Source organism: Echeneis naucrates, chromosome 4 (genome assembly GCF_900963305.1).
Source record: "Echeneis naucrates chromosome 4, fEcheNa1.1, whole genome shotgun sequence".
In the NCBI taxonomy this organism is placed as follows: domain Eukaryota; kingdom Metazoa; phylum Chordata; class Actinopteri; order Carangiformes; family Echeneidae; genus Echeneis; species Echeneis naucrates.
This window is the reverse complement of record NC_042514.1, coordinates 10,825,629-10,897,717: the sequence shown is the minus strand read 5'-3', so window position 1 is coordinate 10,897,717 and position 72,089 is coordinate 10,825,629. Positions and strand designations below refer to the sequence as shown.

At 40.7% G+C, this 72,089-nt stretch overlaps 3 protein-coding genes across 9 annotated transcripts; 1 reads left to right on the top strand and 2 right to left on the bottom strand.

Annotated features, from left to right (window-relative positions):
- Nucleotides 1-40,141: 40,141 nt before the first annotated feature.
- On the bottom strand, nucleotides 40,142-44,273 carry lrrc8db (leucine rich repeat containing 8 VRAC subunit Db). Its single transcript, XM_029500334.1, has 2 exons — nucleotides 44,122-44,273; nucleotides 40,142-42,723 (listed from the first exon to the last, which is right to left on the bottom strand). Exon 2 carries the CDS (start codon nucleotides 42,719-42,721, stop codon nucleotides 40,169-40,171), a length of 2,553 nt encoding a protein of 850 aa, XP_029356194.1. The 5' UTR covers nucleotides 42,722-42,723; nucleotides 44,122-44,273; the 3' UTR covers nucleotides 40,142-40,168.
- A 563-nt stretch (nucleotides 44,274-44,836) lies between these two features.
- lrrc8c (leucine rich repeat containing 8 VRAC subunit C) lies at nucleotides 44,837-52,661 on the bottom strand. The gene is made up of 3 exons (XM_029499715.1): nucleotides 52,509-52,661; nucleotides 49,343-49,488; nucleotides 44,837-48,025 (listed from the first exon to the last, which is right to left on the bottom strand). Exons 2-3 carry the CDS (start codon nucleotides 49,478-49,480, stop codon nucleotides 45,776-45,778), a joined length of 2,388 nt encoding a protein of 795 aa, XP_029355575.1. The 5' UTR covers nucleotides 49,481-49,488; nucleotides 52,509-52,661; the 3' UTR covers nucleotides 44,837-45,775.
- Nucleotides 52,662-55,966: 3,305 nt separating this feature from the next.
- LOC115042546 (kynurenine--oxoglutarate transaminase 3) lies at nucleotides 55,967-65,978 on the top strand. 7 transcript variants are annotated; one of them, XM_029500833.1, is made up of 14 exons: nucleotides 55,967-56,001; nucleotides 57,582-57,672; nucleotides 58,982-59,043; nucleotides 59,542-59,686; nucleotides 60,318-60,467; nucleotides 60,562-60,648; nucleotides 60,748-60,870; nucleotides 60,975-61,095; nucleotides 61,661-61,737; nucleotides 61,823-61,912; nucleotides 61,999-62,185; nucleotides 63,694-63,767; nucleotides 65,221-65,307; nucleotides 65,391-65,978. In XM_029500833.1, the coding sequence occupies exons 2-14, from the start codon at nucleotides 57,583-57,585 to the stop codon at nucleotides 65,445-65,447; spliced, it is 1,350 nt and encodes a 449-aa protein (XP_029356693.1). In that variant the 5' UTR covers nucleotides 55,967-56,001; nucleotide 57,582; the 3' UTR covers nucleotides 65,448-65,978. The 7 variants fall into 7 exon arrangements, 6 of the variants coding, with proteins under 6 accessions (XP_029356693.1, XP_029356691.1, XP_029356694.1 ...); XR_003840681.1 differs by having other exon boundaries at nucleotides 55,980-56,025; nucleotides 64,212-65,307; nucleotides 65,391-65,452; XM_029500831.1 differs by having other exon boundaries at nucleotides 55,981-56,025.
- The last annotated feature ends 6,111 nt before the right edge of the window (nucleotides 65,979-72,089 follow it).

Below are 72,089 nucleotides of genomic sequence, written 5' to 3'. Positions count from 1 at the left end.
ACAGTGTGGCTGTCAGACTTGGGGTGGGGGGGGGGGTGTGCATCATCACTGCCTTTAATGGCTAGCATCACATTCTGACAAGGCTACTTCAAGCGATGGGCTTAGCAAAATGAGGGGCCAGGCAGCTGCTGCACCTCGGGATAAATAAACCGATTATTTTTGTTTTTAGTCTAATACATTTCCAGTAAACAGCAGCCCCCTGTTGCAGGATAGACTTATGGCTGACTTTCCTGTTTAAAGACGAGAATTGAAAGAATTGTCAGAGAACATTTACTATGTTGAGATGTCATTAAAAAAAAAAAAAAAAAACTGCTGTCAGGCTCAGGGGCACTTTCTGACCAGGTCTGTAGTGAGAGGAACACCCATAATGAGTGGGTGGCACAACGGGGGGGTGGGGGGGTGGGTGTGTGCTGGTTTGTTTATGGATACAGTGTGAGAAAGCTCTTGTTTTGGGGGACAAGGGTTCACGGTGAGCAGGGGGTAATTATGCTGCATCCGGTGGCTTCGGGATACTTCACAAAACCTGACACAGGAGGGCAGGAGGGCGGCTTGCCAGGCGAACGGGGAGGGGAGGGGAGAGGAGGGGGCAAGGGAGGTTGGGAGGGTAGCACAGGAACAAACGCTGGTGACAGTGATATTATGGTGCTAGCAAATACACACATACACACACACACATGCATAAACGCACACCATCCATGTAACTGGCATGTGCCCCAGGAAGGCAAGAATGCCAGGGAGAGAGGAAGCAGTCGAGAGTTAATTAGGGCTTGGATACACACTCATAGGGCTCCCACACCTCACTCACCTCCAGCCTGCTTCCTTCCTGTCATTGTTCGCTGAGTTCAGCCAGGGAGACACACACAACAAGATGGCCCCCAAATAGCTGCTCCTTCGATGACAAGTTTACCTCAGAAGTGTTGGAAGGAGCACCGACAACCACTGTGTGTGTGTGTGTGTGTGTGCATATGGCTTGCTGCGTGTGTTTAGTTCTACCCGTGCATCTAACAATCTATACTTGAAGCAAATACACAGAGACGCCAGCTGTTTATTTACTCATTACCCAATTATCACTCTCACAGCTAGATGGTGTGGAATGGTGAAACTTTCCTGTGAGAACAGAAGGGCAGCTCGTGCTACATGTTGAGTACACACTCACCCCGGTTGACAGCAAATACATGTGACATATAAGGCAAGAGGTGTGTGGCGTCGTGTCAGGAAACGATATGACATATTTTGGACTGTAAGCCAGTGGTGGGCGCATTACTCAGTGTACTGAATTTACCGTATCTATTTAGAATTTGTGTGTACATAGAGTGCACGTAGGCTGCAGTATACAGTTGCTGTCTGCAACTCTGCATCCTCCAAAACACCTTTTACAGAGAAATTTATTTTATTATGTTTAAAAAGAAACATAATTACACCCTGTCCCTCTTCATCCAACACTGACTAGCTGTATGTACTTTGGAAGTTTGTTTACTGTATTTGCTTTTGTTACTGATGCATTAAAAAATCTTAAGCTAACACGGAGGCCATATGGCGCTTTCATAGTCTAAAGATACGTGATGACTGAGCTCAGCATCAGAAATAATCTCAGTCTTCTACTCTGTTGGTCAGTTGTGTTAAATACTGTAGACTAGGAACAGCAGAGAGAGCAAGATTTAACTTAACTCCACAACAGTGCTTTGCAAAGATGGTTACTAGCCAACATATCATTTGTTGTAAGTGTTACAATGACCAGTGGCGATAAAAAAACCCAATCATGTGACCACGGGTGTCTGTATCATTATATCTCTGCTTCTGCCCATCTGGACGACAATGCAACCCTGGAATTATGAAACTGAAATGGTGCCAATTGTGTTTCCAAAATCTCTGTTTTAGGGCCTCAGAAACTCTGAAGTTTATGGCCAGACAGTAGCAAGGATGTAACCGCAGCTAACCATATTAAACAAACATGATTTTCTTTTCTGAAGTGCTTTAGGCTGGCTTTAGAGTTTCTGTAGCTCTCGCTTGCAGTCTGTTTGTTATTTCTAAGTGAAAGTGGATGATCAGATAGGATGTAAACACAGTGATAATTTAGCCTGATATCTGATGTATGAGTCATTTCAAAAGGGAGCATAATCGTTGAGTAAGTAAAACTTGAGTGTGCATGACAAGGTGAGTCTTTGCGCTGTGGTGGATACTAACAGTGTGAGTTGTAATTTCATCGTTCAACGTCAGTTTCTCTTCCAAATTATATCGAGCCAACCCATGAATTTGTTTTCAACATATTCAGTCTCTCAGCTCTTGCTTACAGTCTCATTCGAATATGTCCATATTAAACATAAAGAAAGTTTCAAGTTACTGGGCAGCCTGAAGCCAGTATCACCTGTTTCATTCAGCTCCTCGGCTGAGGGGCTGCATTACAGGCACTTTGTCATAAATAAGGATTTCTTTTTTCTTCCCTGGAACTCATTCATGCAAAGCCACTCCAGTGGAGTCCCAGAATAACAATAAAATAATAAAAGTATAAAACTGGGATAGAACATAATGGGTCCCATTTAAATGATGCTGCTCCATTGCCAGATATGTGCAGTTATGGGAGGTAGCTTGGTTGATAGAAATGATAATGCTAGAAACAAAAATAAAACATTGGTTGTAGTTGCCAGGAGCAACAACTGAACAACTGAAAGAAAAGGAAAAGTGGAATATCAATGGTTCGCAGCTTGCATTTAATTTATTTTGTCATTTCTTTATCAAAAAAGCATTTTAAAAAACATAATTCAGAAAAATCAGACAGTGATACGAGACAGAGTTTTTTTAAATTGAGTCGCCGATTGTTTTCCCCTCTGGTGGGCGTGGCTTTCGGAGTATGACGCGTTGCATTCCTATCACAGGACGCCCTCAGGAGGATATTCCTTCAGCCCAGCACAGATATTGTCTCATATTACGTCAAAATTGCTATATCTGTACCGGATACTCGTTTCAGCCGAGTATCCGGCTCAACACTACAATCTATACACTGTTGATATCACACACTTCTATTTCATTGATGCATTTTGTTATCAATCTCATTGTTTAAAAAAAAAACAGCACCTAGTTGAGGAAAGACACAAGAGCAACTGCAGGAATTCCTGCTGTGTGTTCAGGTGGCTGTAGGCTTGTTTCATGCAAGTTTAGATTGAAATTTTTTTTTTCATCGATGTATTTCTGAGAGGCAAAATTTACCAATTGCAATTTAACTGATGCACAATTGTATCATTTGTTAAACTTCAGATTTATGCAGCACAAAGGTGTTTTTCTGCAGATGAGAGAGGTGCTTATTATTACGAGAGCGTTGATAGTTCCCTTCCGTCCCAAACTGAGGATGGTGTAGTCATTGACAGCATTCAGGTGTTGCCTGGAACACCAGTGGCAATCCATCTGCTTTCTTGGAGACATTCCCTGACTGGAAAACATGATATTTAACTCTGTCAGCTCCTGCAATAGTGTAAGTGCAAGCAAACCCAGCAAGCTGAGGAAATTCAGATTAAAAAGCTCCAAATGAAAACTAAATGGATTACAATATTGAGTAGATAAATGTGAGTATTTTTGCAGCTTGGCCCATAAATACTACAGGAGGAGTATATTATTTTGTGCACCTGCGTTTGCAGTGATTGAGGAACATACAGGCTGGCGCTTTGGCAGATGTACAGAACATCATGTATAATGTATGTATACTCTTTCAGCTATGCACAAAAGCCAGATGTTCTTTCTATCAGCGGGTCCCCGCGCCGTTAACATGTTGGAACACGGCGATGAAAACCAAACAACAACAAACAAGTGTTTTCTGTTACCAACAGCAGCCATTTTGGAACAAATAACAAAAGGACTTTTCGGGACTCGCAACAGCTGGAGGCCTAAAAGTTGAGCTTTTCCAGGGAGACAGTACCAGTGCTTTTCATACACATACAGTTTTTATTTTTCATTGTGTCTGTCTTTCTTTCTGTGTCAGGTGAATGAGGGGAGTTTCTTTTTTGTTGAATTTCCTGTGTGGTTTTCAGTGAGCGCTCGGTGTGCAGGTTTGGCAGGGTGACAAAGATCTCTCCTAGAGCTAAGCAAACATCTGTGGCGTATTGGTAGGACTTTACTTTGCAGCTCCACATCTGAGCCACACGGCGGACGGGACAAGGGACTTGTGGGAATGCCAGACCTAAGACAGGCTGTGTTTAATGTCCTGGTCAGTCACATTCTTGCAAATCTAGCAGTAGCAGCCCTACTCGACATTCATTATGTGCAGGGGCTTGAGTCATGCCCCACGATGAAAGCCCAGTGTCAGGCTTGAGCTCTGATGCCGCAGCAAGGGAGAGAGGAGGAGGACGAAGGAAGCGGAGCGGGGGGGGGCAGTGGGTGGGGGGGTACTCAGAGAAGACCCACCCCTGGGTATCCATCACACACAGCCATCACTCGGGACCAGAGTAGACCTGATAAATAAATCAACTTAGAGGCCCAGTGAGGTTTCAGGGCCTATTCCTCTTTATGAGTACAGCAGGGTGAGAGATGGAGAGAGAGGGGGAAAAAAAACTTTGACTTCTTCATGCCTCGGTCCCAGTAGGCATGAGGACCAAAGACACCAACTCTGTGATTCTTTCAAAAATTAAATATATTCACTTATCTGAAAGGCCCAGGCTCAAGATCCTCATCTTTTTCTTTAACATCCTAGATAAAAGAGTGAGGACTTTCCCATTGGCTTTCAATCGGCAGCTCTTTGAAAACTCATACTTAATGATTTGATGGTCTTTTAGAACTTACTTTGGGACAACAATTTCTGAACTGCCCCTTTTATGTGGAGATAAGTAGAAAAGGCCTGTATGAAAACATCAGGGAGCTTCAAATTACGCCAACTTTAGAAAGAACATTGGTTATTAGGACTTAATTGAACACGACTGGCTTTACTCCAGAAGCCCTTCTTTATTTTTAATCCACTCCCCAAAGTTTTATTTGTGCTGTTATTTATTTATTACAGACAAAAGTAGAAGACGTAGTTCAGATTTAGTCAACACTTTGCTTCTCAACACTAACTTTACACATGGGGTACTTTGCCGTGACAGAAGCTGCTCTCATCACAATGCCCAGATAATTTTGTATATTGGAGGCGGAGGAGCGCAGACGAGTGTCAACATGGGTTTCATTCCTTCAAACTAGCAGCTCTGTTTCATCTACAGAGGTTCAGATTAAATACTTGAGTGGTGGATTTTAAAATTTGTCCCCATCAAAACACCATGAGGAACAAAACAAAACAAAGACTGAGTGGGGAAGAGGAAGCGTATAAAGAAGGATGGGTGTAGGTGGTGGGCGGGGTGGGTGGGGGGCATCATGAGACAAAAGCACAATCCAAATTCCCTTTGCACTCGGTCTCAGTTAGAGACGTAATGGTTGTGTTTACCTTCTCACCCTGAATGTTTTCTCTCAAGGCTCTCCTTTAACATACTGTATTTGACTCTAGGAAACATTTCTTTCTATTTTATTTTCCGATCGCTTCCTCATTCCATTTGTTCTCAGCTGCTGTTAAGTTTGCTGCAGTTTGGCAAGTGTTACATAGTCTGAATCGGAGATGTGTCTTAAGGCACATTTCTCCCTGACGGAGGCTGCCGTATGAGAGGGGTGACAGCGTCGGCTGGAAATTCTTTCTTCCTTTGTGGTTCAGATAAGTAAGCATGCAACAACACCCCTGTGATTAAAATCTCCTTCTGATATTTCTATCAAGATTTCTATTAAGAGACAGACAGGGAAAGAGGCTGCCAAAACAGCAGGCAGGCGAGACAAGCATATACATCCTGAGAGTGAATACCGTTCAGAAAACGCAGAGGGGTATTTAAAATATTTAAGCCAAACTCTTTTGGCATTTTTTTCCTACTGTTTATTATTTGTTGATTGCCGGCATCACAATGCGTTTACACGCACGGTTTCCAAACCTGGAGCAGTGCATCTCTGGTGAAGAGGTGGGCCGTCACTCACGAAGAACAGGCAAAACTTGACATATGAGGAACGTTCCCCGCCACGCGCTTTTCTGGCAGTGCTGAATTTCACCTCGTCTGAAGCACTTCACAGGCACAGCAACAATCACCTGTCTCCTCAAGGAGCATTGGGTAATTGTGTTTCCACTACACAATTATGTACGCTAAGGCCTGAAACAGCAGCCACCTTTAATTCTGCTTCCTCACTGTTTCATATTTTCACCCATGTCTGAGACAAAAGAGTCATTTACATTTCCTCAGGCGGGTGCTCTCTGTCACCCCCTGCCCTCTTCTCTGGTGCTCTCTCTCTCTGACTAACAAAAGCTTATTTAACCCAAGGTTAGATTACAACAGTGAGGTGATTGCCTGGCCCTCTTCCAGCTCCCCATTATCAGAGGGGCCACCACCTAATCTGGAAGAGAAGCTCTTCATTAATGTATTATTAACAAGCCCGTTACAGTGTAATGCAGGAAAAGGCCCTCCACTGGGGATATGCCTAATGGGGAGGGCAAGAGTGCGCCAAGTGAAGCAGATTACAGCGAAAGGCCAATGAAGTGGGCTGAGAGGGGACTGATGAGGTCTGTCCCTTATCATCCTCCACTATGGAGCACAAAGGCTCGTCTTCCCAATTAGCTTAATTGCATATTTGGGATGTTAAAGACATCAGGGTTTAATTGAAAGACACTACACAACCCCTGACAGAGTTGTAAACAATCTCATCTGCACACGTGCGCCTATCGGAGGACATGCGGGTTCTGTAATTGCTTCATTCAATACTGAATGATATCAAAGTGAATCTAGTGAGTGTCAAGTAGTAAAATAAAGACTTGTAACGTTGTTTTGTAGCACAGAGACAAAATATTTCACTTCCTGCACTGACATCATTATGTTGGCTACAAATTGTACTTTGAACCAAATATTTGCACATGACCACTGATAATGATGTGTAGTTACGTCATATAACAATTCATACTGAAATCTGTTCAGTGTGTTTGTGTTTAGTAAATTCATTACCTCATTACATCTGGCTAACAAATACCATTAGAGTTGAAGCAACTGGTCAATTTATCCAGTGACTAAAAGTCAAGCTGCATCAAGCTTCTGATATTATCTGTCAGCAAAAAAGAACATATGCTGGCACCAGTTTCTTAAATGTGAATATTTAGGAATTGAAACATGGGTTCTGGAAAATGTATATTCCCTGATATCAATAGACAAATAAATGATTGATCAAATCATTTAGAAAATAATTGGGTGAAAATATTCATTGTTTGCAAAATCCCATGCAGTTCCCAAAACCAGCAATGAATGCCTGTGAAGCTGAGGCGTCATATGTTACGCTCTTCTGACAAAGACCTCTACAACACGATTGAAAAACACATTGATGAAACTCAGTTAGATATGAGATTTATCCTTTTGACTGAAATCAGGCTGCTCTGCCATGACATTTAGTTATTTTCTTAAGAAAATAACAGACCGTATGATAAGATCACAACCTTCCCACCTTTTCAAATAAAAATACGAATTGTAAGCGAGTCACTGGTTTTCAGATGATTAATAAGTTGACATGTAAGTTACCCTGTTTCCTAAACAATACCAATTCTGGGCGCAGAGTGCTGTATCCTTATCACATGGCGTCTCGCAAAAAACATCCCCAACCACAGCTCCAGATTCCTTCTGCTTATGAGCACATATTCCTCCCTCCATTCTTCACACTCCCTCTCTGCTGTCTAATTGACTTCATGCCTGTTCATGAAAAGGATCCTAGTTTCCACCTGCTCTGCCTCTATTCACAGCGTAACACCAAATTCTCCTGTGCTCTCACTCTATTAACAGAGATCATACCCAAGTTCAGCTCCCTGCTATTATTGCAGCCGATGCTAAAATCTCATTTTCAACTCAATTTAACCTGGTCCACCTCGGGGGAATGGAAAAGTCCTCCCCCTGACTTAATCATCAACATACACAGACAACAGAAAGTCGAGGAAAATCTTTTGTTGCTAAAATTTGGATTTGCTAGGCCGAATACATTTTCTTAAGCAATATCTACTGTATAGTGTGACTAATTTAATATGAGAAAGTTAACTAAAGAGTGAGTGTATGATTTTCAATGTGTTAAGCTAATCAGTGCTAGTTTTGTAAATAGAAAAACGTCTGGAAAAAAAAAAAAAGACTATTAAAGACTCCTTCATTTGACTCAGTCTTTTTCAGCTAGGTGCACTGATTATAGTTAATAATTCAGTGATCTTTATGCAGTCACTTCAAGTGACCTAGATAGCAGGTTTTTTTAATGAAGTAGTCTCTTATTTCATATTCCACTTGCTCGAGAGACCCATTGCTTGGCTCTATTGTGTCTCAGCCAGCCTTCACCCTAACTCCCCAAAAATGTAAACCTGTAAACTCGAGTCACCAGTAAAGTGACTCCGGAGATTCAGCAGCTGTGCCCATCAGGCAGGAGTGTCACATAATGTTGTTGCCGCTCAGTGCAGAAAAGGGTTCCACTTTGTTGGCATTGCTTCCATCCTGCGTTCTCAAAAAGAGGCAACCCTTGAATTGATCGCCCGTATGGTTATTCATCTGTTTTAGCAGACAACGGCCTTAATTCGCATGCGGCACCGGGAGGTAGAGGGTTCTTTTCTAAGAGGTAACGTTTACGTGGCATCCTTCAGGAGGCTGTCTGTGGCTGTTGCTTTGAGCTCCCCCCGAGCAGATACACAGATCCTTAGCAGAAACAGTCTGGCTCAGTGTTTAATGGTACACCAATACCAGGTTCAGTGTGATACTCAAGCTCCTGTCTGCGCTCCTTCCTCCCAGCTATTGAGCACTGTTACTGGGCCATCTGTGACTAAGTGCTGTGCAGTTACCCCAGTTTTGGAGCATTACCCCCAGCACATCTATGATCTTAATGAACCCACAAGCTTTTTACTGTCAATCAATAATTGAAAAGCCACTGAAGGAGCTTTTTCCACAGCTAGTTGAAGGGGCACAAGGGTGGCTGAGTTTACCCAGCAAGTAAAAATGCATACGGACAGCTTTGCCAGGCTGAATACAGCTGCAGCTGCTGAGGCGGATGCAGAGACAAGTGTACCCTTGCTTTCTTCTGGTGGCTGGGAGGTTTTTTGTTTTTTTTTTTTTTTTTTGGGGGGGGGGGTTCTCTCCATTTTTTGGCACCTGCTTCAAGCCTAATCCACAAAATCTGTTTTGAGCATCATATGACATACAAAAACACAGTGAATACACGGTCTCAGCCGTTTCTATCTGATCGTTATTTTCACCTCATTTGCACCTATAGGGATGCATCTGACTACTATTAACAACAGGTCTTAGCCCAGCAGTCTACTAGACGCAACACCTTCAAGTGACTGTCAAGTCAGGCATGATGCCTATTAACTACTCACAGTGATTGAATCCTACAGTGGATTCATCAGACGTTATCACATTGTAATGTCTTTCACAAGTAATTAAACAAAGATAAGTAGCCCAATAATAATTACCCCATTATCAGATGTATCGTTACATTTAGGTTTTGGCTATATTTAAGTAATTGATGACTGTATAGTGTATGCCCCAAGTCACATGTATTGTGAGCGCATCACTATGCAACAAAATAGCAACAGACAGAACATGTTGAAATGAAAAAAGGCCATCACCAATTCGAACATGCATTCTGTACACATACTGTACTGCATATTCACATTCATTACAAATACACGAAACACAACACAAATGTAGAGAACACAATTAAATGGAAACACACTTCACGAAGTGCAGAAAATGTTCAAAATACAGTGAAAACACAACCAAATATAGACAAGAAATATAAATATACACAGTTTTGTACAAAACAAATGGAGTTATTTGGAAACATTTATTCAGGAAACATTTAAGCGGGTTGAAAATGGCAATGTTGCAGAATATCAGACTATTCATATAATACAGGCTTAGTTAGCCAGTACAAAGCATGTCCTTAATATACGTAGGTCTTTAGACATTCATACACAGCCACAAACCTGAGGAGGTTTTGTTTTTACTTTTGAAAGTGCTGAACAGATTTTCATCAAACAATTTGGGGGAATAGGCATGGGCCTGGGAAGAATCCACTATATACCAAAATGAAATAACCAGGCTAACATCATTTAATGTATTACATTGAAAGATGTGATATATGCAATATTATTTGTATGCTATACAGATTTACAGAAGTGCTATACAGAAGTTGTGAATTTATTTTATCCAAAATATATCCAGTGATTGTAACGGTTGGTTTCCTTTGGTTTTCACATACCCTCTGCTCTGGCACAGATGTTGTGATTGCCAGACAGCTCAAAATGGACTTATTTGCAATATTTTTAAGATGCCCTTTTTCCGCCTTCAGAGAGGAAAGCAGGGAAATGTTGGGAACCTTAGCTCCCATTTATTCCAAGACGTCCTGTGATTAACCAAATAAGGGATTTTAAAAGTAAAACACCGTTATTCGTTCTTTCTACCGTCGTTGGTGCCCTGGTGGTCTGTTTGTAATAGAAAGGAGGCGCTATCTGTGGCTCATTCGGCCATAGATTTTAGATAATGATGGTGGAAGCATCTGTGGCATCACCCATGAGTTTTGAAGATTAGATTGGGAAGTTGCCATCTTGGCTCTGCCTGACTCTGCAAAAGTCAGCCCCTGCATCCGTCAATCTTCTGCTGCTTTATCCAGTTAACCCATTCATCTGAAAAAAAAAAAAAAAAAACAACCACAAACAAACAACAAAAAAAATATTTCAATAGGAGCAATATGATATCCATCAAAACAGCACCGGTGAAAGTATTGCTAATCCCAGTATAGCCTTCCTCTAGGTGATCAGGAAGGGCCACTGAAGTTATCATTCCCACACACAACTCCAACCTGGATACCTATGAAGCTAAATGAAGCTGAATAAGGAGTCAAACTGCAGAAGATGTAAAAATCCCTGCTCTTATTTTCCCTGCTGTCTATATACAGGCCTACTTGTGGTTCATAGAGTTTCCTGGAGTAGAACGGGAAGCCGAGACTTCAGCTACCAGGCTCCTAGCATGCGGCTCCCAGTTTGGGTTTGCATTGTGTAAAACTTTTTGATGATGCTTCTAGTTAGGGCTGGCTTAGGTTAGCCATGAACCGTCCCATAGTTATGTATTTCTGGGCTGGGAACTTCTCGTTTCTTCTCTCTTTCTCTCCCCATGGATTTTCATCGCATTTCTGTCAATAACTTTGTGGTGGCTCCATCCTGTAGGTACTTCTTTTTGTTTAAATTATAAGCACAGCAGAGAGATGGGGTGCATTCAATTAGGTCAGTCACCGGCGCAGCCCATTTTTTCTGTCTCGCGCTCACCCTGTTCTCATTCTGTAGGTGTCTCTGACTCTGGAGCTGCAGGGTCTGTCTGCCACTGCTGCTCAACACTCATCACTTATTATTCTTATAATTATTCATAGTTATTAATAATTAGTACTGCTATCATGCCTGATGTTATTATTAATGGTTGTATTAATTATTACACAAAGTCTCGTTATTATAATCATTAAATCAAGCACTCCGACAGAGCTTGAACACAACACTATACACGGTTGTTCCTGGTATTTCTCTCTTGTTCTCTTTCCCCCAGTCTCCCCCATTTCTATCCAGTCAACCCACCCAATTAAAACAGACAGACTGTTAAATAGAAGATTTTCCCGTCTGCAGACACCAAATTCTTGCTCATGTCGGGAACTGTTGGGTTTTTATTTATATACGTATAAACTTACTCTACGAAGTACCTTGTGTTGGAACAATCTTAATTAACCATTGCAAAAATGTTGAACATATCTCTTAGTATGCCTTAATATGCTTTCTTAAGCTAACCAACCTACCTTTGAGCTTCTGCTATTTCTGCACATAAGAACTTCCTGGTCAAGCTTGAGATGCTTCAGTGAGTCAATATGAGTTGCATCCAGCTATTTATAGGGATGTTACCGAAAGGGAGCAAGAATTTCACAGAAACCTGTCCTGTACTTGCAAAATTCTCACCATGAGCTGGCAGTAACTGTTCTTGGGCTGCTTTTACTTGCGAGGTTAAGCAGCTGAGAGCAGAGTTTTTCTTCCTTTAGTATTCCCCACAAGCAGCAGGGGAATACAAGAGGAAGTGTGTCCCTTGGTTCCCTTAGCCCTCTTTATCCTGAGACTTCCACAGAATAGACCTTAAACCACTTTAGCTCTGCTTTATGGTATCATCATTGAGTCACTTGTGACATGTAGATGCACAGGGTGCTAGAGATCTACAGATTCATCCATTATTTATGAATTGTGTCGCAAGTATATAAATGCTGCTATCTCATTGTGGGGTACTTGGCCTTTCGAACCCTACTCACAAACTGCACCATTCATTCACAGATAGTGATGCTGAGCTTTTCATTCCATGACTGCTCATGTGGAGAGTATTGCATTTGCCTAGGGAGCTGGTCTAGACTGGACCCAAGCTGTTCGCTCTGCGCATTTCCATTTTTGCATTATTTTATGAAGACTTGAAGAGTGTAAGCAAACAACTTTCCGATCCACCCAAGGCCAGCCCCTAGATTGAAAAAAGCCATGTCCTGCACTCCTGGGAACCAGAAATCCTTCTCCACACAAACTTCCTCTTAATTAGTTGGACTGTGCGTAATGGGAGAACATTAGTATTGCTATAATGGGAGAGGGAGTTTGACTGACAAGGTCCTGCTCTTGACTTTTGTTGAATTAAAAGAGGATAGCGATCGAAGGTTTGGTATATTGAAATGGCCATTTGCATATTTGCAGCTATATTAAAGGGGATTAGCTCCAGCCAGTGAAGCACAACAAACAGAGGGAGGAGGACAGCGTGGTTTAATATCACAAATGACACCCAGGGAGCTAACCCCGAGCTCCAAGCCTGATTACAGCTTCTTAATTAGGACAGCTTCTCAACTCTCACACATCTTCTGCCCCTGTTCTGCCATGTACAGCAGGAGTTTAGTCCCAGATTCAATATTTACCCTGCACTTCACTGCTTGTACCAGGAGTTACTGGGGAAAGAGGGCTGAGTTGGGAGTAATATTAATCATAGAATCTGCTCTCCGTGTGCAGGTGCAGACCAATTAACAGGCTGGCATTTAAAGACTTTAATTAATATTTTGTCACAAATGAAATCAGATCGTAGTTATGTTTAAATATCTATCACGCAAGTTTTCAAACACTGAGGGCCTTAAACGTTGAAAATTGCCAGCCGGCCGGAAGGCTGAGATTTGTCTTACTCTTTTGACACCTGACACCTGTTCATGGGGAATAATTTGGCACAGTTTTGTTGCATCCTGTTTCCAACAGAAACACAAGACTTAATTTTCCTGATAAGATGTTACAACCTATGTGAGTAGTAATAGAAAATATATCTCAGTGGCTATTTTCTTTGTGCTCTTTGGCCAGTTGTTGACACAGTGCATTCTGTAAACATCATTTCTTTTAACCTTTGTTTTTGTTTTTGTTTTTTTTGTTTTTTTTAAGTCCAAAATATCAGGAAGGTCTTGCAGTTTTAAGAACTGCACATGGCATTTGTCATCCATCCATGAGCAATGGATATTCAAGAACTCAAATGAATATTGCAAATTACTGTTGACACATAACTGATGTAAGCTGTTCTTTTAGTTTCTTTATAAGTCGTGGTTTAATACTTTAAACACACACACACATATATACTTGATACTTTTGATCCCATTGTTCTGACTATTTTCTGAATAAGGCTTAAACTCCTCCACTAGTTGTTTTTCATGAGATATTTTTGCAAATTGTAAGTTGGGTTTGCACCAAACTTCAATGAACAGACCTGTCTTTCCACATACATAGCAGTTAGCTGTCGCCATGATGAATGCCAGGTTTGGTTTGTTTTTAAGGAGTTGTGGTTTTTGTAAACTGTTACAGCTGTATTTCTAACTGACTGGTAGCTCTACATGTATTTGTTAAATCTCTTAATATGTAGACATACAAAACAAGCTTTTGTGGATGGTGTTAATATTAAACAGTGTGTCATCCTCCCTCTCTGTCGAGGTTCAGTAGATGAAATCACACAGGGGCCGCTGACCTGCAAAGAAGCAACTTGAACTACTTTTTTTCAGCCGCCGCGGAGGCTGGGGGAGGTTAAAGGTCAATTGTCACAGAAGCCATAGAGGATCCTCCTGGGTGAAGATCCTTGAGACTTTTCCCTTAAAGCAAGACACCATGGCCAGGTTTCACAGGGCTGCCCTGCAGCTGCCCCAGGGCTTGAATACATCTGTGTGTTTATTGGGACAGTGTGGTACCACAAGCCACAAACCCCCAACCACATCCCCAGTCAACAGTGCACTTGTTGTAAATGTTTAAGTGGGCTTGCTTGGTTTCTATCACATTGTGCAACGTGCCTTCAAATGCATACTACTGGTTTTAATTTATTAATTTTACGGTCTGTTGACACTAAAACTTCACGTGGGCTGATATCCCATTTTTAGTACCACAGTTGCAGGGGACTGTTGCATTAGGGCAGTAACGGCATCCTAATGTTAGGGAACACACAAAGAAGCTTCTGTTGGCCTGGATGCAGTTACATTAGGCCACACATCTACAGATAAATACGTTTTTGCTGATTTGCATGTCATTCGTGTGTCAGTAAAGCATGGAGTGAAAACTGATTGGGGATCCACTCCGCCAGAACTAAACTGTTTGCTCTCTCCACAGTGGGAGAAGAAGAAAAAAAAAATCATATTAGCAAAAATAAATGTTGGTAGGTTGTTAGAGAGTCTGATTATGTGTGTCTCAGGCAAATTGGCGGTAATGAGTCAAGAGACTGCACTCGTTCACATACATTAAAACAGCAATCATTAGGAAATTAGGGCCCAGATTAATCCTGTTAATGACACACTGGTGCTCATGGGAAAAAAGACGGCCCCAGATGTCGGGATGCAGTGCCGTGATGAAGCATCAACAGTGTGCGACGGCTCCTGCTCTCTCTCTCTTTCTGCCCCCCCCCCCCCCCTCTCTCTCTCTCCCTCCTTCTCCCCCCTGCCTGACGGTAACACAGGGCTGCTCCTGCGCAGCGCCACTACTTGAAATGCAAACGAGGGGGGCCGCAGCCGACTGCTAATGAGAGCAGATCCCAGTGATAAGGAGCAAGAGGGAAAAGGAGAAAGGAGGAGGAGGAGGAGGGGGGGGGATAAATTAAAAAAAAAAAAAAAAAGTAGAAGAGAAAAAAAAAAAGAAAGAGGAGCGATCTGAACTGAGGATAAGACGCAGCAGCAGGAACTCTGATGTCCCCAATTAGGAGGGATGTCACCCCCTGTCTGGGCCATAGTAATAAAGCCCTCACTCTGTATTCGGAATCACATGGCTCCAACACTGTTAACATCCTAATATCTTGGGCGTGCGTGGTAACATTAATTACTTGGCCATTTGGATGACTCCTGAATCTCCTTAATGTTTGCTTCCAAATGGAAATCTGAGCTCGGGCTTAGGAGTGTTACATTAGAAAATAATAAGTAATATTTACCCAACCAGCAAGCAGCCAGGCCCGCTGCCGCAACTGCTTCAGTTTCTCCTATTGACTGTTTGGATATACTGTTCTCCTATACAAAGGCAATTACTCTGTGAATTTTTAAAGCGCACGTGATCCTTGGAAATGGTGTCTTTTTCCACGACTTTTTTTGAGGGGGAGGGTCCTCTTGCGTGTAAAGCCTGCTGTTTGACAGAGGCCGTGTCACATTTAGATTTAATTACAGGTGTTTGATATCTATGTAAATCTCCCTCCATCTATTTCTATCAGCCGAGTCCAATAATTGAAGACAATCTTCCCAAACAAATTCCTGCTACCATTAAAATTCATGGTCACCTTGAAAGGCACATGCACGTAAAGGCTGAGACGGCCTGTCTGTGGACATCCTCCCTCTCTCTGAGAAACAAACACTCTTCCTCTTCTCTAGTTGCCACAGTAGATATATAGATATATAGATATATATCTATACATCATGGCGGACGCCAGATAAAGAATTGCAGACTGACTCCAAATGGTCAACTTTCATCCGGCGGATGCCGTGTCTCACTGTATTGTTTTCAAAGTGTGGTGAACCCAAAAGAGAAAGGGTAAAGTCATTTTGGTGTGTGTATACAGCAGAAATGTGTTCTTTGGGGGTGGCAATATAAGAGGAGCCCCAGATAAAGGAGAAAAAAGATTACAATTTTTTCCCCCCCATGTTGTGGTGGCAGAGCTGCCAGCGAGAGGCTGAGAGGAGAAGCGAATGTAATGGTTGTATTACTGCACTCGGTGATGCATTATTAATGCAAACGTGATCAAGGCAGGTGGACAAGCCCAGGAGAGATAGCGCTGCTTAATGAACAGCCCCCTCTCCCTCAGCAGAACAAGGCCTGGCAGCTGTTAGTGTTACACCGTGAGGTGTGAGCTGCTGTACCTTTGTGGTTAAGGTAGCCCCTATTTAATTAACAAATAATCTGCAGCCGCTTCTAATTGACTCTCATAGACCAGTGCATGTGTCAGCACGGTGGCCGTGCCCACCTGCGTTTTGAATGGAAACATAAATGGATGTTTTGTGCTTTCTGTCGTTTTTTTGTTTGTTTGTTTGTTTGTTTGGGTTTTGGTTTTTTTTTTTGTTGGTTTTTTTTTTGTTGGTTTTTTTTTTTTTTTTGGTTCCCTCCCAAGTAGCTCAGATTGTGCGTGTCTGATCTGAGTGATGTAGATCTACACGTGTTGAAAGGTGTATCTCTCAAAATGAACTCGTTGTCATTGTTCCTATTATTTCTTGAACATGCTGAACGGGCCTCAGCAACAGTTTGCATGAAACCAGTATAAAATGGAAAATCCTATGAGACTGAAATCAAATGCATCCAGCCATGGGAGGATCATTTTTAATTATTTGGATTTAAATGGACACATTTTTTCCTACATATAAACACATTATTACAAAAGTGCCTTCAGTTCTTTTCACATTTTATTTACCTCCATTGTGTGGGCTACATTGCCAACAACTGCTCACTTTCTGAGCAGAACACAACAGTGTCTGTCTCTATAACTGTTTTGTAAAAGGAAGCTCCTGCAGCCACTAATCCTGCTGAGGTACTGTGTGCTATTTCTTATTTTGAAAGAGCTCCATGTATGAGGCCTCGCTGCAGAACGTATGATTATTTAGTGGCTGTTGAATTCACCCGTAATCTTCATGGTTTGTAAGAATATTGCTGATGTGTGCTTCGAGGATTGCTTTTATAGAGGATAAAATCAATTTGACTTTAAATTTTCATCAAATTTTTGGAGTGCGCACATGGGCCTGCCAAGGCACTGGCAGGACCAGCACACGTTTTTAAGTCACATACTGCCCCCTAGTGGGAGTGTGTAGTATACCAGCTAAAAATCAATCCCTATGCACAGCCTGGCAGGCTGCTCCGGCAGAGTAGCTTGCTGGACATAAAGAAGCATAGTAGTAACATCTACATCTACCTCTGCACTAGTTTTTCGTTGTGTCTTTCTATCTTTCCAAACAATGTTGCGGTATAAATATAAGCAATATATGGCTTTAATGCATTTGAGGTGGAAATAAGTTGTATGACTGGGGGAGCTCTCTTTTCCCAAATGCACCTTTCACTGCAGTTTAAAGTCACCAAAAGATGTACTGTTCGTTGAGGTTTGGCATGGCCAGGTTTAAGGTTTAGGAGTGCTGCCACATTAAGGTTGGGGTATTGAATATAGTATTAATACAGTATACAGTGTTAGATTTCATTTCTTGTATAAATAAACAATTACATGTTTTTGTTTATCAATCCATTCATGTGTTTGATTTATACTCAAACCTCCAAAGTAATACCAGCTCCAAGCTGGTGAATCTCCCACCCCTAACCTGGGGCCCCATGCCATTTTGCAGGGGACTGCAGTCTGCACAGGGCCTACGTGGCCCTGCAGCAAAGATCTCAATGCTGACAGGGAACCAGCAGCAATAATGCGAAAAGTGAAAAGTGAAAAGATGGACAGGTAGCCAGGTCAAGGTACAGTCACATTTTAGCATGTATAATGTACTGACCAACAAAGACACAAAGAGACACCTACACACCCTCACTGATACAGGCGTGTTCAGCTCTTCAGAAAGGCAGGACGGAGGTTAATGGAATACTTAAGGATGTAGTGTGTCTCAGGCTGAGGGAAAGATTGGGGTGGAGGTGGGATTTGGGGTCGTGGCGCTGCTCATCGCCTCGGCGGAGCCCCCGCTAACAGACAGAGTGCATCCCTTCGTCAAGATGGATTAAGTGCATGTCAGGCAAGACAGAGCAGATAGCTGGGTTTATATTTCACACAGGACAGGCAAACCATAGCAGTGCCGACACATACACTCTGTCCTTTTACAAGGGATTTGGTCATGGAACAGTTATTTATGACTCCAGATATGGACAGACACATGGGGAAATTATTCTAGGATTATATAGATGATGTTTGAAAGCCATCAGTGTTATGAATTTGAATGAGATGATAATATTTTTGGATGTGGTTGGCTTATTTTATAGAGGGGGGGATAGAGTAGTAATATGTTACAGCTGTTAGTTCTGACATGCAGGATTTAGAATCTGGAGTGATTCGAATTCCTGAAGTTGGTTGGGATCTAAAAATGCAATGAATCAGCTCATTTCTAAAATAGGCAAAAGCAACCATGTGAATCTTTCAGATTTCTCAATTAATAATGAAGAGTGACGACTGAAATAGTCAGTATTTAGACTTTGTTTTTTTTTTTTTTATTTCATAAGCTCTGAACTCATTCCAAACCAAGGTAAATCTTTGTGATACCAATGCGAGCCAAGGGTACAATTGTATCTCAGAACAACTTGTCATTATATTTCAGCCAAGCAAAAATAAACATTTGGATACCGTGAAGCCAAGAATTGATTGTGGCTTTGGGGAGGGTAACATTGTAGCCCATGTAGCTTTGCCCGAGGCTGAAGCTTACCAGTGCTTTTATACATAGTTTATTCCTACCTGTTCTCTCTCCATGTTTTGGACCCGTATGATAGCATCTGCTTCAAATCCCCAGTCGGAGCAATCTGTTTGAATCCACAAGGTTGTGAATAAAACAAACCTGCTCTGCTGCTCAGCTTAGTGTATAATGCAGGACCTCGCCATTGGTCATGAATTGACAAAGTCCACATAGGGCTATATCCCGCACCTTTACCTGCTGGAAATAGCCATACAGAAGATATGCTGCTATCAAGCGATGAGGTGGGAGGACTTGCATGACAACTAAAACAGAATTCTTATTGAAAAACCTTCAGTGAAGATGAACAGAAAATGGGACATTATGTTCGGAGGGAGGGAGTGGGGCTGCCGAGCGGACCCCTCCCACCCCCAAAGACCACGGTTCAAGGTGCAATATGGAAACTGGACAAGGAGTGTAGGGCGAGGCATGCTAACAAAGCCACAGCCACCAGCCTGGTCTCAGGGAAGCACTAAGCCTGAATATTTCATGGCTCCTCCAAGCACAAAAAGACTACAAAACTGACCTGGCTCATTTGGAGCTGTGTGCTCACTGAAGGTCAGGACCTGAAAACAGAGAGGCAGAAGCAAAAAGACCTGTAAGAGACAAAGGCCAAACATCAAACACACAGTTAATGCTTGATAATATCATTTATTATTATTCTTTCTTTTTTTGCACATGGTTGTTTCCTTATTGCCGTTGATTTAAAGCTTACGACAAGTGCGTGTATTATTCCCAAACACTTGAGACTCACTCGGATGATTGATATATTTTCTTTCTACTTGTAAATGCATAAAGTTTCTCTTTATTATAGAGAGCCTTGACAAGGTGGGTGTAGGATTCCCATTCGCTCACGCCTCCTCACGACACAAAAGTGAAAACAATGGAGTGGATTATACCCTGCAGACCCTAAAGGGAGGCATTTAGCTGCTTGTGACTTTGTGTGCAAAGCAACCCAAATTCCCCATGCTGGCACATGGCAGAGAACAACAGCAAGAACTCAAGGGCTGTCTCCGACAAAAGGGAGCAGGATAGCGGCGTCTAAACCCCCCCCCCCCCATGTACCTTTTCTCCTATTCCCTCCCTAATCAATATCAAAAGCAACAAAAACGCAGGCGCCGGAAAGACACACAAAAACACACGCAAAAGCAAACAAATGCCTGTTCAGTGGGGGGAGAGAATTAGAGTGCAGCGCCATCTCCTCATCTTACCTGTCATTATCTGCTTTAGCTCTTAATGAGTGCTCCTCTACACTTGGTCACATCACATTTGTTTTATACAAGTCCCTTTGAACAGCTGAGAGATATTGAGCCTCCTTTGATCATGGAATCCGTCTGAATTTCGAATCAGATTTGAACCTCCCCCCATATCTCGAGCGAGGTCGTCTCCACATTTTCAGTCACTATTTTGTTTGTTTATACATCAGCCAAGGAAGAGGCGGGGTGGGAGGTGGGGGGGTAAAAAGAAAGAAAGAAGTCAGATAAAGAAATAGTGAAAAGAAAAGAAAAAGTGGGAGCCTTGGAGAGGGAGCATGTGGGTTGTATAAATTTTGTTCATTAATGTTTATGAATTTAACTGAGAAATAATAAAAGAATAAAAGAAACGCAGAAAGATTCTGTGGTGTGCCCCCTTCTTTTTATACACATATATATGTTTTTGTTTGTTTGTTTGTTTTTTGTTTTGTTTAGTTTTTTTTGGGGGGGTGGAGAGGGGGATTTGAAGGCAGACGTCTTTTAATGATGACCCTTGGCATGCTGTGGCACCTGGGACCTCTCCTAGCATGAAGGAGGCTGATGAAAATTAGCCCATTCACATTTCAAACAGAATTTGGCCTGGCCCCTGATCACAGTGCCGGGCCCCCCTCACAGTCCTGCCGAGAGAACACGCACCACCAGATAAAGACCTCCACCCGGCCAGAGCCTCTCCCCTGGCTATCATTGCGGGAACACATGGTGACATGACTGTGGGACACGAGGGGTCTGGATGTACTCCGGCTGTTATTCCCTGTTAAAAGATTTAAACCATCGGGGTATGATAGGTCCCTTTGATGTTTGCTAAGCATAGAGCTAGGGAACAAGGGAGAAAAAGGAGGAGAAAAAGGGGGGAAGACATGGGGTGAGGTGTAGTGGTGATAGTAGCGGTGATGTAGGGCAGAGGCTTGTTACTAGAAGGCAATCATCTTTGTAGAGCCACACCAGAGAAGGGAGGAGATGCGTTGAACCGCTGTTTCGACGCAGCCACGCCAACAAAGGGAAGATAAAAGGCAGAGGTTGAAGCCAGGGCCAAGACCTGCTGTGAAACCGAGATTACTGCCAGCACAAAGTTTTTGGCACTTCTACACCACTCCAGCAACTTTTACGTTCCTAATTGCCCCAATTTGGCTCTTAACTATTGAGGTGAAAAGGGGTTGCAGACATCACAGTGATGACAAGGTTGTTTTATATTAGAATAGAATAGTTCAACAATATGTGGACAATGCTAAACAGCTATTTTTCCCAAGCATGAGAAGCAAAGGTCATTATTAAGGTTTGTAACATTACAAACTCAGAAATTTAGACTCTTTGGGCCTGGAAAGTCATCATACAGGTTGTAAACAAATGCTCAGGTTCATCGGATTTACCTGAAAGAACAATAAAGGTAAATAGTAAATTTCTGCTGTGTCCCAATACCTGCTACACAAGTCTGTTGTGTGTTCTCATCAGAAAAATACAAGTACTCAGTATACATGCAATACTGTAAATAAAAATAAAAAATAGAAAATCCCATGATGCACAAAGTTGCTCACGTGCCAATGGTGATATGCAACTCTATCAAGATGTTACAAAACTGAAAAAGTCAATCTTTTCTATTCAGTTTTTTAGCGTTTAATGGTAAAACATACTGATTTCTTGCATGCAGATTAGCATAATGTTTGAACTACAACACATAATCTATATATAGTAACTAGTTGGTGTGAAACGTACGGCTCAGTGCTTGTTGGCTTCTTGGTAAAACAGGTGAAGGACTGCTGTGCTAACTTTTGGTTTTATATCCAAACAATCTGGCTTGTATGTGCAAAGCACCTGAATTAGTCTGGGCCATAGATCTGGGAACATAGATTTATCAGTTGTGTAGCAGAAAGTAGGACCAAGAATCATGACATGTCTATATTGGTTCATTCTAATATGAGAGACATGATTATTAAACTAATAATCATACTAACCAATACATAAAAAAAAAAAAAAATACTACCTGGTGTTCGCTTGGTTTTAAATTATTATGAAGCATTTCTTTTAATTACAGTTTCAGTTACAAAGCACTCTAACAGGATATAAATTGGAGTCAGTGGGTGTTGTTGTGCAGTGGTAATATTTTGTGCATGTTTAGCAATGCAAAGTTTCTCTTTTCATGTTAATAGAGAAGCAATTATCAAGTTCAAAAATAAAAATACCAGAACCAGAACTTTCACTCGCTAAGGAATGAGCAGAGTGTGAACAGAGTTTATTTGAGCTGATGACTGTGTGTGTATATGTGTTGGCACATAGCTGTGTGTGTGTGTGCGCGTGTTTGTGAGTGTAGGCTACATCCCCCCTCATGGTACACAATTTGTGAGACAGATGGAAGACAGTCTCAGCAAAGGGAATACTAAAGATCTGAAAGTGTTGTAGAAACAATTAAAATCTTTGATGGTTTAATCTGTTCACATCAAAAGCAGCAATCCCTCTGTTTGATTTTCTTTTGATGACATGGTATAAAACCAATTGAGCCAACTGTTCACAAACACCAATGTAAACCTTAGACTTCGAAGTGCTGCGAAATATATTCTGTGTGAAAATCAATGTGTACAAACAGTTAAAGTGGCATAAGATAAAACATCAAAGGGAAAAATCTTTTTTTCTGCATTTTCCCATAAAAACCAAACTTACAGGCCGATATATGGATTCATCTTGGTAATGACTCGACAGCAAGCGTTTTACTCGCCCAAACCTTCTGGTTAAATGTTTGGCCCTGGGGGAATCACCACAGTTTTGTTTTGTTTTGGTTTTTTTTTTTTGCTGCACAACGCCAGAGGACAAAAGTCTTATCCGACTGCAGAGGAAGTATTATTCTGACCCACCGATTTCATTGCCGTCTTTGTGTATGTTCGTTAGCCAGCTAATCACAGCGGGAGTACTTCATATGCGAGGGGATTAGTTGAGTCAGAGAGGCTTTTTGACATTCTAACTGCGATCCACCGGGTCATTCCCCCTCTCTTTCCACCGGCTTCACTTCTTCCTTAGATGCTCTCTCAGTCTTTCAGTCTCCAAGGAGCAAATTAATTTGATGATTTTTCAATTAATAACGACTCACAAAAGGATGTGCATTGCTTCCAAACCTCGCACCAATAATGCACGTCAATCTAATTGCCGTTGTCATTTGGGCTTTTTTTTTTTTTTTTTTTTTATGAAGGTAAAACCAGTGAAAAGTGTTTTTGCAGCTATTGTTTCGTGAATTTCCTTCTCATGAAACATATCTTTGCGTTTTCTAATTTGCACATCCTTTAGTGGAAGTCCAATCACAACCCTGTCTGCTTGTGTCTGACGACCCCAGACTGCTGAGATTTGCACTTGCATGCTGCATGCTGTATGTTTACATTTGTCTAAAAGCGGTGTAAATTGAATTCTGCTGTATGTTCCCGGCAGTGAGTACAAGTGTAAAGTGGCGTGTACAGAGTTGTACATACCACTCCTCTGGGGCCAAAAGCGCTCTCATTGTTCCATCAAGGCTCAGAATGATGGCTCTCAGAGCTGGAGGAAAATAATCAATAACTAACATGGCATCCTGCATCCAGGAAGATTCAGCCGTAAATTACCTTGACAATGGAGATGAAAAAGGAGAGAAAGCTCCTCTGGATATCTGTTTGTCTGCTCTTTTCCTCAGATGCGACAGGGAAAGAAGTACCAAACGGGGAGCAATTGAATGTAAAGTGCTCGTTTTCTCACCGACTTTTCTGCAAGCGCAGCCTACCCCGACCCCTTGAGGCGAGACCAGCAGAAACCCGTATCAGATCAGAAGGTGACATATCAAAAACCGTGTCACAAAAAAGGCAGTAATGGTTGCCAAAGATGTGGCAGGAGTTCTAGTTTTCTACTGGGCTCTTTCTATTGCTCCCCTGTCTTTTGGGGTTGTATGGTATCAGAGGGAAACGCACTCTCAGGCCTGCCATGTAGAAGCGGGATTTGATCTTGATGGCTTTGTGACAGTTTGGGATGAGGGATAGCGGTTAGTGCTGAACAAGAGACTCGGAGTTGATCAATGGGACTTTTCAGACAGGCCTCTGTGCAGAGAAGTTATGGGATGGTACCTCTGTGCTGCTCAAAGCTCCCCTTCCCACTTTCTCACTTGATAATAACCACTCTTCTCATTTCCTTCAGTCTCCATAAGCACAAGATGAAAACACACACACGCAGAGTCGGAAACTGACCTGCTGTCCAGTGTTTGGTATAAGAACTAATTGGTATAAACAGGCTGATAATTCAGCTTTGGTGCAGAATGAAAAATAAGGCTGATCCTTTAAATAAAAGCTTTGCAGTTTGAAAATTGTAATCATATTATCACACTGACAATGCCCCAGGAAGCCGTAAACGCTTTAGCAAAAAAAAAAAAAAAAAAAAAGTCTAGTTCAATTTCACCAGCTATTCAAGGAAATGATCGTAAGATTTTGCTATTGCTACAGAGCTAGCATTAGCATTAGCACCTGTTTTCTTACCAATGCTGAAGAAACATCACAAGTTCGACAATAAACTCTCTTCTTCTTGCCAAGAGCTGTCTCTTGTGGCAAAAGGAATAGCACTATCCTCTCCCTATATATTTATATCAATAGACTCTTCTCCTATATTATATCTTCTACAGTTGTTAGCATGCTAACCAGCTAGCCTTGGCCTATGCTGTCACTGACTGAAGTCGCAGTGTTGCTCAAATGGCGTGTCATACAGGCAAGTAACGGACGTTAGAAGAGAAAATTTACAAATAGCCCAAAGAACTGTAGACTGAAGCTATCACTGAAGCTACAGTCATAAGTCCGATTTTAAAACCATGTGAGACATTTAAAATACAATTGTGTATTTGTCAAGAAAGCTCACAACAACAAAAAAAAAAGTTACATTTGGACTAGTTATGATTTATTTTCAGTTGTAATAGCCTGATAATTATTTTTGTTATATAGTAATCACCATGTGCTTATAACATGCTGTTGGTTTTTACAGTATTTATGGCATATCAACTGTATGAATGACGCTCACTGTTAAATTATTGATGAATTGTTGAATATTTTTGCATATATTGTTGACCATTAGTTCATCAAAGATTAGTGGAATGTTGCAAATGATACAACTACTATATACTCTATACGCCAATAACAAAAAGTAGCGTAATAAGTTATGCACAGCAACAAAATCGACTGAGCCATTTTATCTTTTTTCAGCCTTATTGCAAAAGTAATTTTGTTTGTTGTTTCTTATTTTTAACACAAACGGGTATACCAGCAATACAAACAGAGGATTCCATTTAGAAAAAAGTAACTGCAATGTAAGTCAGAAATTCTGACCTAGATATTTTCTCAGTCAGCAAGAGTAACAACACCAGTGGCAAGTGACATTTTTATATTCTTTGAAGTGTTGCGAATTATAGTGAGGTTAGTTTTTCACATTACGGTCACAGACTTGTTCTATGTCCGGAGAGATGAAGATGTCTCAAAGGTCCCTCCATGTGTTCGCGGAGCCTAATCAAAGAGCTGCAGACAAGGTCACAGATGAACGAATAAAGGCATCCAACTTCTGTGCCACGATGACAGGTCTCAGAGGTGCTTGGTCACCAAGACAGAAAACATGTTAAGGATTAAATGCCAGCAAGAACCTGAAATCAAAGGTGAGGATATAAAGCTAGGCACCTTTTACCATTTAGAGGCAGCTGTAGAGGAAGTGCAGGTTTCATTATGGATGTAATGGAGAGTCAGCCAAGGTCAGAACGAAATCATCATTCTGACACCTTGCCCTGAAAGCAGCGGTGCTCTGAGGACCTTCTGCAGCACTAGAAGAAGAAGCTGTCTTACACACAACAACAACAGGCGATAGAGGCCAACGGCAATGTCACAAGCCGCCCCTCCATTGATAACAGTGAGAAGGACCAGTAAGGGACCTTTCTCATCACAGAAAACAGGGCCTGTCAGCGTTCAACATTCCAGTCAGAGAGGTCCACTTAGTGATCTTGGGTGTGTTTATGTGTTGACTTGACACGTCTAAACTGGCTGGACAAGCGCTGTATCAAGAATAAGGGTCTCTTTTTGGAGCAAACTGAAACTTAGCATACAGAAGGGCACATGGAGAAGCAAAGCGAAGATAGGCGCCATAAGAGTACGAGCCCTGTCTTAGGCAGGAGCTGCCATCCCTGTAGAGGAGCCCTGTAATTAGCAGGGCTAATGAAGACCTGGGCTGAGACTAATGTCCCCGCTGACCTCTGAGCTCTGTTGGCAGGGCGACAGGGTGGACTTCGACAGAGCAGAACATGATACTATGCTATAGCCATTAACCCTGACCCAGCACTCCCCTCAGGCTTACATCTGGTGCAGGACTGGACCAGTACCAAATCTCAGTGGGCAACAAGACTGAATACCTGGGCTCACAGGTAATGAATTGTCTGATAAGCCCTATTATCACTCACACTCCACTCTTAAATTCAGCCGATGTGCTTCTCCCACTGACTTAAAAATGCAATTCAAAAGTGCATCTGAGGAATCCTCAAGAGCCCTCACTTTAAGTCTGCACACTGTAGATATTCCATCATTATAAAAACTGTTTTGTCTGTTTTGCACAGCATGGGTCCTCACACTGTGATTACATACCAGAGGAAGACACCTGTCACAAGAAGCTGTTACTAGCTGTCAAGGCTTCCTAGAAATTGGTTGTGGCTCATATGAATGCACAGGAAAAATGACAAGGCTAATCTTGAAATGTATCATTTTGTTTTTGTATATGCCTAAATCCCATTTTCGGAAAACAAAATGCTACATCCTCCGAAAGCATAAGAATTACTGAGGATAGAAAGTGATTTAGAATCATTCTGGAGGTCTGTTTTGCGCGGATGAAGTACTTACAAGTTTTTTTTGTTTGTTTGTTTGTTTTGTTTTGTTTTGTTTTTTTCGGCTGCTGTAATGTTTTTTATATCAGTGTTTAAGAGGAGAATCATGGATTCTAAAATGCCGTATATATCAGCATTAAATTAGTCGTGATGACACATTTGAATGCTAACAAAGCAACATGACTGTCACTAGTCACCATTATGAATGGAAGCCCCACTGATGTGTGTCAAGCTTTACAGGTGAAAGAAGAAAAATACACATCAAACAATCCAAAATAATGGACATCACTGTAGAAAGAAGTATATAGTCCTGATTCTCATTATGACAATTCATCAACATTCTGTCAAAAGAGAATGTCTTTCTATCTGTCTGTCTGTCTGTCTGTCTGTCTGTCTGTCTGTCTGTCTGTCTGTCTGTCTGTCTGTCTGTCTGTCTGTCCGTCTGTCTGTCTCTCTGTCTGTCTATCTGTCTATCTATTTATCTATCGATCTATCTAAGACAGCATCACAAAGATGTTAGAAGGACAATAGATAGAGCTTTTATCCCCATTATTATCATTAAAAATGCAGCATCACCACTATTCTCTATCAGAAATAGTTATTATTATTTTATTTGAAATGGAAAGTCATCATTTTGGAAGAGATCATTTTAGAAAATAAGATATTACCAAATAATGTATGATTAAAAACAAAAGCATATTTCCACTCTTGTATGATTTTGATCAAATACTTATGGTAGAGGATATCTACCACAGGGTCCTCCACACATTAGTACTGTGTGAAATATAATTATTGGGAGCATAACCAAATTAAAGGCCCACAAACAACAGAAACATGTACGGATGTACTGTACTTCTGTTTGATTAAACCAAGTTGAGGAAAAGGACAGATAAATATTGTATAAATGAATTTATTGTGTAATGTGAGCAGCCAAATTAATTAAAGGGTCCACAGCTGTTGGAGGCAAATAGACCATGAATTTTTCAGTGCTACCACTTCTCCTTAAGATTTTACAATAAATATTTCTGGAGGTCTTGGATAAATTTTTCATGGCTGAGTGGGGGAGATGAAAGGCGAATGAGGAATCCAGGGGACGGGAGCTCGCTGCTGCAGACACACCACAGAGAGGTGCATCGGCTCCAATCTTTATCAATGAAAACCCAACCGGCAGTATTGCTTTAATTACCTTGCTTTGTCAAGCGTTCCACTATCAATAAAGAAAGATTGGCTCACGCGGTTTGCTAAAGGAGGAGGAGGAGGAGGAGATGGTGATATTGTGAGCTCCCCTTGTTTTCATGCCTTCCCACTTTAATGGAGGAAATGATGTAACAGTGATCGAAAAGAGAAGTGTAGCCCACCTCATGAACTCTGTGCTTTATTTGAGGTGCAGAGACCTGACTGATTTGACTCATGACTCTTGACTCATTTTTTAATCCTTCATATCCTTGAAGAAAACAAATAAACAAAAGACAAAAGGTATACTCATACAACTGAGTTCCATATACGATGAATTGCTGATAGATGCCATTGATTTGCATGCTATTGTCTAAGCATGAAGGATAGACTGGATGAATAAATCAGAATTGTGTGCAACTTGTATGTTTCCCCTGATTTGGTATTCAGGGAGGATCCTGGGGTAACTAATTCAGAAGAGACATCTGTTTGGTCGGCAGCGAACTAGCAATATTCCACCTGGAATAGCATTCATAAACAGCATCTCTTCCTTTTGACCTTGTACCAAACACATAGAACAGAGAGCAGAGGTGGTGCTGGTGGGGGATATATGTGTGTTTGTACATGATATTATGATTTTGACACCACTAAGGAAAGCTCAACACAGCAAACCTGATCATAATCATCGGTGTAGTAAAAGCATGAACATGCTTGAACACTGAAGAGACCAATCAGATATGCTCATGTATCATTATCTTTTAGCGCAGTGACCAACAATCAATTAGCAGTAACCTTAAACCTGCATTTTTTTTTTTTGTTTTTAGCCACATGGTGGCAGCTGTGTTCATACTGCTGACATGTTGTCATCTTACAAAGCTAAAATGTTGGCCAAACTAACCAAAAGATGCTAAAATGCTCTACAAAGTTTCCAAATGTGTAAGAATTGATGGAACTCTGTTGTGATTTGCCGCTGTATAAATTTGATTGATTTGATTTATTTATTTATTTATTTTTGACATTCCACGTGTCGCAGCTTATATCCAGCGCCAATAACTTCAGTGCCACTGCAGAGACTGAGGTTACAATGCTTTTTTTGTTATAAGAGCCCACAATGATCATATAACAAATGGCCATTAAATGACCATTTGATCATTTCCTTTGCCTTTAGTTGTCTGACCTTGACCATGACGTAACCAGAGTTTACACAGTAAACCGCTGTAATCCAGGGTTTTCCCACAATTGTCCAAAACCAACATTTGGACTGTGGGGCACACAATCTGATCCATTACCCTGGGGACTGGATAGTAACGGCAGGCCTCATTACCTAAACATTATGTGCTGGACCTCACAAATGCTCTGGTAGAGAAAATCTGTGGAAGCACATTTGTGGTCTTAGATTCCCATATTAGATTTCCAAATTGGTGTAATTCCGATTTATAATGTCAATATGGTAATCTGTGCTCTGCTAAGGAATGTTGCTTTGTGATCTAATATTAGAAGGCAACAGAGGATTACTGTCTCAAACAGCTCCACTCAGCACTTGCTAGAACCAATTGTTTCATTCTGTTATATTCTCAGTAATCAATGCATTCACTTCAAAGCGATGGGAAATGCTTGCATCCAAAGTAGATTGATCAGTTCTAATACAAGTCATTAACATACAAGTTGTTAACAAGTGCAGCCTCTGTACTGTATCTAGGAATCAAGAGAGCCATCGATAGAGCCAATTTAGGACTTTTAATGTCTTAAAACCTTGAGTACAGACTCCTCCACACCAGAAAGGGATCAACCACTGTTAAACTGTTTTCTTTCTTTCCTCCTCTCTGTTTTTCTTTCTCTCTCCCTCTCTGTCCTTCGTTGATTCACTCAACCTCAGCGACTTAGCTTGAAACCTTCACTACAGCATGAGACTGCTGGTATACTTCACTGATGATAAATTTATAAGCCAAACGGAGGGGAAAGTATTAAACAACCTTGCGAATAGCCTGGGTTTGCTTTAACTGAGGCAGCATATCCTTTTCATCAACAAAAATAACCCTTCAAAGGCAGTAAAAGCATGCTTAGAAAGTAAAAGGCCATTTTAGCCAAGGCTAGTGGTGGGAGGGAGGGATAGGTGAAAACAGAAACAATCCAACCTCTAACAGCCAACAGCCCCACCACCACCACTACCCACCACCCCCATAACATCCCCAAGCCCTGGCCACACTGCTATGACCACAGCACACATCCCTCCTCTTAAAAAAAAAAAATAAAAGGCAAAATCAAGGCTTTGAAAAACATACAGTGTCTTTAATAATTCAAGCACTGGTGGGTTTGAATAGCCTCTTTAGCGTCGAAATATACAGTCTCCTGATATAAGATCAGTCCCTCAGGGAGTTCCCTCACCATCTTACTGCAGTGTGCCCTTTCCTAACTGCAGTATGCGCTGCTGCTTAAGATGCAACTACCTGCATGATTATATTAAGTAGAAAAATGGAATGTATACAGGATTGTATGGGGTGTACCAGCAGTTTCGAAAAAATATATAATTTTAATGGGTATACATTTTTGAATAAAAAAGAATAGTGTTGTGAACTTGTATAACACCCTGTGAATCCATGAATAAAGTGCAAAGTTTTGCAGTAAGGCAATTATTGCAGTTGACTAGCATCTTTACTGGGGTTGTGGACTAACACAGGATTGTAAATATTTAACTATCTTTGCACCCAATGCACATTCATATTTCATAAGGTTCTTGCAGTTTATTCTCAAAGCAAAGAGTTGGACTGCATAATTATTTCAGTTTAGCATTTTTTTTTCCAACCTATTACTTCCATAAATACAGGAATTGGAGTTATAGCTCCTCAGAGGGCTAATTTAAGAAAAGCATGCATTAATTAATACAACCTAGATGGAAAGGAAGAAATCCCTAAGTAAGTAAGCTGTTGGCAGATATCAAGGATGGTTTTTGCCTTCAAAGGAAATGGGGATGGATTTGAGAGGATGCGGCAGTTTAATCAATACTGTTGACTCTTGAGGTTGGCAGGTGTGGTTGGTGCATACCTCTCAGCAGAGGCGTTTCCATCATTCAGAGAGAAAACCTCAGCGTGGCCAAAACTGGAAATCTAATCCCAACTTTTCAACTTTTCAGTTGAGATTGGAAGTGTTTAATCATGGTTAATTTCCACTTTATCCTTAAAAAAAAAAAAAAAAAAAAAAAAAGAAAGAAAGAAAAGCAATCCATCTGAAATATTTATGCAGGTATTTCTTTGTTTCTACTTCAATCACTTCAGTGCAGTGTACAGCATGTGACTTTAAATCTTTTGTGTGTATGTCCATTCTCACATCCGATGTGTGCAATAATGAAATAAATATTGAACTCTTAAATATTTTAGTGCATTCTAGGAGTAAAGTGGAATTGTTTTTCTGACAGACAAACCCGCCCCCCCCCCTCCGCACACTCGTCTTCACAAATGCATTGTGTGCGTCGGCCGGCCCAATCCATCACTTGCCGTCTGACGGGAGAAAAAGCACTTTCCCAGGGTGGGTGTTTTTTAGTTCTGCCAGCGCTGCTGTTTCAGTGGGCACCCGTGAGACCTCACTGATGGACACTCTGGTCATCACTGGCAGGGAGCTTTGGGACTCTCTTCAAACCCCCCCCCACCCCACCCCACCCCACACCCCCCCTTCTTACACACACATAGACGCACCACTCCCCACCTCCTGCTCCCCCTCCTTCTCCTATCACCACCTCAGCCTGTTCCACTCACCTCGTGTTTTCACCAGCACCTTCCTTTGTCCCAGCAGTGTTGTGCACTCCTTTTTGACAATGATGACTACTGTACCTGTCTGTATTCTCCCTTGCAAAGTGGCTTGGCCTTCAGAGACACACACTCTGTTCAAGGGCTCTAGTGTTGGGAGATTTGAATGATTATAGCTTGAAACTAATAGGCTATTATTTTTGTCAGGAAATATACATTTATATATATGGTACCTAGTAGAGGATTATGTATTACATTTTCACTGTATGTCTCACGGTGGCTCCCATTCAGCTCTGTTTTGCATCACAACCGAGGAAGCACAGAAGACGAGGGTCTTGTGCATGTATATGCTCAGAACAATTATGTAGTAATAAATCTATTCAAATTGAAGCCTGCTCCAGTTTTCCTCTGACAAACTGAGATTTGATTTCCAAAATGCTTTCTCGTCTCTTCTACACAAAGAAGCCAGTGGGGAGAGGGTGCAATCGCTGGAGAGAAGTGGGCTGGAAGGCAAATCTAGGTGATGCGTATGTTCTTAGAGTGCCCCTGGGTCTTCCATGGGTAGGTAGGATCTGACAAAAGAGATCTGTACAGCAAAAAAATCCTCCACTCTGCTTGAGCATGGGAAATTAAGCCTAGATAAAGATTCTCTCTTAAACATACTCCCTTCTCTCTTTTCATCCCCCCTTTTTTCCCTCCCTCTGCAGTTGCAGAAGAAATTATCCGTTGTACCATTAGATAAACCCAAACAGCCCTCTCCATAAGACCTCCAGTTCCTTGTGCAGTCCCAGCTTGGCGTCCCTCGGGTGTTTGTTCAAAAGGAAAACTCTGCGGTGCCTCCGGGGGATGTTTAACTCATTGCAATGGCAAGTATTTAGAGAAAACTCAACAAGTTTGAGGCTGTCAAAGCTAGAATCCAACTGTCAGGCAGAATTATGTCTCTGAGGCATCTGATGTGAGGTAATGACCAATTGCATCATTTTGACAAACCCACCATCGATGAGAACTAGGGCAGACGCCGATTGCTTTTGCACAAGTGGTTCATTTGAATTTGAAACACTGCTGCTAAGTGCATTAAATGATGCTGATTAACTAAGATTATAGCTGCAGCAGGGATGTGATTTCTGTTTTGATACAGAGCATAAATTGAGGCAGAGCAAACAGTTTTTTGAGTGGCTGATGAATAATTAAAAGTCAGCAGAGGGTACATCAATAAAGTGGTAATGAAGCGTATTTATGTGAAATATCTGATTCTCAAACTCTGCCTCTCTTCTAGCAGATGTTATGATGAACCTTACTGTACAGCAGCTCTATTCTTATTTAATGGCGCCTTTTCAAACACATCTACAAATCATTTAAAATGTAAATGTAAAACTAAACCTAATGTCACCACCATTGTAAATGCTGTTACAGCTTATCATGTCTTGTGATGATCCTAATAATCATATTTATCATTGATGTATGCCATTTATGAGACTTATTAAGTATTTTGATTACCCTTGAGCTAATTGTATAGGATTTACCTGTTCCAGCTAATAGAATTTTCCTACCCCAATTCAAAATCCCACCCCTAACAAATAATAATAATAATAATAAGAAGAAGAAGAAATTTTTTATAGCTGTAGTGGTATTATTATTATTATTAATAACTGTAGTATCATTGGTATTAGTTTTATTAGTATTATTGTTTTTTGACAGTGTAGCAGAGCATTAAAGCTGTACCATATTTCGTACACCTAACCTTTCACCTTACTCCTGACCTTGGCCCAGGCCGTAGGGTATGTATTAAATTAGACTATACATTTAACACTAAATACACAAAACACTGCTGATATCTGCTGTGTTGACGTTTCAACAGCAGGACAAAACTGAGCCTTTGGTGCCCTCTATCTGTACGCCAGAGTGGCAATAACAGAAACCAAACGTGAACTCCTAGGCTGGCGCATGGCATTTTATTTGCAGTTGAATTTTGTCATTTTCATAAGATATAGTCAGGAATTGGTTTTAGTCACGACATTGAACAGATGATTTTATTTATTTATTAATTTATTTATTTTGCTGAAAGAAGAATCCTGACCTGTTGCTGAGATTGTAAGTGATGCTGAATAATTCTGGTTGAAAATCTTATAAAAGCAGCACATCACCTAGATTTTTCTATTCACAACATTGTCTACAGGTCACTTTCTTTTGAGTAAAACTGTTCCTTTGTTCTACCTTTTTCTAACACAGTTGTGGCATGTTGTGTCCACCTGGAGTACTGTTGACCTTCTGCGAGGCAGCTACCTAGTTAAAGAAGTCCATTTTCAAGGCTGTTCTTGCTCAAATCAAAACTCCATTATAGATTTTACCTCCAGGGGAACCCAGGGCTCACAAGGTCCTTGGCAATTTTACCTGAGGAAGAAGCTAAAAGGATTTGAATCTCAGAGGATGGGTGAAAGGAGGGAGGGTGTGAGGACGAGAGAGAGGGTGGGATGCGCACCCCAGGACCCGAGCCCCTAATCTTTCTCTGCCAAGCAGGGAGCAAAGCAGAGCAAAAATGGAGATTTAGAGATGGTTCAGTGGCACTGAACCCTGAACATCAGGGCCTGCAGAAGTGGTGGATGAGGCAGGCAAACCTTGAAAAACAAGAGGTGGAAAAGGAGCACTGAGAGATTGTTGTCGGAGGATTGCCAGGAGAGCTCCCAGAAACACTTTCCAATACATTTAGCATATATGAAAGAACAACAGCTCTGTCCTCACACCATCCTTAACTATGTGTACTAACAAGACAGATGGAGGCCAAAGATGCAGACAGATCACATCAGGACATCTGTCACTTCATGGCAACAGCCTCCTTAATAAGTGACAAGGCTTCCTCACCCGTGGGCAACGGATGGGGTAGAGGGATGGGGTGGTGGTGGTGGTTAGTGTCTCGGAGCAGTGGCTGTGCAAAGCAGCCGTCAAAGTCATGTGGTGCCCCCCCACCTCTTTTTTTTTTTAAAGGACTTGTCCCAATTACAGCCAATCACATGCGAAATGTGCCCTTGATTATCATCCTGGGCAGCAGACATCAAAGCCGCCTCATATGGGTGCTGACACGAGGTTGTGCAGTAATTAATGGACTTCAGTGAAGAGAGTTTCATCACCAAATGTTTTCAAAATACTAAACGTCTTGATTTGAAGGGGGGTTGGTGTTGTGTGTGTGTGTGTGTTTGGGGGGGGGGGGGGGGGTCATGTAGGGAGAGAATGATGCCCTACAGAAATAATTAAAATGTAATTACGGCTCTTCAGCTGTGCAAGTGCTCACAAAGTGCTGTCGCTGAAGATCTGCTTTCCTCAGGGCATCAACAGAGTAGCATGCAACATACAGATCCCAAATTCTCCACACAGCCTCACTCCAAACAACCAAATAAATACTGAAGTCTTGTTACCAGGACTACCCCGAAGAAACTAAATTGGCCACTGTGGTCCAAATTCAAATGAAATTCTCCTGCAGTTAAATCAGTGATTATTCTATGAAGGCTTATTATCTGCGATAAACACCAACATTTGTTAAGAAATATGTACTCTGCCAAGGACAGACCAGGTAGCAAAGAAAGCGCTGAATTCATAGCAGGTCATTACAGCAATAACTTGTCTCCTTGGCTGACGTGTCAAAGGATATCCACAGTAAAACTGAAATGCACAGATTGAGGAGCCAGTCAACCTTTTAAATTGACATCATGTTAGTTCTGTCCCCAGGTTGCAATATGGGTTGATGGCCATTGCTTTTGTGATGACCACTTCATACAAATACGGCTGGCAGTGCAGTCCCGTTAAGGGGAAAGTGCACACTAAGTGTTTGTGACGAGCGCTAAGGCCATTGCTTGATCCCAAGGAAGTAATGAAGGCCGGACTGTAGGCGGTGCATTTCTTCATCCACCTGATGGCGGACTTCTAACAAGCCCAGTGTCAGACTGGCTTAAAGTCATCTCTCTTGTGCTTCTCCAGAGTTATCACATCATGCTTTTATTTACCGCTCCCCAGTCAATCCAGCATTGTGGAGCCAACTGTCACATTTGTCACAGTCAAGTACAGCTTAGTAATGTAATTCATAAAGTGACTCAGTTTTGAGACTTAATGTGCGTATGCTGAACAGATTACAGGCAAATTTAAAAAACAAAAACAACAACAACGGAAAAAAAACCATGCAAGGTTAAAACAGAATGCCCACTAGTAGTGAAAAACACAAGTGTGAATCCATGACTTAAGTATAACACTGTATGAGATAGCATATGTTTTTATGCTAAAATCAAGGACAAAACACCACTATAATGATAAAAATTTGATTAAAAGGGTAAATTCCTTGAAAATTAAGGTGGAACTAACCTTTGAAACAGCTAACATTTCTACGAAGTGCATCAGTGTTAACATTCATAGTTTGTGAGACGCTTAATTCAATTGTGCTCAAATTTAACATACTTTCAAGTTTAAATGATTCAAACGTCATATTTTCCACATAAAACTGCAGAAAACAACAGTTGTGTTGCAAATCTGTGTTTACGACCTGCTAAAATTATAATCTATAATTGCCACTATGCCATCAAACAGTCAATTATTGTTATCATCGGAATTTGTGATGTGCTATAGGAGAAGTTATAGATGTTATCCAGCATATGAATCAACATTATACACACATACAACACATAAGTGTCAATAACAACCATTTTTGGTTGTTAATTTTGATTTGAAATCAAGCCTATGGTTCTGATCACCACTTGTATATCCTGCCAGCCTCCAGCAATCTATAGTGCACCAGTTACAATAATACAATTTTTCTCAAGACCAATTCTAATCTCAGATATCTTCATGTGAACTAGTATGGGATTGAGAAATAATATAATATATCTATACAAATCACCTGTGGGTGTATATCTAAATGTACTTTTGCAAGACAAAGGGTTCATCATTGGTCACAGTAGCAGCAAAAATTATTGTTTTAAAATGTAATCACAATGCAATTCCAACAGAGGGCAACAGCGTCCAAGAGATGTGTGTAGTTTGACATGAAGAAAATGTGTGGTAGTTGTAATGTAAAAAAAAAAGAGAAAAAAAATCAAGATTATGCTTGATAAGGATCATTCATTCATTCATAGCATTGGTATTTATTCATTTGTATTCATTCACTATTCATAAAGTATTGCCTTCTTCAGCACTTTTAATATCACACACTCACATTGTCAAACATGTGAACAAGCCAGAAAGAGTCATTTTAATATAGTTTTTATCTACACCAAAGTTCCAGTGGCCTCTTCATTAACATTAGACAGCATTCATATAGTATATTAGTCAGTTATTGTTCATGTTAAATCAATGAGCCAAAGAACCGTGTCATACTGTTTCATGTCATTTAAACAGCAATTTTAGGTTGTTCTTCAGGGAGTTCAAGGAAAGGAAAAGGAAAGATGCGTTGACAAAACTGCATATGCTTACAAACAGTATTTGAAATTGCCAATTTTAAATGCTGACTTTAAAAATGGGGTGTTATCTGCTCTAAGTGCACGTTTGTTTTTCTGTAGAAAAATCCTTTAGAATTTCATGAATGACATCTCAGTATTACTATCTTCCATGCTATTGTCAACAAACTGGGAAAAGCACTTCAGTGGTTGTAGTGTGTATGTAATATTGGTAACATTGCTTACAGTTATAAGACTTTTCAAGTATTTTACATGTTGATGCGATCGACAGAGATTATCCTGTTGTGCCTGTTTGTATAGTTAACAGACAGCAGTTGCAGTGCAGCTACTTGTATGCCAAGGGAGGAGAATCTTGCCTGTACCCTGTCTAGAAATGACTAATAAGAGTTTAAAAATAGCCACATATGTCAGGCATCAAGGTTCAACTAAGAAGTTACATAGAATATATTTTTGGTGCAAAAACAGCAGTGCTGTGCAAATTCAATGTAATAATGCTAATAGCATAATTACTGTAACTCCTTTATTCATGGAACATTTTAAAACCAGATTTATAAAATGCTGTGCTAGGAGAAGAACACATAAAAAGACAATTAAAATGCCTACAAATAGCACAGAAAATACACAAATACGAGCATCAAACATGACAAAGCGTGAGCAGTAAAAAGGAAAAAGTTGACTGTGATAAAAGAAAGCGGAAAAAAAAAATTCAACACTGATCTGAATATTCCTTTAATAGTCATGTTATGTAGGACTTTAGATGATCTGTGTGACGTGAAAATGCAGAACAAGTGTGTTGGAAGTGGAATGCATAAGGTCATTAACACTCTGATCTGCCTAATGTAAACCAGCGGTTCTCATTTCTGGACCACGTCTGATGGACTGTAGCAGCCTTTCTGACTGAAAAGAATGTTGAACATTAAAAGGGTGACTTGTAATATGACCCAAAATACATTCAGTTTAGTTTTACTAATACAAAACTAATACAATAAAAAAAAAAAAAATAATAATAATAATAACAGCGTATGCATTAAAACACTGTCTGGGTTTAAGTTGACCTTGAAAAGCTTGTTTTAGCTCCAATTGTCAGTGTTGCAACTGTTGCATCACTCTGCGCAGCTTTTTCTTAAACATGGTTTGAGGTCTTCTTCATGCTAAATGTTTTAGTTTTTTATTTGAATCAGTTGCACTGTTGCCAGTGTTCCCTCGCAGCAGGAAGCCGAACCCTTCCATGTGCAGAATAGGTGGATGGATAGAAATATACTGAATTGTTAATTGTGTGTTTAGCTGATGTCCGTCTTGGACACTGAGAGTTGATGCCAGTTGGGAACCAGTGAACTATTTTTTGTTTGTGGTGCACAGTATACTTCAGTAGTTTTCTGTGAATGCTGTTTAAAGCATCTGTTTGAATGAATTTCCAGAAAATATGCTTTCTCACCAATCTCTGTTGGCGTGTAACCAGGCAGTTTTGTGTTTATATCTCTAAGTTCTAAGATATCTTTCTCTGAGGTTTCTTGCTCTACTCCAAGGCAGTGCAAGCGAATGTAATTTTGTCGGGAGTGCTCGCGGCATTGAATAATGTAACTGCAGTATTGCTTTCTGCAAATGGCATCCAGGGTGCTCTGGATCATGTAGACCTTGTTGCTAAGAACAATATTTCTATTCTGTGAAGAAGCTGAAGAAAATTGTGGAAGTTGTTATCTCAGGTAATGGGAGGACAGTTACTGCAGGGACACACTGCGCTTTTTTTTTTTTTTTTTTTAATCACTTGAGTGAACCAACTCTTTGAGGTGAGGTCAATCAAGTTAATGAATAAAAAAAAAAAAAAAAAAAACACACACGAAAGAAAATATCTATTTACACCCGGGTGAAAATAGCCACATGGCAGCTATTTGGCTATTCACACCTGCGTGGAACATTCTGGGGCTTCCTGTGCACCGTTTTTGTGCTGTTATAATAGCACAGTGGATGGTACGAAATGGTGCAATGTTCCCTTCAATAGGTGCAATACTCCGGGTAAGGTTTGAAATGCCTGTCAACATCAGGTGCCTGATAAACAGCACAACAGAAAGGTTTCTGGAAGTCACATGAGGTAGTATAAAGATCAATAAAGTCTACACAGTGAATGAGCCAAACACATGACTCACGCCACGATTCCACAATTTAACTTGTGTCTAACAAGATTTACTTATCTTCAGACTTCACTGACAAACTACTTGGTTAGCCTCCTAAAAAATTTTTAGGGATGAAATAGATCCTTTCACATCTGACTGTGCGTAAGAAAGCCTTTCTGCCAAAACTTTTACTACATGACTTATTGAAGTGGTCCAAGAGAGGCAAAAAAAGCCCAGGTTTAAATAGCCACGCATAACCAGTGCAAATAAAAATGTTGGTCACGGACACCAGGGCGCAAATAGCATTGGTAGCTACACACACCATGCAAATATCAGCATCAGCATTTAAAAAGGAGAACATGTCTGCAGGTGCACTACAGATATTTTGCATACAAAAGGTAAAAAATTGAAGTTGAATGATTTAACTCCTGTTACGCGTGTATATTAACTGAAAACATTATGAAAATAAACATGTAAACATCAAGCAGTGAGTCCAGCAATTCATCTAAAATTTCTACAGTGGTACCAACCCTGTATGAGATGAGGTACTGTATAAGTTGATCAGATTTCATGAAGTGTACTGATATCGTGCCCTGAACTACTGTTTGAAATGGCGTTTGACAATAGGAAGATGAAATCCCCGCTTTTCACGTGATCACCGCCCATCACTTAGACACTTGCACCCGTTTGCCAAAGAAACACTAGATTCCTGATTGATGCTCTCTTTCACCTCCATTGGGAGCGCGTTAAAGATGTGATCCTCCACGATAAAGCAGCTTCTTCGGAGGAGGCAGCACTGACCGAGCTGCGCCGGTAAGCGATCCAGACAGTTTCCTTTCAGTTCCAGATGTGCCAGTTGTGACAAGTGTCCGATTTTCTCAGGAATAGAGGCGATACAGTTGTGGCCGAGGCATAAGGTCCTCAGTTTGGTGCACTTGAACAGCTGCTTGGGGACTACCTCAACTTTGTTGCCTGTAATGGCAAAATGCTGGAGGTTCTGCAGAAAGCCGACCTCCAGCGGTATTACCACTATGGAGTTATGGCTGACATCCAGGTACCTCAACTTGAGGAGGGTGAATAATGAAGACGGCAGAGACTCAAGCTTGTTGTGTGAGAGATAGAGTGACTCCAGATTTTTCACGTGGCTAATGGACAGTGGAATGGTGATGATTTTATTGTGCCAGAGCTTGAGGCACGTCAGTCTCTTGAGGTGCTGAAAGCTGATGACCTCCTCGATGGTTCGGATGTTGTTGGATTTTAGATCAAGCTCCTGAAGGTTGCTCAAACTGAAGATAGCATGGGGGATTCGCTCCAGCTCACAATTGTGAAGCTCCAACTGTGCGAGATTCATCATTTTCTTCAAACTGTTCAGCACCAAGAGCTTTGTTCCGTCATTATGGATGACCAACTCAATCAGATGAGGGGATAGATCTGTTATGTTCGTCGGGATCTTTGTGAGGTTGCTCTTAAGATGCAGAATCTTTAAGTGCCTGAGATCTCGGAGAGACTCAAGTCCGATCATTTTATTGTTTTCAGAGTTCAGGTTACCAACCAGGTACAGTTCCCTTAAGTTTTTCAGTAAGTACACCCAGCTAGGAATCTCAGCAACATCTGTGAATTTGACATGAAGGCACCGGAGGTGATCACGAAGGAAAATGAAAGCAGTCTGCTCAACTTTGGCTGGACAGTGATAGAAGTGAAGCTCCTGGAGGTTTATCATTTGTGAGATCTTAGCTGTTATCCTGGCCTCTGGGATTAATTCAAGTTTAAGAATTTCCAAATCACTGAGATCAAACACAGCGTCCGGCACCCCAGAGAGCATAAAAAGATGAAGTTCCAGCTTTTCTTGAGAATTGCGCGTTACGTGCTGTCGCAACTTTTCAAAGGTCCACTCGTGGTTCAGACTGATCTCTCTGAGTTTGTTTTCACTCACCTCTGAGAGAAAAACTCCGAAACGCTTTGAATATAGCTGGTCATATTGGTCGACCATGTGGAGAAGAAACGCAAAGTCGTTCTTGACATCAGGAATGTCACTGAAGCTGCTCTCCTCTCTGACTTTCTCAAAGGAATACTCCTTCAGTGGTCGCCGAAAAAGCCAGAACAGCGTGTATATACAGATGACACCATATACACATATGATGGCAATATAACTGACCAGGAGCTTTTTTAACATGAAAGCCATGTTATGTGTACAGTGGAACTTAGCATATCCAGTCAGATGCTTTATTTCAGGCTCACAAACATGGTCAAAATCTATCGAGGCCACAAATGTCATTGTGTAGCAAAGGATCAAAATGAATTTGACCGTTCTGATGACCGTCTGAATGGCATAGAGCCTGTAAATCAAGTCGCTGTCTTCCACGTGGGCGCGAAACTTTCGGACTTTTTCAAACAAGGCCTTTGCTTGCTCACCGTCTTTCTTGTCCAGTATGGTCATACAGGGAATTTCACTCACAAGCTTCTCAGCGGAAAATGTGACCCCAGATTTAGTCAGCACTGGGGCAGACTGGTTTGGGCTCCCTTCCTCACTGCTCGTGGACAGATGTTTCAGGAGGGAGGAGGCGCCAGCCAGTCTTTGCTTGTTCTCCTCTGAGTCCTCACAGGCAGTCTCAGACAGAGCTTTAGTAGTCCACGGTGACTCAAAACATTTTCCAAGTATGGAAACAAAATGTTCGATTTTGGAGCTCGTCTTTGGGTACTTGAACCAGAAGTTGCTACTAACCATTAATACAATAGTGTGAATAAGAGCGAGGTACGGGAAATATTTGGAATACCAAGGAAGGGCTACATGGTAGCACATCTGGTTGACAAAGACGTACTGCTGAAAGTCCAGCTTGGTCCTGACACCTGTGGGCTGAGGCTGACTGAAACTAGCATGCTGCGTGGGCTGAACTGTAGGTGCGATGCTATCAGGCGGCCTTTTGGCCATCAGAGGAGCAGCCTGCTCCCCGATGGCACTCTCTTTGTTCCAGAAACCATCAGCCGTCTCTGGTGGCTGGGGGCTCAAGAGGCCTCCGGTTTCCGGACTCTGCTCCAGAATGGGAAGACAAACGACTTGGTCTTTAGTGAGTTGCATGGTTCCAGAAAATATGGCCAACATCAACATGACGATTCCAAGATAGTCCATGAAGACATCCCACCATGGTTTCAGTATTCGATAAGTCGGCTGGATGTCGTTCAGAGAGGCTACTTCCGTGAGGGTAAACATCCCTGGAACAGAGAATATAAATAAACAACATTTTAGATTCACTCTGATCTCACATGCTCTTTAAACTTTCTGGAGTAAAATGCACACTGTTTTGCATTTGAATTAGCACATTTCATGCCTCTTTTTTAACGCTGAAAGAGTTAAGTTCCCCTTTAGCATGTACAGGGTATTTGTGTGGCGAGTGAATTTATGAAAATCATTTGACTTTAATGCAGGACAGTGTTTTCACTTTAGCTCCCAGAAAACAATTACCAGTTTTACAGCTACTGCTTCACCTCACATTGAGCCAAAGTAATACTGTGCTGTGGAAGTCCTTGTCAAATTAAAAAGTCTGCATTTTTACTACCACAAGTTACCTTTGGGTGGGTGGCAACGTGGTGTCACACCTGGCTTTACTGTGTGAGTTATGGTGTTTCATTACTGCAAAAAACAGTTACTGACACCTGTGTAACCTCAATTTCCCTGTTGGATGACTGTATTTGGAAATGACTGAGCACCGATGAGGAACATGTCTAGGCTGCTGACGAAAGCATTGCATGATATTATAAAGGTGTTTCTATATTCTAATGGATTCATTTAGGAGCTTCATCTCCTGGCCGGGCGACGGTATAATCAGTGCACATTTGAGTTTGGGCTTCAGAAGACTGGAAAGAATCCACTGCTTGTGTCCTCTAACAAGGCCGCATTTCTCAGACTCATTTGGCTCACACAGGACAGCCTTGTCAGATTGTTATGGATTGGGAAAGACAGCTGGCCTTGAACTGGGACATAAGAGCACAAGAGCTGTCTGTGCACACAGTGCGTGCCATGTGCAGCACAAAAGCTGCAGACGTAAATCAAGCCTGAATTCCCTTAACACTTCTGCTGTGCAGCATCCTTTTCTCCATGTAACCTACTTCACTGCAGCTCTGCCTACTTCTTCCGGGTTTAAAATGCCACCTATCACCATCATATTGTCTATTAATGATGAACCCCTCACATGTGTTCAAAAACATGTACTGGAAATGCAGAACTCGGCCTACATTGCAAACACTATTCATTGTAGGTTACTACAAAAGAATTGAACAATACAAATAATGATGATGCACTGGGATTACATTCTCGTGGTGTGTTTGAGTGTTGACAACATGAAGGTCAGTACTGGTGCGGATGCAGAGCAGGCTGAGACCGGCTACAGCAGAGAGACGCATCCACAGACACACAACAGGAGGTGGACCTGAACATGTTCAGCGCTCAAATCTGCATTTAACATTGAATTTACATTTCATTATACACTGCCTGTTTACCAGATCCCAAATACTAATCACCAGTGTTAGCCCACTAACGTATCTGAGCCATTAGTTGCGTTTCTATTTGCGCTGCTTGAATCATCTGGATAATGATCGGGATTAAAGACGCACCTTCGGGTGTTCAGGTCCGGATCAGGCCGAAGACCGCGGTGCCGGTGCCGGACTGCGCCTCTGCTCACGGCTCATGTTGTTCAAGTCCTCCATTCTCCGCATCACTTCCACCGTGGGCCTGCTGGCCGGGCTGTAAGAAGCTTAGCTGACAACCCTCTGCCCCCCCCCGGCTCTTCTTCAGATGGTCGGGTCCTCTGCCCCCCTCCCTACCCGGACTGGAGACAAAGCGGCACGGCAGCACCAGCTGCTGGAGGCGGACCCGCTCTGTGCTTTATCACGGACACCCATTGGTTAACAGTTATGCTGGGATCTGCGCCATTATGTTGCCTGTTGTGGGTCTGTTATTGTTTTTTTTATTTATCTTTGTCTATTTATCTATCAGGCCCTGATGATGTACACAGAGCATTATGCACATCTGGAAATATTACATGAACAAACAGGCCTGATTGATTCCCCACTGAAGTCTGGGGCCATTTTAAGTGCTCTCAATATAAAGAATCTAAAAGAATATAAAGATATCTTTATATATATAAATATCTATCAACATCTATAAACATATAGAAATATAGATAGAAAGATAGAACTGATCTGTTAGCAGGTAATTTCCCACAACACTTCAGAAATATGCAGGTGATACTAAATAATCAATTTTTAAGCTGAATAGGTTTTCTATCAATCAGTACTCAAAATGATGTCCATGTCTTTTTTTGTCAAGTTTTATTTTTCTTTCTTTCTTTTTTTTTTTTTGTCATAGGCATTCAGAAACTGGAGCCTAAAAACTGGCATCCACAAATAAATCAAATTTTATTGATCAACAAATAAAAATAAAAATACCGTATAAAAATACATTTGTGCATGCAGTGTTCTTCTTATGCAAATTTTAAGAGCTGAAGAAAAGTGCCAGTATGACATAAGCCTTTAAGGTTAATACACTTAAAATATATTTTTTTTAGTAATACAGATATTTTTAAATGATGCACATGTATTAGATCTTTTTCTTTGCATGTCCCCTGCTGTTGTATATATTAGCTAACAGTCTCCTGAAAAAAATAAAAGACTTTATAAGGGCAATATACAATACAGCATAAGGCAACTAGTCTAAACTTAAGTGAGGTCTTCAGTTTGGTTTACATTCAGTAATTCAATGGTTTTATGTAGCACTGAAAACAAATCAATTAGGAGACACCAGAAAGTCAATGCCAAAGCTAGTCCACAATGAATTCCTTTTTCTTTTTTTTTTTCATTTTAGTTCAAACAAAAGGGTTAGCATGTGTATTTTTCACCTCTGGATACAACCAGGCCAGCATTTTTGTCCTGGTTCACGCCTTTGTGCTAAGCTGATCTGGTTGTAGCTTAATGTTTTACAAATATAAGTCTTCCCGTCTCAAGTGAAAGGGTGTATTTCTCTAATGCCAAAACATTCCTTAGAAAAGGATAAAATATCAACACATAGCAACAACAGAATGAACAGACCTGTGGATGCACACTATGTGACATGTGACATCACTCAAACGAGTACATTTCAAGGAAACTAGAAGATAACCTTTCTTAACAGTAGTGTAATACTTAATTATGGTAATGACTTAATACAAAATAAAGGCTCTGAATTGGTATACAGAGCAAACAGCAGGCACTGAGGCTCCAACAAGGCATCTCACTCAGCCTTCATTTGGTCCCTGACATCAGAAGGGAGAGTTTCGAACAGCGTCTCTTCCACTATAAGCCCACTGCGCTTCAGAGCCCGACAGTAACCAAGCTCTTGAGGCAGAAGCTCGAAGTGATTTCCTTTGAGGTCCAAATGTGTCAGGAGAGCTAGGTAGGAAATTTTGGGGGAGAGTATGGACAGCGAGTTCTTGCCAAGCTTTAGTGTTTTGAGCTTTTTGCAAAAAAAGAGCTCATCTGGCAGATTTTCAATTTTATTACATGTGACAGAGAAATACTGTAGACTCTGGAGGACTCCAATTTCTGGCGGGATAAATCGGATGTCATTGTTGGACAGGTCCAAATACCGCAGCTTGTTGCATAAGAACAGGTGCGAAGGCAATATCTCAATCTTGTTGTAGCTGAAGTAGAGGCGCTCCAGGCTGCCAAGCTTTTTGATGTGCTCTGGGATGTACATAATGCTATTGTACCAAAGCTTAAGGCAAATGAGTTTTCGCAGGTGCTGGAAACTGATGATCTCCTCTATTGAGCGAATGTTATTCTCTTTGAGATCAAGCTCTTGCAGACTTGTCAGGCTGAAGATCGCATGCGGGATGCGTTCCAGGTCACAACGCACGAGCTCCAGCTCGGTCAGGTTGGTCATCTTTTTCAGGTTGTTGAGCATCACCAGTTTAGTGCCATCGTTGTGTAAATACAGCCGCTGCAGGTGGCTGGAAACATCCACTATCGACTGGGGTATCTTGGTCAAATTACTTTTGAGAGAGAGCGTTTTCAAACACTTCAAGTCCCGCAGCGACTCAAGAACTATGTTCTTAGAGGCGTCAGGGCTGAGGGATCCGGTGAGGTAGAGCTCCTCTAAGTTGCGCAGGCTGTACATCCAGTTTGGAAGTTCCCTGTTATCATCAAACTTCACACGGAGCACTTTCAGGTTTTCTTTGAGGAAAGAGGTAGCTGTTGTGTGCAACTTTAAAGAGCATTGGTAAAGAGACAGCTCCTGAAGGTCTTCCAGCTGAGAAATAGATGCAGGGATAGTGACATTGTTGATGATTTCTAGCTTGAGTGACTGCAGCTCTGTCAACTCAAAGACTGTGTCAGGTAACCCAGGGAGCATGAACAGCTGAAGTTCAAGTCTGTTGTTGGTATTAGTCTGCAGCCTCTGACGCAGTTTCTCAGCAGTCCAATTGTGGTTGAGGTTAAGCTGTTTCAGTTTGTTCTCGCTGACCTCCGATAAAAAGACGGCGAATCTCTTTGAATACAACGGGTCGTACTGATCGATCATATGCAGCATGAAAGCAAAGTCATTTTTGACATCGGGGATGTCATTGATTCCTGTTTCCTGTCGCACATATTCAAAGGAGTATTCCTTCAGTGAGCGGTAAAACAGCCAGTAGGAGGTGTAGAGACTCGTCAATCCATAGACGGCCACTAAGCACAAGTAACAGTAAGAAAGCTTGGAGAAAAGATGGGCCATCGTGTGATTACATTCAAACTCTTTATAGCCTGTCATGTCCTGGATCTCAACTTCGCAACGCACCCTGTTCCGTACTTTATTTACAAGAGAACTGTTATAGGCGATGATTAAGAGGAATTTAAACACCTTGAACACTGTCTGCCGAACATACATAAGGTAGAGGATGTCTCCTTCTTCCACGTGCAAACGGAACTTCTTTACCTTTTCAAAAAGAGCTTTAGCTTGTTCACCCTCTTTTTTATCGAGAACACTTGCAGACGGCTTCTCAACTACAATCTTTTCCGGGATAGACCGAAGAGACTGAGTCTTCTCCAGACTGCCTTCTCCTGGAGACACAGTGATGTTGGACCTCGCAGTGCAGGTCTTTTTGCTGTCTTTTTCTTCAGGATTCTCTCCAGACACCTCTGACAAGGCTCGCGTGGTCCACGGAGAATCAAAACACTTGACAAGCATGGAGATAAAGTGTTCTATTTTAGAGCTGGATCCAGGGAATTTGAACCAGAAATTACTACACACCATGAAAACTAGAGTGTGTATGAGAACCAAATAGGGAAAATACTTGGCATACCAATGTAAAGCCTTCTCGTAGCACATTTGATTGATGAAACTGTATTGCTGAAGATCCAGATCTGTTTTCAGGCCTGTCATTTCTCTGGGTACTGCTGAAATATTAGCTTGCAAGTTTAACAGTGACTTCAGTTCCACTTCGCTTGTGTTCTCTGAAGGTGATGATATTCTCTGAGGAAGGCAAATTATTTTGTCTTGCATTACCTAAAACAAAATGTAAAAAAGAAACTACGGTAAAATTGCTAATAATGAATCTTTGTACACTTGGAGGCAAAATGCATTTATATCATATTTGTATTAAGACCTGCCTCTGATTCTTTGTGTAGCCTGACTCCTCTGAGTGTTCTGGCACAGATGGTGCTAAATATTTGTGTAGCGTACATCCGTAATCAACTTTTGAGGTTCAATGGTAACCTAAATAATAAAAAGCTGCTACTTGACTGTCCAAACCTCACAACAGGAAATCAGCACTATAAATGAGTAACAGCAGTCTGAAGGACCTTTTGTACACACTGTTAGGCTGTCTGGCAATCCACTCCACCCATTATAGTGTTGGCCATGTGAAAGTACATTTGTGATGAGTAAATAAAATTACATCACAAATATAGTAAGAGTAATGGAGTGATCCTTTAGCGCATTTAAAAAATAAAATGCAAATTCAAGTCTGCCGAGATCTGCTCTACTGCTCTCTATTTCTTGGTCTAATTCATAATCAGGGCTTATTATTTAGTAATTGATAATGGTCTGAGTTATCAAGTAAACCTGGCTGCAAAATTAATTGCCAACTCAACAGTAAACTAAACAGTAAAATAGAGTGGGAAACAATGGCAATCTGACACAGATAAATACCCTGTCAACAGTTTTTCTGAAAAATCTTTTGGTATCATTTTCAAGATTTTCACCAAAAACTCACAACAGCCAAAAGCATTCCCATTTCACATAGAGAGAGCAAGAAGTCCAGCTGAAGGAGTTTGGAATCTTGTGTTTACTAAAAGGGACTGGGTGGGTAAATGTTTCCACTGCTAAACTTCTGATGGGCTGAATGCTTCCTTTGCTTCTCACAGTCCAGGTTGTAAAGCCGGGGAATTAATGGTTTTGAGCCAGTGCCAATGCGGACGGCAGAGCAGTAATGTTCCATCATACAGTTTGCGCTTGTATTTTCAATTAGTCCAAGTTTAATGAAAACAAAGAACAACAAAGAAACTTTTATCTCCTAACCACATTTCGGTTCAAACTCGTGTTACATTAGTGTGTATTATTTCCATGTTTTTATTCTCTTTTTTTTTTTTTCCAAAATTATATTCTATTCTTCTTCTATTCTATCTATTTTCTATATATGTGCACACTCATCGTGGACAGCAAAAACAATTTCATTGTACAGGGAAAATGTTTCTTTACTGTACATATGACAATATTCACTCTGAATCTTGAATCTTGAATCAGCTCCAGCACATTTCTGATTCGAGTTGCACAGTAAAGCCTGTTCAAGTGGGGAGATTGTAGTTAGGCATTGCTACTCACCTGGAGAGTGCATCCAAAGACACCAATCATGAGCATGATTACTGACAGGTAGTCGGTGAACACATCCCACCATGGCTTCAGGACTCTGAACGCTGGCTGCTGTTCAGAGAACTGCCGGAATTCCATCACAGGAATCATGATGTCTCCTACAGAAGAACTGGAAATTAGCCCACATTGCCTGCAGTCAGTACTAAGGGTTAAACGGTTTAGCCACAGGGGCTTGAAATGTTACATGATTCAATTTAAGTTTGAACAGCTTTAGAACTTGTTTCCAGCTGGGTTAAATTGTATTTTCATTTTCATCTATGGTTTATGTCTACATGCCAGCACCACCGCATCACATAGCAATCAAAATGTTAAGTCGCTCAAACGTTTAAAGGTGGTTAGGCTTATGGAATTTTTCACATTTCCTATGGAAAACATGCTTGTTACCCGTGATCAATCCTCACCTCTAACTATGTGTTTATTATTGTAGCTATGACAACAAATGTCTTCTAAAAACATATTTTCAAACCACAAACTTTTCCTTGACCTATTAAAGCTATTTTTGTGCTTAAAACAAACCAAACAATTAATGTTTTCCAACCTAGTCTGCACTTTTCATTGTTATTGTCACAGTGAACATCTGGGACAATAACAGTAGAGGCACAGTATACTCTTGGATGTGACCTATAGGAGTATATCAGCAATATACTCCTATAGGTCACATCCAAGAGTAGGCAATAAATAACCTATATAGTAGCTTAGGTTGGAGGATTTGTAAAGAAAATAGGATAAAAGATGACTTTATGCTGCATCTAATGATATTAGAGTCGAGCTGAACCCGGCAGTGGAGAGCCCATGTTGTACAAATTACTAATGTAATTATTTAAAAGCCAGTTCCCAAATAAGACTAAATAAATGACTCGTTTTGTAAAGCTTGTGACAAATGTTTGGACTTTCATGTCTCACGCCTGGTTATTACTGAACAAGATCACAGTCTTTGTGAAGAGCACAGTGATGTGTTCCTGGTGCAGCTCTCTGCTCACCTTCTTTAAAATTTACCCTACAACAGCAAGTATCTTGTTTCCAATACCTGCCTGGCAGTAAGTTTGCTGCAGTGACATTCAAAATTAAAAGGCCACACTGATTAAAATTCACTTTAGGCACTGTTGAGTTTTTGGATTAAAACATAAAACCCAGCATATGTGTCTAAAAGTCTAACCAGGTACACAAAACTGTCTCCAAGATGCTAGACTGTAATACACAGTGTTGTGTTTTCAAGAGCTCCACAGTGCCAAACAGACAGGTGCTGCCAATCGCTGAATACATCTGCACTCAAACTGGTTCATTATTAATGAATTTAGCTGTAAGGCATTTTTGCACTGTTTACTGAACTTTTAAAGGGATTTTATTTTTTGATATTTCAAGTACCGTTTTCACACAAAAAACATTTGTATAGATTTTCCCATCTGTGATAACATTATGAAGCATGTAAGTCACAGGATGTTTGTGTTGACGCGCCAACCAGAGTTTGACTTTAAGGCTCAGTTCAGCCAAACATTTTTCTTGCTTAGCTCCAGCCATGCAGATGTGAGACAGGCCTCTAAATATGAACATTGTTTATTAAAATTAAGAAATGTAAGAGAAACAGTGCTTTCATTTGAACTACTCGTAATACAAAAATAAACTGTTTGTCTCAGTGATGGCTAGAGTGAAAGCCAAGTGTTGATGTTAATAGGAAGCTGGAGTCATATTCTAGTTTTGTCCTCATAGATTTCCTCTGTTCGAAGTGAACTTTTGACTGAGAACTTTATCAGGTTTGATTTAGGCACAGACTGTGACAAGATGACGGTAATTACAACACAAACAAGCTTGGGAAACTATTGCAGATAAAATCTTTAAATGAGATAACTGGTCATTTCACGTACGTAGTTAAGGACTTAATCTAAACCAGCTACAACATTAAAATGCTGATTGCTAAGTAATAGTAAGGTGTCCTAATATTGTCAGCGATTTGTGAGGATAATGTGCACTTTTTACTTTTAAACTCCCTTAGAAGATTATTACATTGGAGTGGTTCTCCAGTAATTTAATATGAGTCTGCGTTTCCTTGGGTGCATCCCAGTAGTTCAACTAGTACACAAGGTTATGTCCTCTTCCTGCTTCTCAATACGCTCTCTGATAAAATGTCCCTAAAGAGAAGAACTCACAGGATCCAGATTATGTATCAAGAATTCGGTCTTAAGTACCCTGACTTAAAGGGAAGCTGCACTCCCGTCCTTTCTCCAAAATGCAAACTTTAAAGCTACAAATCTCAGCAGGATTTTGGGTACAAATCGAAATCTGAAAGAAGAAATCTTAAAGAACCCCTTGTGGTTGGAGTAGAACAGTTAAGCAGCTAAAGACTTGGCCTAATAAGATCGCCTCTATTTACATGCTTTGATAAGTGTTCAGTGAGAAATGTTGTTTGTCAGGATGGATTCAGAAAAACTCCCATTATAAATAGCTGAGGAAATAATGGGGCTAAAGAAGCTTTCGGGACAGCCCATAGTTTACTTAGGAAAAATCCTGTCTTCCACTGGATGAGTCAGCCATTGAGTTGGGCTGACCAGGCCATATCCTTGGCCCTTCCTGACAGGAAATTTGCCTGAATCCCAGATATCCCAAAACAGACATGTTAGGAACACGCCCAGCCACGGGCACACAAAAAGTCCTGTCTCGTTTAAGGACATGGAAAAACACCACCCGCATTGCAGGAGGAGCAGTGAAACAGCATAGGTACACTTTTTGGTAGACTTGACAACGAAATATGAACGCTGCCAGAAAAGAAGTGCTCACACAGTCCGAAGCAGCTGTGATTCATCCTGTGATTCATCCTGAGATCCGCACAAAGCATCGATAAGTCAGCCGGTTAAGTTCTACCTTAAAACCCGGGGGGGGGGGGGGGTGGACTGGAAACAGGGTGAGCTGCCGTTTTGGAGGCTCGGTCGCTTTTCGTGACAATGAAGGCTCGTGAAACAAACAAATGCGAATTCACAACAATACAGATCACACCAGTTTAACAGTGGTCAGTGTGAACCAGTTGCTGAGACGCTCCGTCGGCCGCATTGTGCGCTATTGTACACTATGTCATAACGTCTTCTTCTATTGTGCCAATATCAGTGTGGTGTGTGATGCGGTTTACCTTTCCTTTGGATGAGATCTGGACTTCAGGGGCTGAGTGGTCGCTTTTCATGCGATCGGGTCTCGGCTCATCATGTGCTGCTGCTCTGTCCGGCAACCTTTCCGGATCCTCGGACGGACCATGCAGACATGGATCTGCTGTCAGAGCCAGGGGCGTGGACTTCTCCGGGGGCCCGGGCACACACTTTGGGCTCTGTGTGTGATGCATGTTGTTTATAGGACACTGTGCTGTTAATGCCCTTTAAGTTTGTTTGTAATTTCCCATGTGAAGCAATCCTGGAAGTTAGTAGTAGGAAGTTAAACTACAACTAAAGTATCTGGGGGACACTGCAAAAAATAAACAAAAAAAGTCTAAGTTCAGATCTTATGTTAGGGTTTCGTGATCAAAATGTTCAAAAAGGATCAAAAATACACAAATTGTGATATATTATATCACAAATACTTCACTACAATTTGAGGTTCTTTGTCCTTTAGCTATTTGAATAGTTGCACAGGCAGCTTTATTTATCCAGCAGGAACTTCATAAGCTTCACTGCAACATAAAACGGTAAAAAAAATACCTAAAAAAAGAGTAGACAACAAACAAGCACAGCTCAGTGAGTGTCAAGCAGTAATTCATTAATTCATTCATTTTCCTACTTTACCCGTTTCCAGGTCATGGGGGTGGTGAAGCCAGTCCCAGCTCACATTGGGCGAAGGCGGGGTCACCCTGGACAGGTCAGCAGTCCAGGCCAACATACAGAGACACACAGAGACCAACAACCACTCACACTCACACTCAGACCTACGGACAATTTAGAGTCACCAATCAACCCAAACCTCTTTGGACGGTGGGAGGAAACCCACACAATCACTGGGAGAACACGCAAACTTCATACAGATAGGCCTCAGGCTGGGAATCAAACCTGCAACCTTCTTATTCTGGGACAACTGCCTGTGCCTGCTAATATCAGATAAATCCAACAGTGTTTCCTGTGGCCAGTAGGAGGCAGAGTATAATTCACCATTGACACATGGACTTGTTCGGGGCAGGAGTCTTACCATGCACAAAAAATCTGGGGCAGATTGAACAATGCATGCTGGATTTATAAGGACTTCCTCTTATTAGTTGTCCACCATGTGGCGCCATTATTTATATGTCCACTTTAAATGAATTGGAAAGTATGTCCAAACGTTTCTGTGATGGATATCAAATTTTCCACAAGACCTAACAAGTTGAGTGAGTTCCGTTAGCATGTTGGGGCGTGTTGGGGCATGTTTAGGCCAAAAAGCACTTGTTGAGACAGAAAAATAGACCATTTTACAGCTTCAATAAGGCTCTCACAAGTACTCAGGCCCCAATAAGATCACTCACTCACTCACTCATCTTCATCTGTATCCGGGTCGCAGGGCTGCTGGAGCCAATCCCAGCTCACATCGGGCCACCTCCACCACAGATTGCCACCAATGCATCTAGTTGCAGCTATTTAGCATCATGGCTGAGTTGGAGTTTATAATCATTTCTATCCAGACATAATAGTTGTAAATACAGTAAATGAAAAACCTCATTACAGTGCCTGTAGCTAATTTAACCTACTTAAAGGTTTGGACCCCCGAGGGAGTATGTGAGATGATTGTTGGGGGAAGGACTGAAGAAGAAAACAAATTAAAGTTGTAATTATTTATTTAGCCATGGCTGAGAGTCATGAGTTTCAACCATAGCAATGAAATTGTGCTTTATCATTTTATAACACTTTTAAATTAAATCCATGTGGCTTTAACATGAATAGGGGAATTAAAAACACTGTATAGCTCTTTGAAATGTCCTGAGTCGCAAAAAAAGGCAAATATCTGACTCAAAAAAATGAAACAGCCCAAAATTGTACTTATGTTCAGTACATGAGAGAGGAAAAATAGGTTCAGAAAGGTATTAGTGGCTCCTCAATTTCCCCCATTTAATCCTCCTGAAGGGGAGCTTTAAAAGCTGTTTTGAACATGAGCTGCTTTTACAGCTGTTTGACACTATTACGTTATAATAACAGCCAACAGCCACTAGCCATTAGAAGATTCCTCCACTTGCTTCCAGACAGAAAGAAAGGGTAGTTTTATTGTATTAATAATGTAAAATGTTGATTACTATGAGGAGGTTGTTCTGTCCTTTTCCATCCCCACAGTTCCATCATAGCCTCTTAAAAAGTAACTACACTTTTGACAACAGCTATTGTCTGACACAATCCTGATATTGAGCAAGAGTGCTCTAACTCTCAGTAAAACACTCTGTTATGTGATATAACATTAAAGTTTAAATCTGAATTCTTTAATTGTAACCACACACCCAGTTGTCAGTTCAGTTGATACAAAACAAATGTACTCTAATAGAAGAGCCATGCAAACATTTCAGCTGAATGTTGAAAATGTGTCACAGAGGTGTTGATCTAACGTAATTTTCATGTTACAGCTGCCACTGTGTTCTGTTGGTTTCCTTCAACGCAGTATAAATTATTTGGATCAGATTTTATTTCACTTTGGGACAACACAGAGAATGCAATGCACTAAAATGTTCAAATATATGCTGTCATTTTATTTCATAATTGCCAGCATGGTAGCTGCAATACACAGCATGACAGGAAAATAAAGAGTGTTTCCTCATACCTGTTTTATCCAATTTCATGGAGTCAGCCTCACTTGGCACACATATCAACAATACATTCAGGGCTGGCTGGTTGGGATTAAAAGGGAGTGGGTTTGGTTTATTCAGATCCATAACTGGATAAATTATAGCATAATCACAATTACACAAGAAACTGACCCTGTTTGATTTACTTTCTTTAACTTTCCTGACAGGGATTAAACACTGATCAGCCATAACATTATGACCACCTGTAAATGGTTATGTCTTCTAACCCTCTGTTAGGCAGCAAGTGAACATTTAGTCCTAGGACATTTAGTCCTAGTTGACTCCATATATAGTTGATGTGCTATAAACACGAACTAATGGCAGGTGGTCATAATGTGAAGCCTGATCGGTGTAAATGATTGATCTTAACAGTGGCTTGGTCAAGTTCGAGGCAATGCTGCCTTCACAGCCACTCGGAGAAAAAACGTTTTCCGCTAATGGTCGATTTATATAACAAAAAGAAATAGTTTGTCCAGTCTTGCTGCAAATCCTACTAGTAATGAAGTGGCCAGTTTTCATATAGTATAAATAATTTGAAAGTAGACGGCTATTCCTGTCCAGATGCGTCAACTACACAATTTAAAGTGATTACCACCTTAAACGTAACAGAAAATGGAAAAGGACAAATAAATAAAATCGTGTAATAATGTAGGCTGGGGCCAAGGACTAATTTGACAAACGTGCAGCGAAAATATGGCAAAAACGTTAAGCAACAGCTGACACGCAACTTTAATTTCATGTCCATTTCCTTTCAACCCAAAGGAAAAACAATGCGGGTTTCCGATAAATACGAACGCAGCAGCGTCTTCTCCAACACTGGACGGCATCTCCAGCCAAAGTAAGCACTTCAGATGAACCCAGCGTGAGTCCTTTAAACTAATGTCAAGTAAAAAAGCGGCAGCTGACTGTAGCTGCTGGTGTCGGGGCTAAACCTCTGTCAGCACTCGGATACGTGTTTGTGAACAGCAGCCATCTTCTAACGGGACTGGTGGTCCGGGTCCGTCAAACAGCTGTGATTCTGCGCCGCGGAGTGCTAGCTAGTAGCTCCTAGCCAGCGGGAGCTAAGGTGCAGCATGTGGGTTTACTGAAAGCTCTTCGCCTTGTTCCTGTGGTGCACTCAGGACAGCACACCCAGGGAAAACTGTCAGGTTATTTATCATGAGACGAGGATGTTGTCCGGAGTCAGTTTACCTGCTATCTCTGTGAGGCTAACCTGCTCCGGCCACCTAAGTTTAGCCGTTCAGATCTGCTGTCCTGTAGCAGAAAACTCGTCGTTTGGCCATTTATAGTTCAAGGTTTTGTTTATTAATCCTGTGTTATTGGAGTAGATGTGATTAGGTGGGGTAAGAAAATACAATGGAAAGAAGAAAAATGTAGCAGATTTAAAAGTCCCTCAACAGTGTTTTCACAATGCTTGTAACCTCTTGTGATTAGATAATGTGATTTTAATTTCCATGAGCTCCTTTCATCATGTTGCGTTTTTACAGTATCTGCGACAGAACGCCTTATTGCACTCTGTCACCACCTGCTGTTTTGATTTTTGCAGGACTATTTGTTTTCCTGACCAACGCCACAAATCTTATCTGTGTGTTTATTGAAATAGCTGCCTATTCTATTGATTGTCAGTCAAAAAGAAATGCAAAAAGAAAAGATCTGCGATTCAGATTGTTGACTGAATTCGACTTTGGTTAGTCCCCAAATTTTTCTATTCCAGAACTAAATGTTCTGGAAAATATATAGATAACCGCTTAACTGTGGGAGATACAGTGTATTATTTGATATAGCAAATTTTTGGCATTTTTTCAAATAGAATATCTTTAACAAAGCAATTAATTGGTTCTGGTAAATTATGCTCACCATTTTCTGTCATTTAGCTAATAAATTAATCAACCACAACTGTCAAGAAGAATGAAACTGTTATTGTTACTTTTGTCGTATTTACTGACATTTGTTAGTTTAATTTCAGAACTTTTTAGATCAGGTTTTTTTTTGTTACCTTACATTTTGGGGGCATTTTATTCATCTGTTTGATTGAATCAGATAGACAGGATAGTCAGGGAGAGAGTAGGGGAATGACATTCAGCTAATTTTCCAGCCGAGCAAGAGAAAAACCAGGCACTTAAAGTTCAGGGTTTATGAGCCCTTAAGGGAGGCTATGAAGTCTCCCAAATTTACCATCCTTTTCAAAATACGTAATAAAAAGGGGGATGTCAACACACTCAGATCTGCTGTAACTTTGGTAGCAATCATTGTTCTGAAATGGGCAATGCAGTGGAATGTTACTTGAACATCACAGCAGCTGCAGTTATTCATTTACACATGAAACTTGTGTCACTGGAGCAAACTCGCTCAAAACTATTACGTATGATAAGGTGAAATAATTTTCACAGTATTTTTAAATTTTCTTTTCTTGGGCAGGATGAATATAGCTCGACAAGTCCTGGATTTCTCCTTGTTCACACGTCATTTATTTAGGGGGCATATCAGGAAAAGCTTTTGCACTTCAGAGGTAAGTCCACTTCAAAAATCTTTGTACTCAGCTTGGTAGATGTAAGCGGGATGCTTGTATACTGCTATATTAACACTGTGGTTGTTTACAGCTTTTGTCTTATAATTGGCTTGTATTTTGGATTTTTTTTTGTTTGTTTGGTTTTCTTCACTTGTGATGTTCACTTGCTGCTGGTATTTAAAATTCATGGAGGAAACACCCCAAAAGGATTAATAAAGTTTGTCTGTCTGTCTGTCTGTCTGTCTCTGGTCAATCTGGTTTCCCTGATCGGACTCTGTTGAAAATGTGAGACATTCTTGGACAGACAAGAGTGAGTTTTGTGGAAGAACTGCTGGATAATAGATTAAAATTATACTGTGACGACGGACCACAGCTAAAAAACTAAACAGAACGACAACAAAACACTGAGATATGTCAGTTTCCTTTTGTGGTTGATGATTATTCTACTTCTGCAACACTTCTCAAGCACACTCTTTCCTCTTCCTGAGGTCTAGCTGACTCAGCGGCGGGGCCACATTGGCCCTCTGAAGTTTATGGAGTCACAACAGTCTCATAATGACTGAACTCCGGCACTCGTTTTTAGCAAATATAATTTTGAGGCACACTTGTAATATAAATTTACGGAGTATAGGAATTGCTGAATGTGCAACTACGACATCTGCACGTTGAATTTTGAGACTGATCTGACGTCGCAGGTCAACCAACGTTACGTACCACGTACATTTATATTACAAGTGCGCCTCAAAATGACATGCGCGATTTCGAACCCCCCCCCCCCCCCCCCCCCCCCCCGCGATAATTCATTCACAATGAGACTGTTCTGACTCCATAGAAGTGATCCTGTCCTGTCACTCATCTGTCGCTTTGCTAGAGAATGACAGATTATAGGTGACTGCAGCTCCATGTGCAACCTTTGGTGGCAGTAATGTGTCAAACAGGCAGCTCCGCCGTCATTAAATCTGACAGAAGAAGACTTTCATTTGAATGAACACAACAACTGTGCCACAGGTGGGCTGCTGAGCTGTTGTCTGGATTTTACCTCTGCTTCACGTCGCTCACACGACACTGTGTTGGAGAGGGAGTTTCTCCAACTGACAGTATTAGTAATTTCTCTGGTCGTCAAAAAGTAGGAAACTTATACTTTGTCCAGTGTAAGATAAAAAAAAGTGCATGTTTTTGAATGAGTTTTACTGTCTACAGTTGTTTAATGAAAGTGTTTGAAAAAGGTGTGTGTATATATGTATACATGTGTACTGCGGACTGATGAGATGTTCAGAGAGGTATAAGGGAGTTTGGATTTGTTTTGCAGAACACGATGGCATCCCGGCATACTCACGCCAAAAGAATTGAGGGACTCGACAAAAATGTCTGGTAAGTGAATGGGTAAAACTTCTTCTCTTTATAATCTTTCGCGGGAGTTCTAGCAAATATCCTCGACCACTTTGTGCATCATGTCTAAGCGTTAGAGAGCATCAACGTGTCTGTTTCCATGCACGGTGTTAACTGTTCAGTGGTGGGATACATTGTACAGAATGTCATGGCTGTAACATGGAAACAACAACTTTGTCTTCAGTCTCTTTGCAACAGGTCTTTGCTTAGAAGTGCTCAGATGAATAACAAATGACCAAGCTGACCAGACCTAATGTAATACTTAATGTAATTTATGCCATTTAAAGGAAGTTTGGAAACATGAAATTATGTTTGCATTTTTTTTTTGTCAAGACCTACAGATTCCTGCTTTTGTCCTCTATTTGAATGAGATTGCGTATATTTGAAAACTTTGTTTGATTTTATATTTTTACCCTTAGGTCAGAAACATTTAGTGTGCTCTGTGCCGTCCAGTAATGCTTTATGTCTTTGTCCATTCAGGGTGGCGTTTTCCTCAGTGGCAGCAGACCCATCTATTGTCAACCTTGGCCAAGGGTATCCAAATATCCCTCCACCTTCATATGTCAAGGACGCACTGGCAAAGGCTACATCAGTTGACATGCTGAACCAGTACACCAGGGGCTTTGTAAGACTGATCAACAGTAGCACTATGGCAGAATACAACAAAAGGCAAATTCATTTTTATATGCTGGTGGCATGGTAAGACACAGTGGTTAACACCATTACCTTACCTGCAGCAAGTAGGGTTTGAGTTCGAACTTGTCAGCTAGAGTGCACACGTTAGTTTGTCAACTCTAAATTTAACTTATGAATGCTTGTTTGTTCCTTTATGTCAGTCCTGTAGTACACTGTCATCCTGTCTAGGGTGTGCCCTGTAAGGATAAGCTGTATGAAGAATTTATTGATTTTAATACTTATTAAAATTGATATTGATACACAGACTAAAGCCAAGACATATTTGGCAGTCCATTGGAAGAACCAACTATAATTCAACTAATATTACTGTGCTGTCAAGTGATAAGCTACAATTATGAATGACTAGAGTGAGGTATGTGCTACCAGTCAGTGTCACAATCAACATTATTGTCATCTTGTATCCAAACAAACAACCCTAAACTCTATAACATTATCTGCTGTGCTGTAAAATGAGCAGCCATATTACAGTATTGTAATATTTGCTGTAGCCAGAGTCTGTACATACTGTGCTGTTCGTTTTTGTTTGTCTCTCTAAATTACACCTTATGTTTATTTAAAAGGGTCACCCACCTTTGGTGAAGGCCCTTTCTCAGGTTTATGGGAAGGTCCATGAACGTCAGATTGACCCTTTCAAAGAAATCCTGGTGACAGTTGGTGGTTATGGGTCCTTATTTTGCACCATGCAAGCACTGGTGGAAGAGGGAGATGAGGTGAAGACTTTCCTTACTTGATGGAGCTTATGGTGTTAAATTTAAAAGCGTGCTTGCAGTTGTTATATGTGCTGTGTAATCTTTCTCCCTCCAGGTCATCATCATAGAACCTTTCTTTGATTGCTATACACATATGGTGCGAATGGCAGGGGCTAAACCTGTATTGATACCGTTACGCCTTGTGAGTTCAATCTAATGCCATCAGTATTCGACATACATGACCTGTAAGTATAGTGTTCATTGTTTTTTGTGACAAAAAATATCTCCTGCAATACATTAGAAGTCTGGAAAGAAGACCATCACAAGTGCCGACTGGTTCCTTGATCCAGAAGAGCTTTCTAGTAAGTTCAACTCAAAGACAAAGGCCATCATCATCAACACTCCCAACAATCCTATAGGAAAGGCAAGTTTATATTCTACTCATCACTTATATTTGAATAATTAAAGGCCTTGATGGCTTGACAGAAAAATCAAGTGTTGTCAGTGGTTTGTATTTTCTTCCTGCAGGTTTTCACCAGAGATGAGCTGCAAATTATTGCTGACCTCTGCATTAAGCATGACACTCTATGCTTCAGTGATGAAGTTTATGAGTGGCTCATCTACAAAGGCCACCAACATATCAAAATTGGTAAGCTGTCAGTATAACATGCCTTACAAGTACTGAAGAGCTTCATCCATCTCTTAAACAATGCAAGCACTTCTATTCATTACACACAGCTACAGGCATGACAAATGCTTCAGAGCCCAGTGTCACCAGAGTCACTCAGTAAAATAGATTTTTACGTCCTTGGCCAAAAGGTCGTACTGCAAGATGGGTGACAAAGTTTCTACTTGCACAGTTAGTTATGCCAGGTCCACATGGAGCGTGCTTCAGCTGTGTTTTTCACACGTGTGTATGACCAGATTGGATGCGCTCCTATTTAAATTAATTCAGCTGTCTGCTGTCTGTACACGGCATGTGCAGACATCTGCTTTTTTTTTGCCAAGTCTTATTTATGTATGCATTATTATTTTCTTCTAAAACTTAGGTGACCTACAACTCAATATTGTTCCATCCTCCATCTGTTGTTCTTTTCTTCCTCTCTGTAATTTAAAATAATGTCAGTGAGAAAGTTATGAAATATCTGAATTTGGACTTGCTTCTGCCTGGAACAGCAGAACCTTGATATATATATTGTCTTCTTTTTCTTCAGCAACTTTGCCTGGAATGTGGGATAGAACAATTACTATCAGCAGTGCAGGGAAAACATTCAGTGTTACTGGTTGGAAGGTGAGAAAATTTTGAAATTAAAACTCAACAATCAGCAATCAGTTGCTGTGCATCATACAGCTGAATTTGAACTTGTGTCTTCCAGCTTGGTTGGTCTATAGGACCTGAGCACCTGATAAAGCATCTTCAGACTGTCATGCAGAATACTCTGTATACCTGTCCAACACCATTGCAGGCAAGTCTCCAAAACTTCTCAAAATCTGGTAGAAAAATGCAAAGAATAATCAAATCGACTCATTTGAATCATGCCTTATTCTACAGGAGGCTGTCGCAAAAAGTTTGCTTTTGAACTATGAGCTGATGGGCCAGCCTGAATGCTACTTCTCCTCACTGGCAGAGGAACTTGAGGGCAAGAGGGACCGCTTGGCTGCCCTCTTGCAGGAGGTTGGCATGACGCCTGTTATCCCAGAAGGAGGCTACTTCATGGTCGTTGATGTGACATCTCTCAGTGAGTAGCTCAGTCTGACTTAAATGTACACAGATAACCTATAATATTACGACCACCTGTTTAATATTGTGTAGGTTCCTCTTTTGTGGCCAAAACAGCCCAAACCCATCAAAGCCTGACTCAGCTAGACAAGTCTTTTTTCTTTTCTTTTTTTTTTTTTGCTGTGTGCCGGGGGGGAATTATCTCTCTGATAGAGGACAGAGTTTCTCAAAGGACATTTCCTAAAGTATTGTATTGTATCCACCAACTTGCCTTCTTCCCACAGTGCATCCTCTTGCCATGTGTTCCCTTAGTAGATGCACATACCCAAGCATACATATCATGTTAGAGAAAACATGATTCATCAGACCAGGTCACCATCTTCCAATGCTGCATGGTCCAATTTTAATGTTTACTGGCACGTTGTAGTTACTTTTGGCAGTGGACTGGGGTCAGCATAGGTACAGTGGTTGGTCTTTAGCTCTGCAGATCTATATGATACAGACTAGAATGCACTCTGTGTTCTGACACCTTTCTGCAAGGACCAACATGACCTTTTTTTTTTTTTTTTTTTTTTTTTTTTTTAAATTTGAGCTACAGTAGCTCATCCGTTGGATTGAACCATGTGGACCTGCCTTGCTACATGTATCAATGAAGTTGCAGTTTGACCCAGTCGTCTTCCCATCCCAATTAGGCCTTTGTCAAAGTCATTCACAACCTTACACTTACTAATTTTTCCTGCTCCCAATGCTCAACTTCAAGGACAAAATGTTCACTTATAACCTACTTATCTATTATAACCCACCCTTTGTAATCAGATAACCAGTGTTACTCACTTGACTTATCAGTGGTCACAATGTTGCAGCTGATAATTTATTCAACAATTCCAATGTGCCATGCAGGAATTAATTGAAAAACTTACTGCTCCTGTATGTGATCTCAAAGAGGAAAGACATAACATTTCAAAGTAGTTATTGTTATTGGAGGGTTACCAGATATTTAAAAAAAATCACTGTCTAAGTTATGAAACATACTCTGCAGTTCCATAGAAAGACTTTCCTTTTGAATTCAAAGATGCCATTGCATGTCACCATCTTTATGCATTCATTTCAGATGTGTAGATATGTTGATATGTGTGTTTAAAATGCTGTCATGCAATTAAATAATATCTGACAAAAACATCTCAGTAAAAATATTTATCTGTTCTTTAAAAGTGCAACTGAATGAATGACATTGATGACATTTAAATATTACTGGAGTGATTACTGCTGTACAACTCAAATAAGGAAGAAGAAAAGTATTTTTGTAAAACACAACTTAGATTAAATAGGTTTTACTGTTTAACTTAATATTTAAAAGGGGATAAACACATTGAAATAAAATCAGAAGATTCTGTTGGCCATTCCTCTTAGATATACTGTTATGTTTACCATTAAGTTAAGAATAAAAATAACTTTAGGGTTAGGGTTCAAATCTTGGTATTTAACCAATTTCTAGTTGTGTTTATCTTGTCTCTGTGTTGATTGTAGATCTAGACCTGTCTCATATGGTTGATGATGAAGCCTACGACTACAAGTTTGTGAGGTGGATGATAAAAGAAAAGGTAAATAAATACAGTACATTTTTCCTCCCTCCATTCTAGAGCACTTGCATTGCAGCCATTATGTTTCATTTTTTTTTCTCTGCAAATCTGGTGTAAATGAAATATGAATTTTACATAGCAAGAGGAAATGTGGGAAATCATCTCAATCCCTCAAAATTCTTTCTAAAAAGAGGGGAACCTGTGCATACTGCAGTACACTTCAGACCAGCCTATCAGTAAATGTTCTGAGTTCACTGATATGGCAAAAGGGCAAACAATAAACTTGATAAAGGATAATATATTGTAGTGGGACTGTGATTAGATGCATTTAGCTACTCAGTATTTGAAGAAATATTGTTCATGTTGCAAAGTAAAACATCTGCAAGTACTGTGTGTGAGGTAAATCAAAGATCCAACAATGTTGCCAAACCCTAACCCTAGTCCTGCTGTGTTTAACCTGTCAAGGATAGACACTAAGGCCCTATCAGCAGCTTTTAATCCCGGAATATATAAAGATGGATGCTTCCACCACAGCTCAAGATGTCCATATCCTTTGAGATGCTTCTAAACAAGGATTCGATGTGAGATCAGAAAACGTCCAAGTTGAGATTCATAGCAGGGTGAACCCACCCCACCAGTCATTGCCCTGTGGACTGAATCTACAATCGTACTCCACTGGCTTTGCCAAAGACGTGCTTTCATAATGGTTTGGTCTTTGCATTTTTCACAAGAAATTTGGGGGTGACTGTTTCCTTTTTTTCTTCCTTCTTTTTTTCACCCACCTCACTTCCTGTCTCTTCATGGGTGATTAGCTCTTGTTTTCAACCTGTCTACTCTCCATTTATCTGTTTGAATTTGCCTGGTCACCACAAGGTTATTTGAAGTTTCCTCACATTTATTGTTTCATCTGAGAACTTTATATTCCTTATTTTTGAACATGAGCTTATTTGATTGACCTTGTTCCGGGGTCAACCTTCAACATTCAAAGAGCCAATTGGGCGTGTTTCCAACCAAATAAAACCCACCTGGAACCACAAAACCTGCCTTAGCTTAGCGGGGGCTAAGTTGCAGTTGCAAGATCACCTAAATCTCTAGACTCATAACCATTACATTGAAAAAAATAATAACTAAATGGAATAAAATCTATTTAAATTAAATAGCTATTATGTATTCACATTATTTTCTCAAAGCCACAGGGAGCCACGGCAGAAGGACGAAAGAGCTGCAGGTTGCTGACCCCTGACCTAGTTTAATCTTAACTTTCTATTTGTCTCATTTCAGATTCAGTAGCCCATGTGTGTTTGTTCCACCTTTGTGCTTATATGCACTTCATTTTTTCATTGAGCCTGTGTTAGAGGATTAAGGTTACCCAACTTTCCATATATCTTGACCTGATGCTCATGATAATTGCTTTGATTTGAACCTCATCTTTTACTATGGCTGTGCTGTGAAAAATAAATCTTTTTTTCTGTAGAAACTGGCAGCCATTCCTGTCACAGCCTTTGTTGGAGATCAGTCCAAGAAGCACTTTGAGAAATATATTCGCCTTTGCTTCATTAAGGTAAAAGTAAAAACTGCATTTCCCTTTTTCTGTCCTTAAAAGCTGCATTCTCAACATTAGTTTGTTGTCTTTTCTATTAACAGCAAGATGAAACTCTGGATGCAGCAGGAGATATCTTCAAAAACTGGAGTAAGGATTAATAGGGTTCAGTGCCTGAAGCATTCAGAATGAGTTCAGAGGTGTGGGCTAACTCAGAGGTCAAATTGCTAAATTAAATGCTAGCAAGTGAAATTAGATGTGTGTGTCTATGCTCAGGAGTGTATCCTGTTTCTAGGGAGAGGATCAATAGGACTGAAAAAACAGTTTTAAATCTTCTTGGGTGCAAGATGTATCATGTGTATCTGCTAAGGAAATAGCAAATAAATAGTAAATAAACCCTTGTTCATTCCCATACTGCATAGTTTCAGTTTTAAGATGATTTTTGTATAGTGGTTACCCTTAGCTGTGCAACAGATAAAGGGCAATTTCATCTTTAATTTTCATTGTTACTTTTCTGGTGTCATTAACTGGTGTTACGCTTAGATTAGTAAGGGGAAAATGAACTTGAATGATTTTAGCATAAGGCTGCAGCATTTGGCTACAATACGGCAAAATGAACTGTTTTGGTTTTCAAATGATACAGGTGTTCACTGTACTAAGATAGCCTGTCATTAATAAACGAACTGAATCAGCTTGCCCCTTTCCAAATCACTGTGTTTCTGACCCTTTCAATTTCTTAACCGTGCAAAACAATGTGTTTTTGCATACATACCAAAGCCACCATGTGCTACATTTTATATTTCCATATGGAACTTATACTTAATATATATAATACTTAATAAAAATATATATATATGGTTGAATGACCAGTAAAATCAATGTCACAACAAATCCAGTGTCTCCTGCTAATGCCACTTTTCTTCTGTAGTAAGCTCACCGTATGATCATAGTGCCTTGCAACGACTGGCTGTAAAGAAGTATTATAAATGTCAAAGAACAAATAATAATAATTCTCATTGGCACATATTTGATTTGGTGGTTGTAAATGTGATATCACTGAGGGCCTGGCATAATGACAGAGGCACTAAATCACTGGACAACTGGAACTTAAAATGGGAACCTGTTACGTTGCTTTATATATATTTATATATTCTCCCCATTCAAAACAACTTCTTCACTCAGAGCTGTAGATAGGCATTTTAGTCGATGTTAAATAGACAAGCTACGCAATAAGCACATTAGGTAATAAATGTCGAAATTAAAAATATTTAATTAATACTTCGGCCTCAAGAGTCCGCCCATAATTTTTATCGCGATAGCTGGCTGATAGACGGGACTCACCTTACTCTGTCTCTGATTGGTAGATAGTACCCATTAACCCGCCTTCGTCTCAGCCAATCAGAGACCGCGTGGGTCCCTCCGTGGCGGGCCATTCAACCCACCGTGAGCCAACGTAGACAGCACGACGGAGGAGACGTTTCCTGTCGTGCTGAGCGGAAATCAGTGGAACTGAAGATTAAATCAAGGTGTTGTGCATATATTGCGGTGACGGACTGTCTTTCCTGCCGGAGCACAAGTCTGATGTAGCATCTTCGGGCAAAGCATATCTTTGCTAATGTTAGCAAAAATCCTGGCACTGAGATGGTATCAACCCGGGCAAGTCCAAACAAACAAACAAACAGCTGAACTGAACAATGAAACTGGCCCGTCCACATGGTTGAGCACCAGGGGCTTCAGGAGGAGAGGCCTACTGCGGAAGCATGAGCTAACCGGTTTCTTTGCACTTGCAAAATAATGGGAGATGATGGACAAAGTCTCCGTCACTGAATCTGACAGCGCTTTAGCCAAGTGGCGTGAACATGGTCCTGCAAACAGAGCTGAAAGTTCAGCAGGTCTCTCATGGTCACCCAGGACGAACCCACAGCACTGACAGCAGAAACACAGGTCAGCCATGTTGACTGCAGCTGAATATGAAGATGGAAGCACTCCCAGCAGGTAAGGCCGTTTCCCTAATCTCTGCCATTTCATTTATGTTTAATAGTTTAATTTATAAAAGTAATTATTATGTTTATGTTATCATTATATTTTAGAAATCACTTGGTCAGACTGAAGTGTAGTTGTGTCACTGAGCTCCTGGGTGGTGACAGATATGTGTCCTCAGATGTTGAGCCTGCCTATATAGCACACTTCAAAGCTGCATTCATAAAGGAGCTCAAAGGGCGAAAGGAGAATACACTTGTTGTGGCTAAAGGTTTCAAGGTGCCAGATCCAAGGAGCTCAGATGTCTGCTCAAATCAGAGATAATGAAGGGCTGTAGGAAATGATCAATGAGATGCTACATGACAAAGAACCTGCATCACAGTCCTCCAAAGAATTAGATGGCCCTCCTACTGATGGGTTCAGAGTCCGACTCTGATGATGAGGCACCATCCACACACCAAATTTCTGTATGATGTAGGGCAGAAGCCAGTGCTATGCCCACTGCAGGGGTGGTTGGCACACACAGATGCCCGTGGAAAACTGGCCTATATTGAAAAAAAAAAAAAAAAAAAAAAAGTATTTGGCTGCACCTGATGCAGCTCAACAGTGCCACATCAGAGGCTGTCTTTCTTTGGCAGGCCACATTGTACAGAAGGAGAGGTCAACACTGTCATCTGAGAATCAAATCAACAAGCTAGTCTGTCTGAGCAACTGCTTGAGAAACTATTAGACTTCTGTCTAAGTCTCTCACACTTCTTTTTCTCTGCAAATCTGGTGTAAAACAAAGATGTATGTATACGCTAGGCCAATTCTGTTTATCTGGCATAAAAATGTGGCATGTCAATGTGGGAAAATCAGCTAAAGGTAACAGATATTTGCTCTTGCCTCAGTGGTTAAAAAAGTGAAAATATAAGGTTAATGTTGATTGACTTTCATGTAGCTCTTGCTCTTGTGCATGCTGCTCAGTTTCATGGCTTATTAACTCCTGAATAGTATAGAACTATTGTTTATGTTATTCCTAAAGCATAACTTTTGACGTGTCAGTCCCAGAAATGCACACATGTAATGAATAACATTAACAATGGCTTTTGTTATGGGCCGGCATTCAGAGGACCACGAACTTGGAACTAAATTAGTTCAATGAAACCCTCATTAAAGAATTTAGGTACACTTATGTTTGTTCTCTATGGCTTATGGCATAATATTTCATAATAATTTAAAATATGGCTTCTTTATATTTTCACATTTGATGAATCTTTGCTACAGATCCATGCTGCACCAAGCGATGATTGGATCTTTAAGACCACTTGAGGGAGACAAAGTACACAAGACGCTACAAAAGTTGCCAAGCCTTTATTTTTTCTTTTTACAAACCTGGAACAAAGAACAATAACACATTTTGTGTTAACTTTTAATTTAATTCTATGTAATTTTTTTTTTATGCATAAAGCACTTTTCACCCCACTGTGAACATGAGAAATAGCAGGGTTCAAATACTGAGGTGTGCAGGATGGTCACATAAACGGTAACAAATAACATGCCAAAGCATGGCAGACAAAATTTAAAAAATTATGTAAAAGCTTTCTTTCAGATTTTGTAACTTGGTGATTTATGGATACTTCGCATCTTTGAGCTGCCATGTAAAAGTCACAACTGTCCCTAAAATTAAATGTCAAATCACACTACCAACAATTCATTGAAATAGAATTCAAAATTCTATAAGGCCAAATTCAATAACCAAATCATAGGAGCGGGGAAAAAAAATCTTTTTTGATACAGGTAAAATGTGTCACAAAAGTGTTGCGATCTCACAGAGATTCACTGACCTCTAGATCATATTCTCCAGACACAAAGAAACTTGTTTTTGGTGAAAGCCCAAACAAAAATTTCTGACAAAGTCTTCTTAAAATGCTTGATCGTTCCAACATAAATTGTAGCATACACTTGTCTTAAAGATTATGATCACTTTAGCATTAAACTGCACTTTAGGGATACTTTTTCTCTTTTTTGTTTTACTGACTGAGATAGGAAACCAGTAAGCAAAGTGGTCAATTGCAACAACATAAAATGTCTTACAATGACTTTGCACAAAGAAAGGTTCATTTAAAAATTTCAAAATAAAGCTGCAAGCAGCGATTAACAGGCCCTCGCACTCCTAGCAACTCAGAGTCCTCTGGAATCAACCCCACCCAATCATATTAAACTTGAAAGCGTTTCACTGGGGATGGCCTCCATGCTAATATTTGCAAGTGTCCACTATGTGGTGATAGAGAACACCAAACAGTTATGTTGTAGTGTATGTTGTGTAGTGTATGAGGAGAGCAAACCAGTAAATAAGATGGTTGGACAGTGTTTGTTTGTGGTGTGAGGACTTCCTGTGTCCAGCAAGTGGCGCTCTGAGTCTGTGTCAGTACTGACATAGAGTTGTGTTTAAATGTGGATCTTATGTGTCCACAGTTTCGGGCAGGTTGGACAATCTATGCTTGAGTTGCAAGGACTTCTTGTGTTATGGCAACCAATCAAAATTGGGTCAATGCCACGCCCACCAGGTATAAGGGAACAAATCGGTTTTGGACCCCTCAGATATTTTTGTTTGTCAGGACATGATACATATGTATGCCAATTTTTGTTTGTCTACACCATCGTAGAGCAACATGCTAAGCTTTCGTAGTTTTGAAGATGGTCCTTATGAGCCATTTTGTGACGTGACCTATGAAATATAAAAAAAAAAAAATTGCCAGACCTGAAGCATCTCCCAAGTTTTAAGAGTTTGCATGTTTAGGTCATGAAAACATCATCCCTTTAAGCAGTGTCTCACAGTCAAACGTTTGGGCCCTAAATGTCTCAGCTGGTTTGGAACCACATATTTAGACCTCATCCAAACCACAAGTGCATTGTGCATCAGGAGATAACTCTGCACACTGGTTGTAATGTTTACCAATTATTTTTTTTTTTACACTGCAGTGTCAACCACAATAGTAGAAATCTCCAAATGGCACTAAAAATGAAAATAACAGCAGATTGAAACAGGGGAGGCACTTTCCTGTTATTTAAAAAATAAATAAATAAAATAAAACCACTAAAATATGAGTGAGATCCGTTTTGGATGCTCAGCAAATTACATTTAAAGATGGGCAGTAAATGCTGACCTCAAGATTAAACTTCTTTTCTTTAAAAATGGGGCATATATTTCTTGTCAGATTCAGATATGATATAGGCCCACAAAAAACAGGGTTGCACTTTGGCAAATGATGTTCAATACCTGAAACCAGCCTCTTTGTGCTCTGCAAATTTGGTGCCAATAAACACACATTTTAAAGCCATTTCCAGCTGTCATAGTCAGCAGTAGTATGGCTGCATTTAATCTGGTAGGAAGCGCTATCTGATGAAATGCTTTTAATTGTAGCCTCAGAGTTAATAGTTAACGTTCCAAGCTACTTAGCATGAAATTGTGCTGTGCTAGGGATGAAGGTGCTCCTTGCTGCTGGAAAAAAAAGGGGGGGGGGGGAAGGTAAGGAGGGGTGATGATGTTCACCCCCCCGACCCTGAGATTAACATCTACACACCATGACTGTGAGAACCTTTGAATGTATGCAATGCTGGCGATGTTATGGAAACACAGGACATGTTATCCAGGTTTATACATAACAATAACACAAAAGGAGGAAGAAAAAGTTACACCTGTCTGTGTGGACAAAAGATCCGTTTCCTGTTCATATTAATTTCTGCAATCGAGTCCCGACTCTTTCCCTTGCCTTTGCCCACAGCCTCATGGTTATAAAATGTCAGCAGCGGGCTTGTTTGGTCATTTGATCACTTGGTCTGTGTTCCTTTTGCCATGCACAAATTATGAGTTTGCTCCAAAGAACTTGTAGCAGTGATTCACTGTGATTTGAGTATGTTGAATGAAAACATTGACTAGTTAAAGCAATTTAATCTTTGCAGCAGGTGGCACAAATCATGTTAATCAATAGTATTTTCAATATGCATAATGAACTTGAAGAGAGGCTGCGTACTGAATAGGTGTCCTGTTTTTCTTAGCTTTTGCATACAAACACAGAATATGCCTGTTTTTATTCACTGCCTTAACACACTGTGGCTTTTCTTTTCCTTTCTCAATTTCTGTTTTACACTGTAGAACATAACTGATACACAATGTTCCATGTTGAGTGAATTTTTAATGTATAGAAATATCAATTATGACTACATGTATAATGCTACATGTAATGCAGTGTGGGAACTATTGCTGGGAACGCAGCAACTGCATTTAAATATCTGCATAGGATTATAATGTGGCAGCAGCTGTAACCAGACATATTCTGTGTGCATTTACCAGATCCCTGTGGATCAGATGTTTGTTGGCATAATACCATCATAATTTATGTTAATTGTGATTATTGTGGCAATAATCTAATGTCACGATCCTGTTATGAAGAAGGAATTGGGTTATTGTTGCCCTTAAAATGAGACCAGATGTTTGTGTTACTTTTTGTTACCTCTAGGTGGCCATATTGGTCATATTCTGGACTAAACCATGGCAGAGCAGACTGCCCACCTCCCTGGTGTCCAACCAAACTTTGCCAGGTGTTGTGTAGTTGTATGCAGAGAATGGTGCTTTCATTATTACACCACTTTCTTCAGTCAAGCATATCACACCTAAATCTGTCATTAGATACTTTTTGTTACCTCTTCACATAAAGACTAGTTTTTATTGGTGGAGGATTGATTTTTGGCCGTAATAATCGTTTTTGATGCTCCTGAAGGGAGGCCAAGATAAGTAAACTTTTATTCTCTGGTATGGGTCAAGTTCCCAAAAAAAAAAA

Bases quoted from the DNA above. Each gene is read 5' to 3' on its own strand.
- lrrc8c (XM_029499715.1), bottom strand. From the start codon at position 49,480: ATGATTCCTGTGATGGAATTCCGGCAGTTCTCTGAACAGCAGCCAGCG. The intron at 48,026-49,342 runs GTGAGTAGCAAT...ATTTTGTTTTAG, and splicing joins TCTTTGGATGCACTCTCCAG to GTAATGCAAGACAAAATAAT.
- lrrc8db (XM_029500334.1), bottom strand. From the start codon at position 42,721: ATGTTTACCCTCACGGAAGTAGCCTCTCTGAACGACATCCAGCCGACT.
- LOC115042546 (XM_029500831.1), top strand. The intron at 60,468-60,561 runs GTGAAGACTTTC...TTCTCCCTCCAG, and splicing joins TGGTGGAAGAGGGAGATGAG to GTCATCATCATAGAACCTTT. The intron at 61,738-61,822 runs GTGAGAAAATTT...TGTGTCTTCCAG, and splicing joins TCAGTGTTACTGGTTGGAAG to CTTGGTTGGTCTATAGGACC.